Source organism: Vidua macroura, chromosome 13 (assembly GCF_024509145.1).
Source record: "Vidua macroura isolate BioBank_ID:100142 chromosome 13, ASM2450914v1, whole genome shotgun sequence".
In the NCBI taxonomy this organism is placed as follows: domain Eukaryota; kingdom Metazoa; phylum Chordata; class Aves; order Passeriformes; family Viduidae; genus Vidua; species Vidua macroura.
Genome location: NC_071583.1, coordinates 14,829,697 through 14,901,512, shown reverse-complemented (window position 1 = coordinate 14,901,512; position 71,816 = coordinate 14,829,697). Strand labels below are relative to the sequence as shown.

Here is a 71,816-nt window from a genome sequence, read left to right as displayed (position 1 = left end):
CTGTGCTGCACCCTGAGCTGCCAGCCCACACTGGGGCTGGGCTCCCTGCTCACATCTGCCCCTTCCTCTGGCCCTTTCATCATCCAAGTCATGCAACACCAACCAAACCTGGCAATGGCCTCTCATTTACCTTCCCAAGGGCTGAAAGAACCTGGCCTATATATATATATATAATATTATAGCAGCAAATCAAGCCAGCAGTGCACTGGCTGCTTTGAGAAAAATAGCTGAGGCTTTTCCAAGTCCAGGATTATTTATTATTCATCAAATTGGATTCAAGCTTCCCCCTTCAATTTTATGTGTTGTTTTTCCCTAAAATATGGATTTTAGTTTATGATGAGGTTTTACTTAAGTATTAAAAAGAAGGACACAGAAAGGCAAAATAGGAGAAAGGTAAACAAGATGATAAAAAAGGCATTCTGTAAAAACAACAATTTTCAGCGAACAAAATTTACCCTCACAGAAATCAGCAAAGGCAGGACATTAATAAAAGTGACAGTGCACATTTTTTATGAATTACTTAACACGAATTACTCAATGGATAAAGAACCCAATTTACACCAACACCTCTACCAGAGCCAAAGTGTCACAGCTGACAGAAAGTGTCCCAAAGTGGCTGTGGGACCAAGTACCCTGCCAACCAGCAGGATCCCTCCCAGGGCTGGAGCAGGCAGGAGAGGCAGAAAAAGACACTTGGCTGATGCAAGGCTCCTGCTCAGAGCACCTTGCTCTCCTGCCAGCCACCTGGAGCACATCTGACAAAGCCAGATGACCACAGGGCCGTGAGAAAAGGATGGGATCTGCAACTGAATTACCACATCTATTTTCTCCAGGGACTGCCCAGGAGTGAGTCACGCCAAGAGAAGGCTTTGAGCAGGGTCTGGACCTGGGCAGATAAAAGCAGTGTTATTTGTGTGTGTTTGCTTGAATCAGCCAAAGAGAAAAGTGCACAACGCATCAATCCTGCCAAAGAAATATGGCACCATAGAGGCCTACCCAGGAGAGATGTCCTGGGAAATGCTCTCCTTCATTCATCATCTGCCCAGGGAGGAGAAACCACAATGCAAGGAGAAACCACGTGGCCAGAGGAGAGATGCCAAGGCACAGGACACCCTGTGCCCACCAAAAAGCTGTGGTGGTGGCTGGGACAGACAGTGCCCAGCACTACACAGGGCTGGGAGGGAAATGACAGGATCAGATCTTCCTGGCATTGTTCCTCCTGGGTCTTCCCCTTTTCCCTTAGAGAAAGGCATCCCCACAGCAGAACAAAACTCCTGTCTCAGACGTGGCAGAAAAAGGGATGATCCCTTCCCTGACACCAAAAGCAAGGCAGAACTGACTACAGTCACATCCCACTTGACATGAGGCTGCAGGGGGCACATGGTCCCTTCCCCCTGCACCAGGGACCCAGTGCTGGGGGGTCAGGGTAAGAATTGCCCACAGATGCACAAGTACACTCTCTTACAGTGCTGCCAAGCCCTGAATAGGGAGGGGAAACAACCAGGGGAGCTTCTTCCCTGAGCAGAGTCTTTTGGGAGAGCCACCATAAGGGCTCTAAGGCAGTTAGGCAGGCATTTCCCATTTCCCTGATTACTCCAGCAATGAATGCTCTCTCCCCTGTGTTACAGGTATTCTCCATTGCTGCAGGATCACGTCAGGACAAGCTCTGCAGTCCCCAGGGCTTGAACAAGTGCAAGTCAGACAGGCAGAGCCTGAGTGTGTCTCTTCCACGCCAAGGGGAGGGAGAGACAGCAAGAACCACTTAAATGAGGAAAAACAAGTTCACAAAAGGGGTGCAGCTTCATGGAATCAAATCCACCACAAAAATCCAAACCCAAACCCAATACCAGGATGTTGGTGGGAAGAAGGCTACAGAGCAGGCCTAGGATGGAAGACCAGGAAGAGGGAGAGAGCAGCACCTGCAGTAAGGGTCCATGACTGGAAAGAGAAGAACCAGGCTGAGGAAGACATGAGGAAAGGCAAGAGACACCTCCACAGCAAGAAGCAGATGGTCCAAAATGACAGGCAGGTCCTTGCACGTCACGTCAGGCACCCTGGGTAAACATTCACTGCTGACATTTCACACCTACACAAGGCTGCATCATCACATCTCAACACCCAGAAGGGGAGACAACATCCTTGCTGCACTTGTCCCCAGTGCCAGGTCCTCCAGCCCAGATCTCTGGAATTAGACTTCAGGTTTATTCCCTGGAGAGTCTAAGTAGAAGGTCTGTGTGTTAGGAAAGGGAGTCCAGTTCAATTATTTTGTTGCTCTGAAGAGCTGCTGTGCCAGAGACATTTCTGCTCTGGAGGTCACCAATTTATTTGGTCACTTTTCCCTTGCTCTTCAGTCCAGGGCAAATATTTGCAAGGATTTTCAAGGGGCTCAAAAGGTCCTGAATTCTCCTTGATTTCCTCTTCAACCTAAGGGCTACAGCAGCCCTCCAAGGCTTGTGGTGAAGGGACACATCACCTGGAAGGGGACACCACAAACATCAATGAGTCATTTTGCCATCCAAGGCCAGAGGGGAAGCATGCAGGTGTCCCTAGCCAAGCAGGTAACATCAGAGTGCCAGGGTGTGTGATTTAGAGAGCCTTTTCCTTCCTGACACCTTAGAAATTAGCTCTGATGTCCAAATGCCTCGATCATTCAAGAGTTTATCTTCCCCCATCTTCAGGAGCTTCAACACAGGACAAACTGAGCAACTTCTTACTTGACTGAAAAAATGCTGAATTAAACGAGATGAGTAGGATTTAGGAACTGGGCAAAATGGATTCAGATCTTTCCAGAAGCAAGAGGAAGTTGCACCTGGATGCAATTCCAAGGGAGTGCTCTGAGCACAGGGGAGCTGCAAAAATCCCAGCACTGCCCTGAGCAAAGTGATGGGCTCAGGGTAAAGGAAGTGACATTTTTTTTGCAAAATTGCTGTTCAGCCGAGTCTTTCACCCAGCTTCACTCACAGCAAGTCAGCAGATGCTGGCTGGCAGCAAATGCCATTTGCTGATGTTGTGGAATGACTCCTACTGAAGCACTAAATTGACTCCCAAAACTTCCACCTTTGGAAAAGAAAAATTTCCCCCAATGCTACCCAATGAGAAGTCTATCATATTTCAACAACAGCAGGGAAATCATAACCATTTGTCCTTTGGAAGACTAAGAACAACTAAGCAATAAGAAACAAGCAATTTCAAACAGGAGAATAAATTTTCTCTTTGTCATAAAGTAAAATTCTCTTTTTTTTCCCTCAAAGACCCCTGAGGTCTTTAAGCATGAATGAAAACCAGAAAATTGCTGCTTGATTCCTCTTCCACAACACGACTGAGTATATGGAAACATCTGTGGGATCTATGTAACAGGAAAAAAAATCAGAATTACTTCTAAGAGAGCAATGAGGCTCCAAGTCCCTGATAACAGAGGTGCCATTGCACCTTATACCTGCATTACAAAATGAGTTTGTGCTAAGGGCAATTAATACCTCCCACCCCAAAACATTTCTATCAGATCTGGAGTCTGCTGGAAAACAAAGGCACTTTTTATGGGAAAATACTCACAGTTGTTTTTCTATCCATACATGTCAAAATTGGAGTGGGAAATTAGAAAAGACAACTCATCAGAGAATGCAATAGTGTAACTATTTCCACCAAGGTACTTGTCCATCCTTGCCCAGTGACTGTGTACCCTGGCACAGCTCACAACCCACCTGGGTCCTGGGCAGAGGGACAGTTTTGTGTGTAGCATGTACTTCAAACACTTCCTTAACACCTGCAACAGGTATGACACATTTCCAAGAGCTGTCAGCTCTACCTCAGCTCTCAAGCACCTCAGGAAAGGCAGTCAGCATTTCTTCTAGACCCACCTAGGTTCCTGATGGAAGGTACATAACCATGGCACCCTCAGTACTGCTTCCACTGACATCAGCTCCTTCAGCTTGGGAGCCAAGAAGTTTAATTGACCTGGGTTGTAAGATTTAATAACTGTCAGACCTCTGAAACAGCCCACACAAAATGAGCTTGTGCAGAAACACTGGATGGGCTTTGAGAAGAGCAGGCATCTGCCTGGACTGAGGACATTCTTGCTGCAGTAAAACCCAGCTCCTTCAACAAGAGCTTACACCAGTTAAGTGTTTCCTAACAGTGCAGATGTTCTGTTCCAGAAAGCTGGGGTGAAGCTGGAGGGCCACACTCCCTGGCCTTCACTCACCATATCCTGAGTACCATTTTCAGCTCCACAACATGAAACTTCAGTCTTTAGGGCAATACAGAGACTCCAAGCATGGTGTCCAGGGGAAGAAAACAGTTGAAGTCAGCCAGTCCAGAGGCTTTCCACAAGCATCATGGACCAAAGACAAGATATTGCAAGCTTCCCTTCACAGCCAAGCATCTGCTGCTCACCCAGCCGCACCACAGCAACCACCTGGTAAACTCACTTCTACTCAAACCTGTAAGCTTTTGTTGCAGAAGGCACAACTGAGGGTATTTAGATAAGAGATGGCATTTAAGATAAGAGAAGGTATGATAATCTCCTGATTATGCCTCCCATGCAGCCTAATCTGTCCCCACAATCTGCACAGAGACCACCAAAGCACTGTTCCCACACCACTGGCTGACCCACAGAGCCCCAGGCAGGATCCAAGGAGTGCTGGGTGATGAAGGGCAGATGAAGTGCACACAGCTTGGCCAACCTCATCTGCCTTTGATCTGCAGCTTATTGTCTTGGCATGGTTTAGGGAGCTAATCCTCCCCTGTGGCTGGGGGAGGACACGACCTCCCCAGCTTCCTTCAGCCGCACAGCCCCACACAGCATGGGGTGGGGGGAACTGAGCTGCCTGGGGGCAGGTCAAGCTCACAAGCTCTGGAAAAGTGGGCACGTCCCAATTGTGTGGATTTTTTCTGAAATCCTTCTACCCCACACCAGCCAGCTTAAGCAGCAGGAGCCTCATCTCCTGGCTCCTTCCCTTGCCTATTGCAGCAGCCTCTCCTTGTGCCCTGAGCCACCCTGGGCAATGGTGAAAGTGCAGGTATTGCCCCAAATGCATTAGGGAAAGTTGTGACACTGCCTGAGCAACCCACTTTGTGCAATGCAGGTGTAACACAACCAACCAGGGCAGATCCCATCCAGCACAGGCTTATCTCATCAGCACAAGCTCCGTGGGTCAGGTTTGAGAGGTGAGTTCACACTGCGCAATTACCACTTGCTGGAGAACAGATGCTTTCTCTTGCACCAAGCCACACAGCACTGATGGCAGAGGACCTTGCTGCCTGCCCCCATCCCAGCATCCTGCTTGTAGTGGCAGATTGCCACCAGCCTTGGCTGATCAGAGCAATGGGAAAGCAGTGAGAGGCTCGGAAGGAAAACTTAAATTTAGGATTTGCACCTGAAGCCCACTACCAGGGAAACCAGTCTCAAAATGGTGGCAATAGTCTGTTCCACACCTGATGCTTAAGGAAAGATGTGGTTATGAGGAACTGCAAATCCTATTAGCAAATTCTGAGCATATTCAGGGTGAGCCAAGAAAATGGACTTGAAGCAGGGACACACTCCTGGTCACTCAGCACAACACAATAGGGAGAAGGGCCTTGATAATATCAAGAGACACAGTCTGCAGGGAAGAAAAAAGGAGAGAAGGATCCCTCCCTTCTGAGAGATCTCCAGTGAACCTAACAGGCATGAAACCCTCAGGAGACAAAGAGGAAGAACTAAGACACAAAATCCAAGTGTAGAAACTATCCTGTGAAGAGTCAGCAAGGGAGGAGGTTTGGTGTGGAAGACAAGAAAGCCTCTTGAGAAAGAGCTCGAGAGATGAGCTGTAAGATGCACAGGAAATGAAACAACACCCAGAGCTCTGCACCTGGGCTGTCACCCAACCAAACACATTTCAACACAGCCATGAGCTATTTTCTCAGCCAAGCACAGACACTGGTGAGGGATGCAGGCAAGTGTGAGGACATGTCTTTAGGATGCTGTTCTGCAATCACCAAAAAGACTGGTTCAGCCTCAGGAGCCTCTGTTTTGACTGACATTTCCATCTCCTGGACTGTAACAACAGAGGGGAGAACATCACCACAGTGGGGTTTTCTTGTAGCTTTCCACACCAGCAGGTCTTTCATCGGTAACTCTGGTACCACTTAGCTTTGACTTTCACACCACCCCTTTCATAGCAGTATTATCCCTGTCTATGGAGAAAAAGGCCTAAGTCTCCAGGGTCGTCACCAGTTCCAGCTCAGGTCAAGGAGTTCAGAGCCAAACCAAGCTTTTGCTGCAACACCACATCCTTACCCAGCACCCAAACTCTGGGGCACCTTCCAGTAGGCAAAGCCGCAAGTGTCCCACAGGACAGCCAAAAGAAACAGAAACACAGGTGCTGATATTGGCTCAGCCACTGCAGCTGCAAAGCTGAGCTCCACGCAGGCTGCAAAAGCCAGCAGAGGCAGTGGCAGAACAGCTGGATGTTCCAGCCATGCCACACTCCCCACTGCCAGCAGCACCCAGCCAGCTTCAGCCAAACCTGCTTTGCCATGTCCCAGCTGGAGGCCACAGCACAACCACCTGCAGGCAAGTGCCACGGTCTGAAACAAGTCATTCCACCTTCCAGTGAGTCAGGATCCCTGCCCATGAAGAGCGGTCAGAGTATGACCTCTCCTATCTCACAGGTCTCCAGCAAAGATCCTGAGGATGCCTGTGCAATGCTGGGATTACACGACATCCCATCAATGTGACAGCTTCCATCAGACAGGAGAGCAGAGAATCCTTCCAGCCGAGATGTGGTGGGGCTCCAGGAAGGCTTATTAGCTGGAGAAAAGGACTGTTTCCAGCACTGTCCCAGACTCCTGGATGTAGTTTGACTCACATACATACCAGCACACCCAAGTGGTACATGTTTTTCCCTCCAGCCCTGTGTTGTCTCACAGGACTGGCCCTGAAATCCTTTTGAAAGGGGTTTTGCAAAACCCACCAATTGGGACCTCAGGTGTGGGGCCTGCAGAAGCCCATGACTGTCAGGGTGGGATGAGAAACACGGTGCACACAGTTCTCAGTCAGGCCAGGCTTCTTATGAGGCTACAGGAAAGTAGAGGCAAACAAAAATCAAAAAACAGAAATACCTGGAGAGGAGGTGGAGCCAGATCCAGCATCTCCCTGGTGGGCAGGAAAGGAAAGTCTCACCTGTCTGTGCAGGCAGGAGGCTTTCAGAGGATGGAGGCAGGTTACAAGTAGCCACAGGAGAGGTAAGTATGCCACACATCAGGAATAATTTGGTTCATTGCCAAATCCTGCACTCTGGCTGCAGAGGCTGGGAGAAAATGCTCGCAGTGAGCAGCGTTTGGTGCAGGGTGGTGGGAAGCTGATGAAGGATAAGAAGGGGTCCTAGGACATAAAATAAATGCTGGGATAAGAATTACAGTCATGCTTTTAAAGAGGTTTTTGCCAAGGCCAGAGCATGTGCTTGCCCCTGGGCTTGGTGGCTGCACTGCCTTGCCACTCACTGCAGACAGACAAACAGACAGACAGACACACTGGCTCCAACCATGGGAGTCACAGCTCCTTTGTCACTCACTCAGTCTTGAGCTCTCTGAACACCTGAGATACCACAGTGTCCATTTCACACCAGTCTCAAAGATAGGGAAAACCTTTCCAGTCTGCTGGAGATTTATCATTTGGCATTCCAGCACCTCTCCACCTCCAGCAATTTCTCCCAAAGCCTGGGCTCCCAGGACAGGGCCAGGGCAGCTTGTTGCAGGATGAGTGGCAGCTGATCCCGCAGCTCTTTGATCCAGACTGTGAACTGCTGGGGTGGATTAAGGAAAGAGGACTTCAGCTGACTTTCATTAGCTTTCTGCTGCTTCTTTCCCAACTTGTAAATTAGCAATTATTTGCATCCAAAAGGCAGGTGAGCCAACCTGCTAGGGCTAGGGCAGAGGCACTTTGCAGAAGGGGCAAAGGGGCTTTTTATTTAAGTGAGGGGAGAAAAAGACTTCCCTGTCTACCTGGGCCAGGCTGGAAAACCCAGACAACACAGATGCAACCTGGCTTTCCCCTCCCCTCTGTGGAGCCCAGTAGAGGGCTGGCCAAATGACCACGTGAGATTTCAAAGCTGCCTCCCAACTTCAATAGGTGGGAGAGCAGGAAGGAAAACAGCCCCTCAATCACCACACCGATTTTCATTGCTATTAAATATAATCATCTCTGCTCTCTTTCATCTTCACTTCTCCTGTGAGAGCTGGCAATGAAGGCAGCACACAGTGAGGAGAGGCAGAGTGGGGGAACTGCAGCAAGGAACATAACCTCCAAAATGCACTGCCGACCCACGGGGAGGGAGCACAGGAAACAGGGAAAACAACAGGCCCATTGCTGTCAAAGGGTGGGAAAAGGGACCAGACACAGAAACTTGCTCAGCTTTGTTTCTTGTCCTCACCACAACTGCAGTGTCTCCAGAGCATTCTGAGCCTGCTCAACACCACCAACAGCTCCCCTCCAAGGCATCCTAAGAATTTTCAACATTCTCTGCAGCACAGATTATGGACTATACCTCCCCTCTCCCACCTGGGCTGCCAAATTTAGAACACCAATCTCATGGCCCACCCTTATTTCTGGCCCTGCTTCACTGTGTGACCTGCAGGTAGGTACTCAGGCAAGAATTTCTGCTTCTGCCCCCAACACCTGGGCTGCTGTCAAGGTGTTTTTATGGACAATCCACCCCTTTGTGCTCAGGTGAGCTCCTCTTCTCTCCAGCAAAGGCTGATGGGAAAGACTGGCCAGCAGGCAGGTTTTCACTTTCTCCTCAGCACACCTTGCTCCAGACACTTTGTGGTAAGAGTTCCTTTTTAAGACCTATTGATTTCATAAATAATAGAGTAAAAGAAAGAAACACATCACACAAATACACAGGTCAATCTCTCCCTTAAGAAACAAACAGGAGCTACAAAGAAAAAATAGCCCAGCAGGCGAGCATTGATCTTTAAGCAGGAGATCAAGTGGCATTAGAGTTATTTGTTAATTAACTTAACAGCACATAGATAGAGTCAAACAGGTCACCTTGGGGATCTTGCTTCACAAACAGGCCTGCCTTTTTCACTCCAGGAGCACTCAGCAGTTTCTGCAATACCACAGCTACCTCTGTCTTGGTTCTACTGACTCATGTCCACAGGGGACAAGTGCCAAAAGCCAGAATCTTCATCCCTAACTCATGTAAAAAGCTCCTGGCCTAGGGAACCCAACATGCAATGAGAAGCTTTTCCAGCCACAGGCCTGCATCAGAAGACTCTGACACAGAAATCAACACCTACTGCTCCCAGGATGAAAAGAACAGCGTTTTCTGAAGTAACCACAGCCTAGAAGAACAAAAGGAAAAGGGTATTCCTAGGCTTTCACAGGATGAAAACCATCTCAGTTAACCCTGGTTAGCACAAGGCACCTGCTTCACCACACAGACCAAGTGTAACGGGAGACAGCCTTTGCGGCTATTACAGCATCTACACGTGGCAGAGTGGATTCACACAAGGGAAACAGCAATGCCCCCCTTGTCCCCTGCCCAGACCATGCCAGGAGGATCTCGTGGTGCCCAGCACACTCCAAGGTGCTCATTTCAGCTGAAGCAGGCAGAAGTGCTTCCTCCAGTTGAAAGACCTGCACACCAAAGCTCAGCTCTGGCTGTGAAAATGTGAGGAGGAAATCATTGCCAGGAGCAGCCACCCCAGAGGGAAGCGAGGCCATGCAGGAGCTCCATCCAGGCAGCTGCTTAGCTTAACCCTTTCAGTCACCAGCTGCAAGAACAGCTACCACCAGTGGCACATGCTCCCCACAGCCACAAGCTCTTGCAGTAAGCAGGATTGGCCGCAGTAGCATTCCCCACCGGAAATTTGCAGAAAAATCCTTGTGCCACGCAGAGCACCACTGTATCCCCGGCTTGCCTAGTCTCTGGAAAGCAGCAGTGAGTTATTAGCTGCATGGAAGGTGCCTGCAGGGAGCAGAAACAGTGAGAAAGAACAGGGGTGACAGGTTTTTGGCACTGGGTCACGGCACTGATTCAAGCCTAGCATTTTTGTGACAACAGAATGGTGTGTTTCCAGCTGTATTGCATTATCAGGGAGGAAGGGCTGGAGTGAGTATAAAGAAATCTAAAGGTGGTCACTGGGGAAAGACTTCCTTGCAGATGGCAAATTCCTGGCCTCGAGCAGTGTCACCTGGCCTGTCTCAGCTGCAGCTAAGCAGAAAATGACCCTCTGCCAGAACACATCCAGGTGTCCACGATGCTCACCCCCCACCAGAAACCACCCCACAGTACTCTCTCCTAACTTGCTGGTTTAGCCATGTACCCTCACCTTTGCTCAGAATTGATACCAGGTAACTTCAAACTCCACCTGAGGTGACAGCCACCCATTGTGCAGTGCAGCACAAAGGCTCTCAGCACACCTTTACCAGCAGCGCCGGCTGCTGAGCTACAAGGAGACAGGGAGAAAGGAAGGGATGCCAGAGACCTGTGCCCTGCAAGCCCATCACTCTTTTCACTGACACCCCACATTCAAATCTCTGACAAGCTCTTCTGTCATGGAACCTGTACCCCAACAGAGGAAGTAATTTATAGATATCTCCCCTGACAAGGAGAACAGGGGGACTGAAGAGTGATGTCTGCCTGCAGTGACAGCTCTGTTGCAGAGCTACAAATCCCAGCTTTCCCCGAGACACACATAAAACATCCTCCAGCACACTAAATCCAGGTCAAATACACAGAGGAGTATCAATAAGAGAATCTTCTTTCCCAGCCTATTTCCTTTCCAAAACTACAGGTGATCAGTCCTGCCACTTGAGAAGCACTTGCAAACCAACCGTTTCTAAAAGCAAGAGAAGAAACACAGCCCTGCTCTCACGTCAGAGTGAGAAACCTTTGTAAAACGATTCGCTTCCCTCCCCTCCTACTCACTCATGTTTCGAAAAACATTTCGTTCAAAAGCAGCTCTTTAAAGAGGTTATATAATAAGTGATTTGTACCACAAGGCTGGCTAGTTTTAGCCCAGCTACTTAGATCATAGTTGGATTTTATTTCCTGGTTAGCTGGCGGGACTCATGTCCAGTGACGAGCCTGTGGGCAGAGGATGCTCCTGGCCATTGCATTTCCTGGCCAGGAGAGTCAGTACCACAGTGCTCTGCTGTTTCTGCCTATTCAGTAATGAGCTCTGCTCTTGTATCTGTCCAACTCCAGCTCCCAGACAGGAAGGAAAGTGGGCAGTGCTTGAAGATTCTTACTTTTTCACAGATCATGGTTATGTTTAACATGCTCCATACTCACAGCAGCCAAAAAGCCATTTGCAGCAGCACCGGGCTCCCCAGGGGCCAATCTCAGCACAAAGAACCCTTGCTGAAAGTTTAGTGAGGTCATATGTCTGGCAAATGTAATGGCAACAAATTAAACTACTTTTTTAAGAACTTGGCTTCCACCATGCCTTGGTAATCCAAAACAAAATCCTTAACTCTTTGTAGCCTCCTCCTGCAGAGAGCTCACCACATGAGGTTTTCAAGGCAGGATTTGTCCTCGAGCAGTGCAGAGGCCATGTCAGCCCAAGGACAAGCCACAGGCTGCTCCTCACTTGGCTGCTCCACTGCTCCCCAAGTTAACAGCTTCACAAATGGGACACTGCAGCTGTGCCTACATTAAAAAAAAAAAGATCATAGTGTAAAAACAAAAGTGGGTTTAACTCACTCCAGAAGCTCCTCTCTCCTCAGCACTCAAAACCTGTCGTGCTTAGTGGTTAAAGCATGGAGCCTCAGGACAAGACAGGCACAAGGATTAAAATGTCAGTCATGTAGATTCCAAGCCTTGCCTGAAGCAATAGCCAGCCTTCAGAAAGTGCTGGTACATTTGAAGTCCTATTCCAGGTAAGAGGGTTGTAAGGGGGGAAATGAAGTTGCTGAGATTTAGGACAAAGAAGGTAAATAATACTGTCAGAATCTTTTCAGATTGCCTTTCCTGCCTGAATCATAGAGGCTGCAAGATTCCCTCTCCTCCTGACTCCCCACTCCCATCCACCTGGGGTTACCGCTACAACAGCATGGAACAAGAAGGTAAGAAAAGCAATTTTCCCAAGCTGCTGCTTTTGATTGGGATAGAGTTATTTTTTTTACCCAGTAGCTTCTATAGGGCTGTTCCACATTTGTGCTGGTAACAGAGTTGATAATTCAGAGATGCTTTAGTTGCTGCTGAGCAGTGCTTACACAGAGCCAAGGCCTTTTCTGCTTCTCACCCCACCCCAAGAGAGGAGGCTGAGGGACAAGGAGTTGGGAGGGAACAACCAGGACAGCTGAGCCAAACTGACCCAAGGGATATTCCAACCATGTGGCATCATGCTCAGCATATAAAGTTGGGGAAAGAGGGAGAAAAGGAGGGCATTCACAGTGCTGGCATTTGTCCCCCCAAGTCACCATTACATGTGATGGAGCCCTGCTGTCCTGGGGATGGCCTTTTTCACTACTTCATGGGAAGTAGTGAATGAATTCCACATTTTGCTTTACCTGATCAACTGTCTTTATCTCAACCCACAAGTTTTCTCACTTTTAATCTTCTGATTCTCTTTCCCATCTTACTTGGGGTGAGTGAGGGGCTAGGTGGGGATTAGCTGCCAACTGGGATTAAAACATAACACCCTACATTGCACTTGTCCTCAGCACTTGAGCACTTAAACTGTTTTAGAAGCACAATTACATCTTTCAAATGGATTCACTCAGAACATCTGAAAAGCATCTGTATCAAATGTGCCCAAATGTGGACACCTCTGGAAACACCTGAAATGTGTAAATTGTACTGCCATCCTCTCTAAAATACTATACACAGCTGCTTCTGTGTCTCTAAGACATTAGAAACTACACATTAAAAGGATGCAAAGGTTATTTTTAAAGTAAATCACAGAATACTCTGAGTTGGAGGAACCCATAAGGATTATTGAATCCAACTCTTAAGTGAATGGCCCATACAGGGATCAAATCCACAATTCTGGCATTATTAGTACCACCCTCTGACCAACTGAGCTTAAAAACTGGTGTAGGAATGTTTCAGTGTTCCCCTCCACACCCCAATCCCAAAGGCCAGTCCACAACACTGAGGATCAAGGTGAAAGTTTAGGCTCTTGCAACTGATTTTTGTCATTGTTTCAGTGGCAGAAGATCAGGGCAGGAACAGCTGCTTTTCTAGCAGCAAATTTGCCACAGCATCTTTGAGTACCCTCCTCCCCACCCATCTGTATCACCACTCAAGCTCATTTCAATGAAAATGATGTCAGCCTCTCAGCAAAAAGCCACTGAAAGCTTAGAGCAAGAACACAGAAATCACCACTGAATTGATTCCATTAAGGGAAAGTAATGATTTATCAGACTCAGAGCCTGGAAACAGAAAACAAAGTCTGTGGCAGAGCAGAGAGAAACTCATCATCAACCAAGCATGGAAATGAGAAAGCTCTTAGCCTCCCACAAATGAAGGAGTGAAATATTGTGATCATGCCAGCAAGGGGTTCTTAGAGATGTACAAAGGACCAGGAGGGAAGGAACCAGAAGCTTCCTAGTGGCTGGCAGGAAAACACAACCAGCTCCCCTCATGTGGGATGAGGAACATTAACACCACCAAGGCACTGTCCCAGCCAACACAGCCTGCAACAAAAACAGGTGCAACACCAAAAACCATCTCAAAGCCAAAACCACATGGCCTGGCCTTAAAACCAGCTAACCCCGTGTGAAGTAAGGATGCCAGCCTGTCCTCAGGCAAGCATCCAGAGTGCCACAACACACGTGGAGATGGAGGCCCTGGAAGCTGTGCTAGGCTGGCAGGTGCTGGTGGCATGAGGTACCACCAAGGGCAGGGACTGAGGCAGCCTCCCTGTCTGCAGAGGTCAGACAGACCTCAGTGAGGAAGGTAACCCCGAGGTGCTCAAGTTCCTCCAGGAATGGGGGTCAAGAGTTTATTGCAAGAAAGGAGACCACCAGTATGTGTTAGCAGAAGAGGTGTTGCAGACAAGATGTCCCAGAAGTCCAAATTCTTGTGCAGCTACATACTGAACACCTGCTCAAGCCCAAAAAAAGCCAGGAGGAGTGATGAGGGGAGGAAGGTGCCAGTGATGAGCTACTCAATTGTGAAAACATCTGCAAAATGACCAAAAATTAAAGGAGTCTAGTATGAGAACAGGGGAGTTCCATGATGGAGAAAACATTCCACTGTTTAGTTCCCTTCCTGTCCCTTTGCCCTGCTTTTAATTTAAGAAGCAAAGATGAAGCAAAATCTCCTTGGAAATCACCCTGCATCTGACACGCTGGGGCCGCTGTTCCAGCCTCAATCATTTTTTCTATATTGCACATGGGAGCAGGTTGAATGTGTCAGATTTAATCACCTCTGCACAAATACCATCCAGGGTCTCAGCTGCTGTGTCAGATTTGCTGTGTGAGACTTGACTGAGACAAACCCTTCCAGGTGCCAGTTACACAGGACCTCACCTGCTTAATATGGTCCTAGACCAGAGGTGAAATACCACTGCCCCAAATATCCTGAGAGCACTTTGCTTCTCACCTTCAGGCAGCACACACCTCAGCGACAAGCCTAATACAGCCTGGGCCAGGCATCTGGCAACTCCAAGTTGCTTACACACTTTAACTTAGTAGGATCAGAGACAGGAGAGATGTGACCTTCCTGGTTAGTACTCAGTCCACATGCTGGCTGCTGTACTTCTGGAAAGCACAAGAGATCACAATTGTTACCCACACTTACGAATAAAATATTGCTTTTATTTTAGTGAAGTAACAAAGCTATTTACAGATACAGCAACTATACATTCCAATTGAAAAATAGATTGTGCTCAAAATTGTTAAAGCAAGTCACACACGGTCTGTTAGGAACACAAACAACCTCAAACCTCCCAATTCCTTCAGCTCCTGTCTGATCTCAGGAAATCAGTTCGTTTTGTTCTGAATGATTTTCTGCTGAGTCTCAAGACATTCCTTCAGCTTGTCCTCAGTGAGTGTCAGCCTCTGCTCCAGGATGGAAACTGTCTGCAAAACAAAGTAAAAGCTGCTGTTGAGCTACTGACAAAGACACACTGCACACTGTACTCTCAATAAAATGTGCCCAATAAAATGCTAAATTCACAGGAATATTTCGAGGTATTTCTAGGCTGGAATTCCAGTGTCAGCATTCCAACAGGGCAGAGCCTCGCATGACTTCAGAGAGGAGCGATAGCAGACAGTGGGCACAAAGCCCTCCTGCAGACAACACCAAGCACCCATTTCAGCACTGGTGCTTTCAGACTGGGCTCTGCATTTCCTTTCCTGGACAGGTTCATGAGGCACCAGACATGCTTCTGCTAACAAAACACAGATTTTAAACAATTTTGCTCAGTTATGGCTCTGATTTTATGTCCTTGCCTCCAATCATTTCCTCTCTTCCCTGAACACCATGGGTCTGCTGTAATTAAAACACTCAAAACTTGCTGGACAAGCACCATGACAGACAAGAAAACCTTCCCAGCCTAACACAATGCAGCAGGAGATGGAGGGGAAAAACTCCAAGTGGCAGTATCTGCCTCTACATAATACCTAAATTTCTTTGTGTAATCCAGTTACCCTGCAAAGGATTGCTCTCCTTCTCCTCGAGCTGAAGTCATCATGTACAGAATGCACAGGAAGAACATTTTAACCACGTGGCAATAAAAGCTTCTGCTGAAAACCTTTTATTGATCACTCCCAGATAATCAAGGGCCCCAGCTATGCACAACCACTTTCAGCTTCCAGAGACACCAGAATGGCTGATAATGGGTGGTGATGATTTAATGCTTTAATATCCATAAACTTATCAGCAACGATCAATAGCTTCACATTTTGAGCACTTTTACTGCATAAATAACATCCTCTGCTAAAAACAAAGGATGCTCAGAACCTTGGACTTTAATAAAGTAATTCAAATAAACTTGGACAACCGCTGTTTGTATAGCAGTTATACATAGAAAGCCTTTTAATAGCGCATTTCGTAAGCACATCTCTAAGTGCCTGACAAAAGCAAGCAGGTCTCATTATCCCCATTTTACAGCTGGGGAAACGAAAGCACAAAGAGAGGAAATAGCTTGGCTAAGGCCACTTGAGACTAAGAAAAGTCTGCTATAAAATGATTTGGGGAATGAGACAATTCATGGGGGAGAAGAGAAAACAGACATAGTAAAAACAACAGCAGGCATAAGGCAAAGCCATCTTGCAAGACTGCATCAAGAAGTCAGGAAGGGCTTGAGGTTGTCCAGTGCATCATAATGCACCTTTTCCTCCTCCCTAAACCCAATTCAGAGCTTATTTCTAATATATTTATTTCTGACCTGTGACAAGGCAGAAGAGCTCTGCTGCAGCTGTAGAAAGCTTCACCTGAAAGAATAAACCCTGCATTGCCCAAATATTCCATGGGCTACAGCACCAGCTACATTTAAGTTTTTTCTTCCTTTATTTCCATCCCTTTGAGGCACAGGAACTGAAGTACACAGAGAACCAGAAGAAACATTGTGGAGCCAGCAGGTAACATCCCAGGTGCCCCAGAGCCAGCAGGAGCCCTCCCATCTATTCAAAGGAGAGAGGACTTAATCTTTTCCACATCCAGCCATGCCATTGCCTAGTGACTGTCTTGGAGACCAGGACAAAGCTACCAAGGGCAGAACACAGCAGGCCAAATGTCTACCAAGAGTTTACAGCAAAGATCTTATCCTTTAAGCAACCATACAGAGAATGAAAACCAGTAGGGATCCTGGCTTTTCCATCTAAAAAATGAACTAGTAACTCAACACTCCAATAAAGAGAGAGAGAATGAAACATTGCATCAAATTTCCTTTAGAAAGATAATCAGCTGAATTAAAGGCCGAGTCACATTGCCCTGCCAGAAGCAATGCCCAGATCACTCGTGGTTCCTCTGTTCCATGATTTACTGCCACCATGATCCTGTCAATAGGAGTTAAGAGCTGTTACACACGGCACCATGCGACACAAGTAAAGCAGATTTCACAAAGTGTTGAATTTGTGAGAAAGCTGAAAGGAAAATGTTTATTGGAATGGAAACTGCATGTAAGTATAAGCAGAAACTTGCAGTGAGTATTTTTTGGAAACTAAAAGTGGAAAAGCAGCAGTCAGAAATTAAATTCAGGAAGACCAAAGTAGGAATCAATGACTATAGTCCATTTAGACTTGAATGTACGAATATAAATAGACAGGGCATCTGATATCCTAGGAAGGTAAGGGAAAGCACAAATACTGCCCAGCTGCTGTAAGTGCTATATTGCAACTTGCAAAGAAAAGCTCCTTTATTAGCAGCTGAAAGTTTTACAATATTTCCATGCTGCTATTTATAAAGCACATCATTCTCAGGAGGCAAATGAAACTGCACCCATTCAACTCCTGCATGCTTTTGCTATGGCTTCTCAAAGATAACAAACCAGCAGTTAAGCCAAGGAGGAGAACTCTGTTAGCCAGATCCAGTGAGGATTCACCAGAGCCCAGTTTGCACTCTGTGGCAGGATCTGGGCTTCCTGGTGTGTCAGGAATACAGTACATGTCTCCATTACGCACCAGGGAGTAAATGCTGGATAATTTATTGAAGTCCTGGCTCAAATTGGCAGAAGGATATCAGCTTAGGCTTAAACAAAAAAAAAAGACCAAGCCATTTATCTTTTAAGGAGTATTTCTGGCATTACAGTAATATACTGAGCATTACTATGTGCACCAGAACAGAATACAGGAATTTTTCACAGAAAACTTAAATCACTTCTACCAACACTTCCAGCAACATTTGTCTTCATTTATCTTCACAGACTCAGCATTGAAAAAAAAAACACTCTTCTCTTTGTAAACATTAATGAGAAACTATGGAGAAATAAAAAGTTGCCTCCAATTTACTTAAAAATTCTGGAGAATATTCACTTCCATCCTCCCCCAGGACACCTGAACTGAGGCATCCAGTAGTCATGCTTGCTCACCTGATGAAAGCCCCTTATGCCATTCCTCCATGTTATTTTTACAACCCAAATAACAGTGATTTGGGATGCTGTTCCAAGATGCTCTCATTGGTATCTTTTCCTTAGCCCCTCTTAAACATGTTTGGTTAAGCAGCAGAGACAATTTAAAAGCCACTGCCCTTAGGGTTAAAGCTTTTGCAGCAGCCCTGGAGGGGCTTTTGAGGAGGACAGATAAGGGGAACCAGGTGCTAATTGAATACCAAAAGAAACCAGTTCCACCAGCATTGAAGGAAACCTGAACGGCAGAGTCCAGAGCAAGGGAGCAGAGGTCACCAGCAAGGCTCTGGAGCAGCGGTGGAGTCCCTGCCAGAAGAGATCCAGCCAGCCAGATGGCTGCTATGAGCTAAAGCAGGACTTAGCCTGGAGCTGGGGGCAAGGTGGGCAAGGGCACAGAAGGGTGGAGTGGGACACTCTCTGCAAGGCCAAAGGTGCTGCACAGGGCCTTTCCAGTGTGCAGTCACAGTGGCTCTGAGTTAGCCATGGAATAGCACAGGGGTCAGAGAACTGCCTGACTGATCATCAGTAATCAGGGAACCCCCCCAAAAAGTATGGACACAGCAGTTCCTCAGATAAGTGACAACAGCCTGGCTGAACCTACAAGGGATATGATCCTGCACAGTGACTGCACCACAGATGTGTTCTTGGCTCTGTGCAGGAAAAATAGGATACTTGCACTTCTATTCATGTTTCCTCATAGCAGAAAATCCCTCTCTCCACTGATCTCAAAGAAAGCAGAAGTAGTTTGCTAGCTTCACTTAAAAAGATCCTCAAAAGTTTGCTCCACTGTTTTTTCTAAGCATATGCTAAAACATTTTGCAGAGCACTAACATATCAAACAGCTCAAAGAAAAAACATTACTTCTGCCTCTTCAGATTTTTCTTCTCTGACATGTTAATTTATGAAGATAGCATTTTCTTTTCAATTTATATAAAAAAAAAAAAAATCACCCACAATAAGCACACAATAAACACAGAAGTTTGTACGTTTCTGCTCCCACACTTTTTCCACTCCCCTGTGTGGGTACAAGGAAGAACTTAGGGACTGATGGTTTCTAAGAGGTCCATTGAAGACTACAGATTGCCCATAGATTTACAGAATGAGACTTGTCACGTTTGACCTGGAGTTGCAGGTTAAAGAGCTCTGCTCTCTGTAACAAGCATGGCCAGTGCAGGTGGGTTCTCAAAGATGCCCTGCTGTAACTTCATGTGATTTTCCCTAAAATTAGCAATTTCAGAGCCCACTTGACTCCCAAACATGGCCAAGAAGTACAAGTGAACTGCATCATAAAAATGCTACCTTAGCATCCAAGGGGCAGCCAGGTAAATTAAGCTTGGGAGCCCTTTCTCTAAACTAATGCAATGAGTGAAACAAACTACCACAGGAAGGGTTTGCACTGGGGTAGCCCTACATACCTTTTACAGGAGGGAAAAAAAAAACTTAACTCCCACCACTAATCACAGTTTACAACTCCAAACTGCAGCTGCAAGACTGAAAGGCTTATGGGAGAATTTCTGCAGCGAGAGTTCAAGCACGAACCTGTCTGGCAAGAACAGCTTCTCCTCCTCCCATACCATGTTAGGTTTTGCCCCAACATGCAGCCAGTGCCCCTCCACCTCAGCAGCTGCACTTGGACCCCCAGAGCAGATCCCTGCTCTTACCAAGAGAGCTGGGCTGCTCTCCTCATGTGCAAATCGTAATTTAACAGCTTTGAGATGGCACCCAAGCCAGCTACACACCTTCTGCACCTCTGAAGCATTTTCAGCAAGAGCTGGCAGTTCAGACTAAGTGAGGAGAGAAGTCTCATCTCACAGTAGAACGAGGCATGAAGCTTTCACAGAATTAACACTTTACATAGCAAACAAATGCCTGCAAAGACCAGCCTTACTCCAGTAGTCAAAGCCTTAACCTCAAAGTGGGCTTTGGTTTATAAAAAATGTGGTTTAAAACTATCAGAAATGATAGTTCTTCATGTGCTCAGACTAAAACAAGATGTGCTACCCCAATTAAAATCAGGTTTGTAGCTCCTCACCATCTCAATGGCTTTGAAGGCAAACTCTAATGTGAATTCTCACAAGGCCTATTTGCATAGAATATTTCACACCAGGCTGAGTTAGTGAGTGAAGACTCAGCACTGTCCCATTCTCTAATTCAACACCATTAATTTTCCTGGGTTTACCTTGTAACTTGCTTCAAATTCCACAGACTTTTATTACTGTTCTACAACACGCTTAGCTCCAATGCAGCTGGAGAGGAAACAACTTGGTCAGTGCTGCCGTAGAGCTCTGAGTCAGGAAGTCCCACAGACCCCTCAATGCAGGTTTTGTACATCTATCCAAGGTTCACTGTGGGGTCACATGAATGTCTGCAGAAGGACAAATGCCAGCACTAGCCTGGCCTCATCAGGATCTCCTCAAGTTGTCTTGCTAAACAACCTCCTTGGCTGTTCTCTAGTGCAAGACATGAGAGTTCATAGTCCCACCAGCTCTCTTCATCCACCATTCAGACATCCTCTACTGAGGACACTTGAAAAGTAAAGAATTTTTTCTGTTTAACAGCCCAAAGCACTACAAGGAGGAAATGGTTAGTTAGAAAACTCAAAGCCAGTACTACTCAGCTACCCTCCCCTTAGTATTAAAATGAGGGTGGTGAGGCCCTGGCCCAGGCTGTCCAGAGAAGCTGTGGCTGCCCCATCCCTGGCAGTGTTCAAGGCCAGGCCGGATGGGGCTGTGAGCAACCTCACCTGGCAGCAGGGCTGGAACTAGATGAGCTTTAAGGTCCCTTCCAAACAAACCATTCTATCATTCTCAGCTGCCATCTCTCCTTCCATCTCCCAGCACACCTCACTTTCTGCAGAATTACCTGAATTACAGTTTATCAACCCTTTCACTAAATTATAGGAGCAACTTTGGTGCAATGCACAAATCTCCTCCTGTGGTACTCAGCACAGCAAGAAGTGATCACTGTGCTTTTTACAGTAGGAAAACCACACAAGGATACAAAAAAAATCCAGTACCATCCAGTATTTGCCAGAGCAAGCAGTACTATCAGCACCAGTATCACAGTGACCAGAAAAGGTTGTCCATTGTATTAAATCAATCCTAGCTACAAAAATAAGCCACAGGCTCTGCCAGTTTCATCCACACAGGGTGGAGACACAAGGCACACAAGCCCTTTACAACTGAGTCTTTCCACTTACAGCCCTCTGACTAGAAATATTGCATCACACATTGCTGTTGCTTTAGTCTTGACAGTTGATCAGCCAAAGCTAAACTGATGGCACTTACATCAGATCCTACATGTTTCTAGAAGGGAATGGTTGATGGCTTCAGTGCAGCTTCCTCAGTGCAGAGCTCCCAGACCTCTGGGGCTGGGCCAGCACAGCAAAAGGAGTCAGGAGACTCCCAGTTTCACCAAAAACACAGCCAGTCAGGATGAGCTACAACAAAATGTCCAAACATGCATCATGACAGCAACTGCACAGTACAGAGGTTAGAACCCCAAATGACCAGAGGTCTTCCCCAACCACAAAGACTTCAAAGCCTTCCCATATCCATCCCCTGCCTCTGAGAGGATGCAAATCACTCACCTAAATGAACTCAGCTGCTGGTATCCAATAGCTGAATAACCATTTATATTAATCTTCAAAGTCTGCTTGTGAAAACAAAATGTGGGAGGTGTTTAATATTCCTTCCCATTGAAGGAAAATGGAAGGTGAAGGTCCTGTGAACATCCAGGGAGAGGATCAGCACTTCTGAAGAGCCAGCCTTCAGAGAGTGTCCTGCTAACACAGCAATATCCCTCAGAGTGCATTTAATTTAAGCAGTCTTAGAAAGGAGAAAAATGTATTTGCATCAAAGTTTTATAACAAGCATATTTTGGAAGTAAATATCAGGGGGGAAAAAAAAAGTTGCTCTGCTCGATGACACAGAGCACTGGCAATAACCAGGGTACTTAATTTGTTTTGAGTGAGAGATCAAAGCTACTGAATCTCTAAGAGATGGGTCTGATTCACAAGAAATAGCCTCTATGTCTTTTAAATTCAGACTTAAAAACCAAGCTCATCTGACACTCCACAGATTTTCAGATGAGAACTTTTTTATTAGTGTTTCAGATTTCAAACTATTTCTCTTGGAATAAAAATTACTTGAATTTTCTCCTGTATATTGGGTCCATCAGTGTTCAGGTCTTGAGAGCAACAAAGAAACCAAGATATTTGTGCACAGCAAAGGTAGAAGCACTTGGGACATGACCCCCCCCACCACTGCCAAATATTTCTTCTTGACTTGTAACTACTTGAAGTCATAAAGCATATATTTTACTAAACAAGTTGCTTAATTTACATTCAGTGCCTCTCAAAAGAGAGACCACATTCATCCCTCACCAACACAGGCTTGAGACCGCATCTCAAAAAAGGAGTAAAAATTTCATTTTACTCACTTTCATTACTAAGCACTGGACACACAAATATTTTCAGCTTTAATTAAAAAGCAACTCATTTGTGTCCAAGTCTTTTTTTATGCAAAAAAAAAAAATTTAGAAAAATTCTTTCTCCGCCTGCAATCTTTTCTGGAGTGAAATAATCCTTTAATCTCACATGAACTAGATTGTCCTTCAATTCAGGCTTTGGATTATTTTACAGATTTATCAAGCCTTCTCCATTTCATTGTGTTGTTTTGTCCCAGCTTCAATGCAAGATTAGTTTGGGGAAGCATATAAAGCCATTTCCTGTGGGTGGATTATCGCAGCTATTTATGAATTTTTATGCTAACCTGGTTCTGAACTCTTCGTTTGGAGAAGACATCTTCCTTCCCACATAAAACCAGCAGCTTTTGCCTCAGTGCCGCTGCCCACAGATGAACAGAGTGAACACAGCAGCTGGAGGTGTTTGGAGTGAGGACAAGAGAACATTAAACTGTTTGAAGATGATCACTGCAAACATGGCCAAGACATGTTTGCTCACAGACAATCTTTTCAGAAGGGCAGCTCAGCTGTAAATGCAGGAAATGCACCTGAACCAAGCAAATCTTTAATATCTGCTACATTTTTGTTTCAGCCAAAAAACACCTTTCTGTGCCAGGTTATTCAAGAGAGAAAATCACCTTGTTTTCCCCTTAAATATTCACCCCAACTCTTCATATAGGCACTGAGATACTGAGATCCACTCTTCAATAAAAACAAATAAATTGATAAACAGTTTGCATTTTCATCCTTTTCACATCTCTGAAATGCCAGTAGAGGATTTTTAAACACTGAGACACTGACAAGAGAATAAGCTGCAGGAAAGGGAGGGGCAAAGCATCAGCATCATACATTTTTTACTCTCATCTTCCTCGTTCCTTTGCTTTCCTACAGAGGGGAACCAGGGCATCTAAGTAATCCAAAACTACTGGGAACAACTGGCTTATGTCCAGGTCTCAACTTCACTCTTCAAGGCAGCAGAACTATTAAGCATATGCCACTCTTCTGAAAAAGAGCCATGTAAGGCCAAATATAAACTGCCTTCAGGAAAAAATATTAAGACCCTGTCAGGTTACATTAGACCGGTTTCTTACAAGTAAAATGAAAGATATCCTGACAGAGCTTTGGGGAGGAGAAGGAAAAAAGGTTTCATTGAATCAAAGACTAGTTGAATCATAAACTTTAAAGAACTGAATCATATCAACAACATAAGAATGAAGCTTAGCAAAGCTTCTATTCACTCTTATGGTTACTGCTAGTTGTGATATACCACAGCCACTGGATTCTTTTGATCTATCTCTCTCTGATAAGAACTGAAGTGCCCAGCTGAAGGAGCAAGTCTGCTTCAGTGTATCCTCCTGTGCAGGGCACAACACCTTCACAGCCTCAGTGATTGCTGACTGGCTGGAAGAGACCTCTGAATTGAACAGTCTCACTCAATCCAAGCACATGACACCTCATTTCATCTGGAAATCTACTGCCAGCAGAGGGAAGGAACTAGTAATTGATGATGCAGCTTCATGTGTGCAGCTCAGAACAAAGCTGTGTGCTGGCAAGAGATGACAGCCCACAGCTGATGTCTTACTATCACCTCTTTCAGCAGAAATTGGCAGTATTTTCTCTCCTTCCCACTTCTACATGATACCAGGTTTAAACCTTGAAATGACAGCTACACAAAAAATATTAGGAAAATAAATTTGGCTTAGATCTGCATAATTTCCCAAAGTAGTTTATCACAATTTTAATCTTCTCCTACTGGTACTTTACACGATGGCAACACAGCCTTGCATCTACAACAAGAACAATGAACACAGGCACTCAGGATACCACATCAGAAATTAATCCAAGCTCCCATGGAGCTAACAGATTAAATTCCTGAGAAGCCCATGGATGGCTATATCAATAGAGGGTTTCTGGAAATGTCACATGTTCTTTCCCTTCAAGTGGATGCCCCTGCTTATGCCCTTAAGAGTTCTCTTGAAACACACAATACTCAGGAATTATGATTTTAACAGAACACTAGGAGCATCTTCAGCCCTTCTCCAAGAAGAGAAAATAGTGACACTTTTAAGTGTTGTTTATGAAAGCTTTCTGTTGTTTTGAAGAAGCAGTGGTGTCCTCCTTTCACAAAGAAGTCAGCAGGCTCAAAGCTGACACACACACATTGGTTTGAATCTGCTGCCTGCAGGGAGCAGCACCCATTTGTGCTTTGGCAGAAATGCCTTGGAAGGACAAGCAGCCCCACACCACCAGGCACTGCTTCCAGTTCACTTGGATCTCTGCACACCACAGCTCCTACCAGAGCACATCCAACTGCACCACAGAGGGGTAGCAGTGGCTCTGCTGGAGCTGCATTCCCCTCTCCTACCAGCCCAAGTTGGAAAAGTCACAGTTCAGACATGCAAGTCAACATCTGCCACATCTGCCCTGCTACCTGCCCACATCTCTCCTCTCTGAGGTGCCTTCTGCCTTAGTCCAGGAATGAGGAATTCTTCCAGGCTCATTTGCTAAAGTTTGTTTGGTGTCAGCTCGTGTCGCTGCTACATATCAAAACCTTGGCATGAAAGCAGCATGTCAGGAACATCTACCTGTACAAATGCATTAAAATGGTGTTCATACAACATACACAGAGTAGAACCAATGGGAAATTAAGTACTTCAAAGATGGTAAAAATGCTACAAAAAAGGTAAAAGGTTGAAGAACACAGTTACTCAAGGCAGCTTTTAGGTTTTTTACTATTTCAGGGCTATTTCCAATTTTATCCTATAACTTACTAATTTATTCCTCCCCCACTGATCTCAATTTCTCTTTCTGCTAGGTTTAAAACAACATTTAGAATTTTCTACACTTACACAATATCTTCAACAGAGATATTTGCATTGCTTATATTTAGGTTAAATCCCACATGTACTGTTTACTGCAATATTTACCTCCTCTAAACACCTATGAAGTTGAAAAGGAGCCATTACACATCCATCATCAGAAATGTGGATGTGATTAATGTAATGAAAGATAACAATCACATTCCAAGCTTACTAGGGAGACATAAAAACATTATTAAAATATTTTGTGTATACACTGGGTTGCTTTTTACTCACAAGTATGAGGGTCCAGTGTCACACAAGATTTCCCTCCCCTCCTCCATTGTTCAGTGTTTTAAAGATCACAGCAAAAGTGGTTTTTTGCATTTCTGTCAAGTGAACTTAAATACCTTTTGGGTTTCATCCTACACTATTTTAGACTGCTTGTAGTTGTGGTATGTTTTTTAATCCCTAAGACAGCCTTCAATCTCCTGATGGGCCCTCCAACCCATCATCTTACACTCTTTGACAAGTACTTTGACAAGTTAACTCTCTCAAGAGCAGAGAGCTAACTCAGACTACTAATCAGTATGTTCAGTACCACGTGTTTAAGACCTACTTGCTCTTCCTCAGAAACAGTATTTAAACTCACAGAAAAACCCTCCCAACAGATTTTTCCATCCTACCACCATACTCTCATCTACAGGAGACCTCCAATGTTTGCCATTCCATACTTTCTCCCTGCTTTTCACATATCTCAGAAAAACACAATGAAATTCAGGTCCAGCCAACCAGAAACAGTATTTCTCCACAATGAGCAAGGAGCAGTTATTTAGTTAACCAAAAAACACTTCTATCCCCAAATTCTTATTAAGTAAACACATTCTGTCATGATCACCATTCATGGCTGGTTCTGTTCAAACATTGCTTATTGACTCCAAGAAAGAACTGTTTGTTAATGTTTTAGCAAGGGATTGTTTGTTTGTAGCTGTGGGTGAAAAACATGTTCCAGCAATGAGGCACAGAAGGGCCCAGACTTGTTGATGGGAGGAGGATTCTGCAGAGAATGGACTGTGTAGGTGAATGCTGGGTGGGGGAAAGGAGCAGGATCTGAACAGAATTCACCTATAGGCTGTGGTATAACGGAGCAGGGAAGACAGACACAGATTATTCACCAAAACAGAGTTGTTCTGCCAACCACTCCTTTAGGCATCACCTTAGATAAACCCTGGCTAACAGCACAGTCTATCAGAGCTGGCTCCAGCAGCATCTACCAAGCTGCAGCACAAAGAAACTGGGGAAGAGCAGGGCCTAAGGTGGAAATCAGTGTGAGGCAACTGATAGAGAGAAGCTGAGAGGCAGATGATGAAAGACTTATCAAAATACTACTAAAAAGCAGAGGTTTTGAACTAGCCATATTATTATTCTATGAAACTATTGCAAAACATGCCCAATTCTTCCAGTCACAGGTACCTTTGTCAATAACAAATTAAAAAGTAAACCATACCTGAGTCAGAACATCCAGCTGTCCCACAATATGCTCCAGGGTATTTGCAAGACTGGTCTCCTCCTCTTGCTGCTCATGGGTCCTAACAGAATCCTGAGTTTTTGTTTTCTTATTATGAATGCCACAATCCATTTCTGACTGCTAGAAAAATAAACAGACATAATCTGCTATTGCAATGCAAATAACTGCACAGGGATTTCTGTTCCATGGAGGGCAAACAGTAAAGGACAGTTTATACTGGGACAGTCCATGCTATTAAAAACAGGCAAAGGAGGAAAGGAATTGTTCTTGCCACAGCTGGAAAAGGAAAAGCTTCTGCTGACTCATCTGCCTGATCCAGGTGGAAGGTGGTTTTGTTATTTTCTGAGGGGGGGGGGGGGTGGGGGGGCTGTGGGGCTGTGTGTGCTTTTGTTTGGTTTTAAACCACCACCAGGAAAGACAAACCTTAGATAAAAATCTTGAAGCAATCCTGCAAGGTTAAAGTTTTCTATGTGCAAAGAACTTTGGTGTGCTCTTGTTGCACACAGGCACAGACTACAGACAAGTGAAGACTTACTGGAGCAGTTTAGGGAAGCACTACATCCCAATGACAGGAATTAAGTAAGCTACCCCAGAGGAATCTGATTATTTCACTCCAACAGTAAAGTTAAAGCCTCTCTCCATATTTGGTAGTTGAAAGAAGGCAAAGACATTGTACCATAGTTAAGTTCAGCAGAAGCAAGATGTCCCAATATGCATTGGAACTGTTTTGATTAAGTAATTTTAATTTTGTTTATATCTTGAACTGGTTTTCCTCCTCAACGAGATTAAGAACAAGTTTACTTTGAAGTTTCAACTGTTTTAGTTACGCAAGTTTGAATATTTCATTCAGAATAAATTACGTTTGATAAACACAAATAGATCTCTACTAAAGAACCTATTCTTCTTTCCTTTTCTTTCAAAATGGTATCTTTCTTGTAGAACAAACACTATTTGCACTGTTAATTTGCATTATTGCCAGTAGAAGCAGTACAAAGAAGTTTAACTAAAGGAGATAGCCAACTGGTTAAGCAACTGCAGACTTCAGTTTCTCAATTTACACTAATGGACAAAACTTGAACTGAAAGCCAAGATCACAGCTCTCAAAACACTTTTCCATAGCCCAATGCCTGGTGCAGCTCCATCCCATGCACTTATTACTCACACAAAATTTACAAATCAGCAAAGAAGGAATTCTGACAGATTGAAAAAACAGTCTCCAAAAGTTCTTCCACATGTACTTTTTCTAAGTAGAAATGAAGATTTGCCTCTGTCTCTTCTCTCCTATGCAACAGCAGGAAAGCATTTCTCACCAGCACAGCACTGATTTACCTGCTCCTTTCTGTATTTGATGCCAGATGTGTGCAAATAAACTGCAACAAGACCAGCTCACATAACTTTAACCACCAAACTGTTCAGTACATCATGAAGATATATACATGCATACAAAAAATTTTATATATTTCAAAAATATACATTAAAACACTTGTGCTGCTGGGAGCCACTGATTGAGGCCACATAAAGGCTCCCAAGGCTGAGCCAGCTCAACACAGGCAAAACATGCAATAAGTAGTAGAAGGAGCAGAAATGTGAGTACCTAGGGAAGGTGGAGACTGGATGAGGTGAGCAAGAGAAGAAAGTAGCAGTAGCAGCTTTGACAGGAGAATGCCTTGCTGCTGGCCACCAGCTGCTAGGAGCTGACCATTCTTCCAGACCCTGCCCAACAAACCATCCTCCTGCAGCTAAGCCTCACATGGCCAGTGTTGCATAAGGAGCAGGAAAGAAGGGGAAGGTTTAGATGACAGCTGCTCCACAGGGATCACTGTGCTCCACCACAGGCCAGGGGTGCAGCTGGGTATCAGGTGGTACCAGCCACACCGGCCTCTGCTGATTTCCTTCCTCCCACCTGCTTGAATAATCTGGATTGCCTACAGGCCCTGGCCAGCACTCCAGGTCACACAGCATGGGAGCCACACTCCAGCTACTCCTGTGCTGCAGGAAGCCAAAGAGCCACACGTTGCTCACTGATGCATTGATTTAATCAACTAAAATATGTTCTTGCAGAGATGAGATCAATCCAGTCTTAAAAACCTGCTATTTGCTGCCTAAATTTAAAAGTGAAAACAAACAAAAACCACAAACCACTGCTTTTCAATAGGTAACTAGAATAAAAAAACATTTTCTTTCTATTTTAAGGCTGACTGGCTTATGCTGATGATGTAACTTCAGGCCAGTCAATCATGGCACAGCAGAAATTTTAGTGAGCTAACGCTGCATACAACCTGCACTTAAAAACCCCAAATGATGATGAGCTATCCTCTTCAAAACCCATTAGAACAAGCTGACTCACAGAGCAGAAAAATTACTGTACCAACAGATTTTCTCCATCTATCTTTATAGCATATGTCAGACAGCTTTTCATAAAAAGCTTTGGGGTTGAACTCTGAGTCTATATTCTCTTTGTTACAGTTCACAGTGTAAGAGTCTGGCAAAGGCAATACTGCAGACATGTTCCCCACTGCTGCTTTAGGGGTCAGGTGGTCCCTCATCATGTCAAGTTGAAGCCAGAGCTGTCAGATGCCATATTCTGCTGCTCACCTCACAAGCTACATACCACTCCCACGAAAAGCCACCTCCAGAAAGGCCATGGGGGCTCCTGAAGGCAACAGCCCCAAGAACAGAAGAATATCTACATTTAAAAACAGAAACATGACAACATGGCATACTGTCCCACTTCAAACACCACAGCTGCTTGAAAGGCTCCTTACTGCCCATCCTTGAGAAATCCCATAGCTACAGCCTTCAGCAATGAGGTTCTGAGTTAGTGCCTGTGTCTAAACAGGGACACAGCCAGCCAGGAAATAACCACTGGGTCACAGCAGTGACTTCCAAAAAGGAGGCTTCCAGCTGACCAAGGTCTTTGACCATTCAGCTGTAGGAAGTGTGCACCTAGCTGAAGAAGAACCAAATTGCCTCCAGACTGAAACATTTTCAAATTTTGAAAAAGCAGACTAAATCAGCTGCAGTTCCCAAGAACTGATAAGAAAACCCTTAGAAACATACAGCCTTAGAGAGCCCTTCTAATGACAAATTATATAATCTGAGCCAGCCATCAGGAATTTAAATTCTAACAGATTTAGAAAAAAAATTGCAAAAATACAAATTTGTGTCAGTCTCAGTACCAATGACCATCAATTACAGGCAGTGACACCTGTGCTCTCATCTGACTCACCTGTGGGTAAAGTGCCAGCTGGGGACAGGCACCAGAAACAATGGCACTGCTGCAGAGGTTTAATTCATTTCAGAGTTCAAGTGTACAATTTATTTGGCACAACCAAACAAATGTCTCTGCCATTAAATATCTTATTACAACATCTGTGTATTAAAACACTGGGAGTAGAGCAAGGAGCAGCTGAACATTAAAGGAAGAAGAGATGAGCAGTTTCAGAATACAATACAGATCTCAGTGACAAAGGGAAAACAGAAGTGATTTATTTATAGCAACCACTTAAAGACAGCACAAGGCAACTACTTGGGGGAAGGGGAAAATTAATCAGCATTCATTCCAGAGGTCTCTTACTGAGCCTCTTATGAAAACTGTTCTGGCTAAACAGCATCCTGGCCAGCAATTACAGTGCTGATCAGGGGTTGGGGGGCAGGTATGAACTAAACAACACATGTGCATCTGTACCAAACTGCATAAGACAACTAAGAAATGCCATTTTGCTTCTTAAATGGTGATCCTCAGAAGACATATTGATACAATAACCACCCATCTCAGTTTTACACCTACTAATAAAATGTAGGATTCTTATAATTCACTCCAGAGAAAATATTTCTTCTCCCTCTTCCTCACCTCTGTCCACTGGATGGGAAGAATTGAGTGGTGTGAAGGGGGTAGGTTCAGCTTTACCTTTAAGTCATTTTCAATTAATTAACACAGAGTATTTACTCTTTTGAGGGTTTTGCGTTTTGGTGGGTTTTTTTTAAGACGGTATGATGTTGCCAAGAATTAATTTTCAAGTATCTAGAAAGACAGCACACCCCTTAAACAACACATACATCCGATGTGTTCAATTCAACACAGACCTTCAACGTATTAAAATTCCCTAGTGCAATCAAATCCATTATCTTAGCTGAAAAAATTCCCCTAAAAACAGAGCAGCAGAAAACCCTCAAAGGTGGTGTAATGCAGTAAATCTGAACCCAAATTCTACTAATCCAAAGAAAAGAGAAATACCTTTAAAAGTCTATTTTGAGGCATCATTTTCACTACAGGTAAAATACTTTAAATGTGTTCCCAAAGAGCAACAGTGACATCCAGTGGAAACACATCAGCTTCAAGGTAAGCTCCACAGGAAGGTCAGATGGAGTACACCATGCTAGATAGAAGGGCTCATGAAAAGCTGAGAAGTACCTCAGTCCTCCCTGCTGCACACAAAGCATCATTGACTGAGCACAGGCACATTTCTTGGCCTGGAAAGGCATCCCCTCTTCAAAGCAGCACTGAAATTTCTGGAGCAATCACGTTGTTCAAGATTTGCATTACTCCACATCTACTGTCCAGAGGAGCATAGAGTAACAACTCAACTTAGGACACAAGTTAAATTAACTTTGTGAAACAATTTATATGATCTATGCTCAATTCTTATGTCAGAATTCAAGTTGCAATAATGCAGGGAATTTGGGAGGGAGAGAGAGAAAAGGCAGGTGAAAAGAACATTACCTTTCTTTTATTTTTGCTTCAGACAAACAGTACATTGGGTTTGATGCAATTATTTATGCAGAACCCTCCTCCCTACTGGTGTTACTAAAAAAAACCACTAAAATCTGGCACCTCTACTGTAACAGCCATGTTTCACCATAGGCCAATAAATATTAAGCTCCTGATAAACTCAGGAAGAAATAAGAGTTAACAGGGACATCTCAAAGCCATTTAAATCCCAAGGCACTCTTGTGCCAAAGCCTAAGTGAAGCACTGGCAGAAGGAGGTGAATGAAGCAGGCTCATGTATTTTAAGTGAAACAGCATCAGAGCATCCAGCTCTGCTGACCAAAATGCCCGGAAGGACAGAAACAGGGGAAGAGCTAGTGGCCAGCTAAGGTACTCAAAGATGTACAAAACAGCCTGTCCATACAGAGAGGCTGCACTTGGACTGAAATTTGGATTTGCTTGCAGAAACACCAGCATCCTCTCTCTCTCTACAAGTGACCCTGTCTGGCAATCTCCAGTCAAGAGCAGGTCCTCACCGGAAGAGAAAAGCTGTTCCCACATTTCAGTGACCTTGCTCTGTGGTTCAGTGTCTATTGGTCCAGTTTACTTACCCTGTAGTCTGCAAGTGTCACTTTTACATCAGGACAGACAGTAGTACCATCAGCTTCAATGTAACACTGAAGACAAATGGGAGCTTGGCAGCTATTGCGTTTCCAAAAGCACAAACAGTATTCGTGTGAAGAGTGAAATGACAAATAGTAATGCCAGACACTAAAAGCCCAGTGACAGATAAAACTTAATGACTACCAACTGTTAAAAAAAATAAAGCAAGGCTGTGTTTCTTGAGAAGGAAAAGCTAAGGGTGGACTTCAACATTTTAGATTTATGTTTCCTGCATTTTATCTCACTTAACCAATTTTCCCCTCCCATCAGTCCTAGAGTTTCTTTAGGAAATAGGAAGAGGTCTTCCAGAATTCAGTATGGAATAATTAAGCTTTGTTGCATAGGTGATGCTCAACTGTTTAATACTGCTCCTGGAGAATAACAACAACAAAAATTTCAACAGAATAGTTTTGTGTGGAAACAAGCCACGATAGGAACAAAAACATAAAAATGAAAACCACTTGTTAGAAATGTCACCAAGAATTGTTTCTAGTCCTGATTTTTGGAGAAAAACTCCCAAGAAAAGGCAGCCAAACATTGAAAAAATGTGTTTATTCTCAGCCTTGGGTTGTCCAGCTACAGGTTCTTTTACACCAAAAGCATCAGCCTCCAAGGCAAGTCACACAGTGATCTCCTGAAGTGGGAACAACAGCTTCCAGTTCATTCCCTTCATCAGAATAATTTGCCTTTTCCCACTGAATTAGGTATATACACACTGTGCAACATACAAATCATGCGCATACCCATTTTGTTACTTATATACATGTATAAAAATGCATGCCATGTATGTGTAAATGCAGACACAGACACACTACAACGCATGCACTTGTTCTTACTCTTGCTTGAAGTTTGAATTTTAGCAGAAAAGTTTGAGATCTTAGAAACTTTTAAAGCTTGAGCTAACTTCATCCATCTCCAAGCTGGCACAGAACTGCAGCTTGGAAAAAAAACTTTAAAATCTTGCCTCAATCTCATTTCTTTGACTTATGACTCAAGCATTAAAACAAGCCACATACAGCAGCAACCTAAGTGGGAGAATTTACATTAATTAACCTGAGATGCTGAACTTAAAAGGCAATTTTTATTCTGACCAATAATGACTTGTCAGGACTTGCCTTATTGTTCCAGAGTCTAAGAACAAATCTATTCACTGTAAGATGACAGAAATTAAAAGCTGATCCTCTTATTTCTGGAAGAAATCTTGTCAAACCAGAGCACAAAGGAAAACAGTTGTAGCAGCACAGCTGCTCCATCCACTACCAGGCAGAGCTGTTGCAGGCTGCTGCAGTCATTCAAGCCCCTTGGAAAGCCAAGCTGAGGGTGCTGCCTTTTCCTTTCTCCCACGTTCTGCACCAAGACACTCTTCCTGTCACTCCATGCCCAAAGACCCTCTCCAGATCTTCTTGTAGTCCCCCCTCAGGTACCAGAAGGGGCTTTAAGGTCTCTCTGGAATCTTCTGCAGGTTACACAATCCCAACTCTCTCAGCCTGTCTCCACGGCAGAGGTACTCCAGCCCTCTGATCATCCTCATGGCCTCCTCTGGACCCACCCCAACAGGTACACATTTTTTTCATGTTGAGGCAGGTGGGGTCTCACCTGAGCACAGCAGAGGGGCAGGATTAGCTCCCTCAGCCTGCTGCCCATGGGGCTTTGGATGCAGCCCAAGACATGTCTGGCTTTCTGGGCTGCAAGTCCACATTGCTGGGCCAAGCCAAGCTTCTTGTTAACCAACATCCTCAAGTCTTTCTCTTCAGGGCTGCTCTCAATCTCTTTTTCTCTGTTCCTATTTAAGATCTGTTCCCTCACAAACCAATTGCAAGGTCACATCTCCAAACAGGCTTAGATAAGTGGGTTTCCTTTAATAAAAGGAGAGGCAGCTCTGGATAACCATCTGCAACCACCCTGCTTGAGAAGGATGTAGGGAAGAGCTCCTGTGATCAATCACAGCAAGGCTCCTGTTCACCCCTACAAAGCTTCTGCTTGGACAGCCAAGTAGGATAGAGAATAGTGGAAATATCTCGAGTACTCATCACACTATTGTTCTTTTAAGTAAACAATCTACCTACCTATTCCAGGAGGAAGGCAATTGTGCACCAGACTAAAGCCTCCTGGAGTGGGAATCCTCAGAAAAGTAAGGTGATAGCAGATGGGGAAAAATAATCATTTTGCAGACTACATTTTCACCATAGACTGAAATTGGATCCCTGCTCTTTAACAGAGGATCCCTCCCTTCCAATGCTTAAAATTACATAAACAGAAGGGGGTGGAGAAGGTGCAAATAAAAACCCACATTCACATCCCACTGCAAAGAGCTGCAGCTCTATGCAATGAAATTGATTTCCAGGAAGGAATTTCACAGGAAGTAAAAAAAAAAAGGTACAACAGGATTCATAAGTATTAACAAATGCCAAAATTAGATACAGTTACCAATTTGGAAGCCAAAAGGTCAAAAAAAGAGGCACATCTGGCCTATGAGTAATTCAGAAGGAATTTGTTTACACAAGGACAAGCTGACAGGATGAACTGCTGCAGTCAGCACAAGACCATGGAGAGCACTGGAGGCACCCGAGGTCACCAAACAAACCCACCAGCAAAGAAGAGAGGTGGAGTCAGCTCTGGACGTTCAGTTATGGACTTCGGACAACTTTATGATCAGATCACGTTTTCTGGAATTTGCCTCCAATCCTATCCAACAGGACCATTTTGGATAATTTACCATTGAAGAAATAAGCACAGTCCAAGGCCTGGAGAAAGCTCTAAACCCAGCAGCATCAAAAGAGCCTAAATGTCTTAGCTGAAAGACTTATTTGAAGAGTCACAGGCTACTTGTTTCAAAGTCCTTTCTGGTGAAATGCAGAAGCTCTTACCAAGCTTTCCTTTGTGAGGGTCAGCTATGCCTAGAAATTTGGTATCTTCACAACTGAGTGCCACATAACTCCATAAGAGCTAAAGATATTTAAGACACTTGTGCTCCAGAATTTCAGAAGAGCAGAAAGACTTTTTGGCAAGAGAATGTCGGAGGTCAGTTCCCACTTCTGGCCATGTCTCCCAAACTGCCCTACTAAGACACTGCCTCTTTCTGAGTCTGTCTGAGGTACCTCAGCACGAGCAAGTTTTAAGGCGTTTTTCGTTAGAAAGTTATATACAGAGGCTGAGGCTAAAATCTCCTCATAAGCCTCCTCCTTTCCAAAGTAACATTTTGCACAGAGTTACAGCCTCCAGAAGGTTTACGTTTAAATCTGAGAAAAAAAAACTGTATCAATGCATATTTCCTATTTTCCAAAATATTTAATTAAAAAGCTGTCTACCTACTTGAGCTGATACTAGAATGTTTTTATTCACCATTTTCAGTGTTTAGATAAGCAAGCTTAGATAAACACCCAAGCACTTTCTAACTGTCCATGTGACATCAACCATTCAGCGTTTGCTGTGACACTTGACCATACACAGCCTTCCTGGAATTAGTAACCACAGCAGCAAATCTGTCCCATAATGAAACAAGTGTTCTTGCACACTCATGTCAGCTGCAACCACACATGCAAAGCTTTCCTTGTACCTGTTAAAAACAAAAAAGTCCACCACCAAACCCCCAAAATAAAACACATTATCTACCCTCTCCTAATAAATCCCATGTTGAATGTTTTCATAACTTATCAGAACAGTGAACACGTCCCCTGATCTGATCCTACACACCTCTCCACCCAGACAGACCTAAATGCTTACAGTTACTGACCCCAGACAAGCATAAGAGCTTATATTTTTGAAATTACCTGCAAAATCCATTCCTCTCCTTCTGATTTTCCTTTAGGTCCTCACCACTCAATATTGTAGCATAAAGCATGAATTTACCCTTTAGATTCTAGATCAAAGCAAGCACACTCACAGGATCAAGGCACAGGACTGCAACACTTCCTTTCTTCCCATCAGCTTCCCACCGCACACACCAGGAGTGCCCGCCCTGAACTCTGGATTTCAAGGTGATTATACAACACTTTAAAGCAAGAATTGTTAGCCTATAATTTAAGAGCAAGCATTTATTGCAGGGCTACTACTTCTGATCTAACATTTACAGTCTCACATCTATGCTAACATACTTAGAATTCACTTCTGACAGCTTTAGTTGTTTATCACGCTTTCACATCTCTGCTTTCACACCAGCCATGACTGCAATTCTGCCCATGGTGTCCTTCTCTTTCATTTGCATTAGTCCTTGCACAGATTAGTTCTGCTTCCAAAGGAAGCTGCATCTCACAGGCCTCCTATATTTACAGAAAACACAAGCAGGTGGGCAGAGCAACTTTGAAGTTTATGTCCATTGTTACAAACACGTCCAATAGTCTGATTCATACTGAACTTAAACCAACTGCCTGAGAAACCAGAATCTTCTAAAGGCTCCAGTCTCCAGTCTCTGCCTAGGGAAGGGAAAATTGGTTTGGAGCAAGTTTGTTTTCAAGCTCACCAACCTTGACAATATTTCATTACTCTTATCCCACAGGTTATTTAGGATTGTTTTTTCTTCCTATTCAAATTGATGACAAACTAGTTTTCATGCTTGTATTCAGTTGTTCTTCCTTGCGTGTTAGTCAGCCTCTCTCCATGAGAAACCAGATACTGCACTGAGTGGAAAACAGCCACTGTTTTCATTAATATCTGTGACTTCACAATGCTTAACAAAAAAATTTACACAGCTACACAGCAGTATAAGCTCTCATTGGAAAAATATTCTCGTGGACTTAAGGGTGAAAACAGATTCAAGATGTGTCAAGAATAGTGTTCATGTATTTTAGGGGTACTAAAACTAAGTAATAACCTATATGTCTATTTTAAATGTAATTAGATCCTGAAATGTCTGCAAAATCTCAGGATTATTCAACAGGCAGAATTCTGGCACACTAACACAGTAGTAGAGAAAGAAGGAGTAGGTTTACTTTTCATTGAAGGAAAAGGTGACCTTGGCATGAAATCAAGATCTGCAGGTGGCAGCTTCAAGTCTGAATTTGACAGAAAATAACTATCTCACCTACCCAAAAACTACCAAAATAAGCAATTCACTATTAAAAAAGCAAGCATTTGGCTCAAAACAAGAAAGAAATTAAAATACAGTGAAATTTAAGTCTTGCAGTGAGTTGTAGGAGTGGTGGCACTCTTAAAGAGCCCAGCACGATCCATTTCTAAAAGATACAAGACATGACATTCACTTAAAAGAGGAGACTGACATGAGTGTGTAAGTTAGTTTGGAGCCAAGATCTTCATGCTCAGGTTATACTTAAAATAGAGAATGAAGCAATTTTCAGATATCAGTTTCTTTATAACAGCAAAGAACATTTCAGATCAGTTCTAAATTTAATCTTAACCTAGGGTATTCAAATGTCTCAGAAGACATTATTTATTCTTCCCCTCCTAACTTTAGCAATTTTAACTGCCTTAATCCAAGGATATAGTACTAGCTATATTTTGCACCTCCCATGCTGCATGCCCAAGCCAAAGCTTGCATTTGGATGGCAGTTTAAGAAAACTCCTTTGAAGTAATTTAGGACCCAAAATCAAAGTATCTTTCTGCTACATGATTGAGCATGGATTCTGTTCTCCCTCTGCAAATACACAGCACCTGGGCCAAACCAACATATTATACCTCAGAATATAGAATGCCTTGTTTCCTACAGGCTCAGAGCATCACTAGAGCAAACCCTGTCAGTCGCCAGCACATGACACAGATTTGCCTGTCAGTGCCCCACAAACAGCTGGTCCCAGCAGCATCTCCTGGATGTTTGGCCAGGTAAACCCTCTTCCACAGGGGAACACTTGTGTTGGAGGGACAAATGTTCAAGGTGGTTAGGCACTGTTCAAGGGATTTGTTCAGCAGCTCCCTTCAATGGACATCTTAAGAGGTTTCATAATGAAAAACTAAGTTTTAGAAGACCTCAGGCATTTTCTTTCTTTCTTTAAAAGACTACTGGATAAGATGCTCTGGCAATAACAGCAGCACAGGAGAGGGCAAAGTTACCATCATTTCCCATTAGCTGATACCTTGTCTACATTTTTTAAGCCATTAAGCATGCTACAAACCAAAACTGTTATTTTTCTCCCAGAAAAGATGTATTTCAGCCCAGTATTACACTATGCCATACTTTAAATTAAAGCTGATAGAGTTCAAAGCCAGACCAGTTCAAATAAACAAAGAGGTCATTGGACTGATAGTTTCATAGCCTGCATAACTTTAGACTTAGAACAGGAGGGGAGGAAAAGGAAGAAGTCAGATTTAGCCAAAACCAGCCAAGGATCAATAAACACTTTCACCTCCTTCCTTATGTGACTGCTTCCTCCCATGCTCTCCCACTAACCCTACACTAGCCAACCTCAGGTTTTGTTTGCTTTCTTTACACAGCACTCCACATAGTAGGGCATCAGGCTTAGAGCTGCAAACTCAGATCTTGTTCATCCCAAAACACCATGGCTATTCCAGTATCTCCAGCAATAGACTGAAGCCATATTAAATAAAAACACCACTGTGTTTGAGAGATAACTTTAGTACCCCAGTAAAGATCTAAATTGGTATGGTCAAAGACACTGCCACAGAGCAACAGACATTACCTAGAAGTTTGCCCTTCAGCTGGGGCAATGCCACTTATGCACAGACCCCTGGTTCACAGAAAGCCTTTCAGCTTACAGCTCATGCTGAACAAGATTAACCAAAAAGCAGCCATAGTAATAACATACAGCAGAATCCTATAAGTATACCCAAATGTATCAAAAATATCCCAAGACTGACAAGACAAAATAAAGACCTTTAAATGAATCATCGCCATGTGCAAAAATTACAGCTTTTACGGGCAGCAGCTTTAAAGGGTCACTTTTGTAACAGCCAGCTTCTGAAGCACTGATGTAAGTTCCACTCAGATTTCACTGTATTTCACTTATAGTTCCACTCAGACCAGTGCATCACTGAATTGCTCAGCTGCTGGATTTATCCTCAGGTTCAGTCAGAACTCAGAGGTCTCAACACATGATTCAGGGAACAGATATGAACTAATGTCTCCAGGTATTCAGGAAAGAAGCTCCAGTACAATAAGTCACCTATTTGTCATGTGTGACACCTACGCGCAGCAATTTTTTTTTGTCTTTGCTGACTGTCAGTGAAAAGATATCATGAATTCTATTTTCAGGACTGACACCAGCCTGAAGGATTCATGTCAGCTAGCAAAGCCAACTTCAGTTGTTGCTTACATCTGCTTTTTTTGGTGAACTATCATTCATGTCATTATGAACCACACATTCCTAAACAGTGGCTGTTACTAAAAAACACATCTATACATGCACTAAATTTATCTTCCTTTTAAGATCATTATATGTAATTGCCCTATAAAGTAAGTACAGTTAAACAAAAACAAACAAGGTTAGTTAAAAAATAGGTGTCTTGCAGCTCAAATAAACAGCACAGAAAGAAGATTCTGCAGTTCAACCACCTGAGTCACACACTCCAAGGCTGCACCAAGTGTACTGAAAAGGAACTCTCCACTGGTTGCTGACCTACCCCAGTGCCATGGGTCCCATCCACACTGCTGCTATACTTCTGGGGTTTCACTACATCACCATAATCAGCATCAAAGTTAGTCTTCCACACCATCACCTGCAGAAGAAAGTTAACTCCATTAAAATTTTCCATCTAAGTTTGCTTATAGGTCATTTTTTTCAGAGAATAATCAGCAAATCCACAAGAACTTTCCCTAGAAGAGCTTTGCCATTGAATAAATTAAGGATGTTGTTTGTAAATATGCTACTAAATACAGACAGTTTAACTGAGTTTTCAATGGATAATTGACCCCTTTCAGCATTCTTTGGGTCAAAAACATCATTAAACTAGAATGACCAAGAGAACTTCAAAGCAACATGAAAAATACACCATTAAAACCACAAATATTTTAAAATACCATGCTCAGCAGTGTAACATTTATCAGCCACACCCCAACTCAGTCACTCATTTATCATGACACTCAGAGGAAAAGGAGAGTTAGTACTAAGACCAGCATTAGAGATCTTAAGCTGGTTTGTCAGCTGGACACCAAACTTAAATCCCACTTACAGGCCTCTGCTTTCCATAACACAGTACTGATTTCAGAAAAGAGGCCTCTGACACATAAATCACTTCAATATATCAAGAGGAAATCCATGGAGTGAACCCCTCAGTAGTGACTCTACAAGTCTAAAAAAGTTAAAGAGCAATCAATCAACAATTTCAGAGGTCTGAAAGATACCCAAGAATCCAGACAGCTCATTTGGTTATCAGAAGGAGCATTTATTCTTCATTTACAAATTTGTATCACTGCTTTGCATGAAATACAAGCATTTTTCTTTCACTGTTGCACAGTTAACCAACAAGGCTATTCCACTGCACGACAGGAAAAAAAAAAAGTGATATTCTTAGTGAATAGACAAATCTGTCTCTTCACAAAGGTGCTGTTAAAGATAGGCATTGCACCTGGTCCAACCTGGGGATTAAGAGCACTGCAACACAGCTCTTTAAAGACTGATGATCCTTACTCAGACCACTGCTTTGGGTTGAAGTCTGTCTGTGTCTTCAGCAGGGCAACTCACTGTTGCCTAAAAACCAGGACATATTTGCAGCACAGGCTCATGCAATAGGCCTGTTTGCAGTTTGGCAATTGAGTATGGGTTTCTTGGCCTACATGTCTTATATTACTACCAAAAAAAATTGGGTTTGACCTCCAGAGATGTTGTTAATAGAACAGCAAGTTGCTTCAGCATGGTCCAGACATACTGGAGAAAGGGTACACTTTTGCTTTCCCCATTGACAACAGAGAACAAAAAGCAGCAGCTTTTAAGGAAATGTGAATCTGGATTATAACTTAGAAATTAATCAGGTACCTGTTCATCAGAACCTCCAGAAGCAAATAATTCTCCATCTCTTGAAAATGCTACACAGGTAGCTGGACCCTGCAAACGCATTTAAAAGACAGGTTTAAAAAAAGAAAATGAAGTCTTACAACATTCCATTCATTACAGCTTTACAAGGTATTTATCATTTGACATCAGCAATCTAAAGGCAAAATTTGAAAAGCTCTTACCTGTCAGGTAAATGGGCCATAATTAAGATGCTAAGCTTGCTGGCACTTACCATTTCCCACACTTTTGACCCCAGTTTAAGACATCCACTTTTCAATATCCATGGCGGAGACAGAAACAAACCCATTTTTACATCACCAGGCTTTTTCTTGTCCCCCTCAAACATTCCCTCTTAACTTTAGAATTAGAAATTTCTAAAACTCTTGTTCATTTATTAAAAGTGTTGAAACTATGAGGCTTTTGTATTGTAGGCTGGCTTAAACTCTTTTTCTCTTAGTAGGATAGGAGAGATGCCAGAGTTAATGCATCCAGGATCACCTCTGCACAGCACTTGCATTTTGAAGAAGCCTCATGCTTAAAACACTCAGTTCTGAGAGACTTTAAATGCTTCTGAGTGCTACAGCACACTTTCGACACCACACACCTATTTCAATGTGATTTCCACCTTCCAGCAAGCACACAGGAGGATGCACATGGCAGGCTGAGGCAGGAGCTCTGAGCTGCAGTTAAACAGAGCTGAGGAATTGCTACGTGTGTTTGAGCCCAGGCACAACAGACAAACTGTTCTGCTCAGAGTAAACAGCTGAGAACCCAGATCGTGGAGTTTTATGTCAGCTGCTGAACACATTCCTCTGCAGACTGTTCAGCAGCATGGGCAGAGGTCAGAATGAGAACTTCCAGAGGCTGCCTATGGAGCTGACAGGCTGGGGAGGGTTGGGAGGAAACACCAAGAACAAATACCAAAACAATCAGAAAAGCCACAACAACCTCCAGAAATCTCCACCACGTGATCATCCACCTTCTGACAGAAGCAGTTACCCCCTTTCAAGTAAGATCATGTATCTCAGAAGGCAATTAAGAAGCTTCTCCTTACCCAGCTGGAAGGAGACAATTCTGAGTCCACATCTTTCCAATGGACATTGCATGAAAATCTCATACCCTTTCTTTGCCTTCTTTGTAAAAGTGAATTTAACATAATAAATCCTGAAGATAGACAAATACCCAAAGATTGCATGCGAGATAAGCACCCAGCTCTCACTGCAACCTGCGCCCCACAGTCCTGTGGGCTTCCAAACATGCTGGCACAAGGTTATGGCAGCAAAACCAGAGCCTTGCTGTGCTCAATCCCAGTGTGAACAAGTTTCAGCTTCCTTAAAACACAAAGGTGTTTCCATATTATCATTTAACACACAGTCATTTCAAAATGTTTTGAGGCCTTCCCATAGCAACACCTCACTAGAGAGGATGTGCCAGGAATGATCCAGTAGCAGCAATTCCAAACCGCACGCGCAGTCGTCGGTGTGACTAAGCTCACTCACCTGACACACCAATAACTAGGGTAGATATTTCAGACCAAAGACACTGCCATCAATCAGCTGAGACAAACTGTGCCTCTGCCTTTATTTCCACCCACCTACCCCAGTGTTCAGCTCTCCAATCATGTGTCAGGAATGGAGGCTTTAAAAAAAATGCAAAAGTAAAAGACAAGCAGTAAGAAAGTGCAGAAACAACCCCACAGCCAGAAAACGGCAGTGGTGAATATTGCTCCAAGATAACAGAGGTGAGCATACAGAAGCTGCTCTTGGACTATAATAAACCAGCCAGAGTTAGGAGGGCAGAAAAAAATTTAAGACAAAGTGTTCAGGAACAAGTACAAGCGAGGAACACTGGAAAGGAGCAGTATTTCCCAAAAATATTTTTATCAGTCTAAATATTACAGTCTATTTAGACAAAATCTAGTACAACACAAATCATGTCAAAACAGGCAATGAACTGACTCCAAAGTCATGGCATTCTGAAGGGAATAAAAGTTCAACAGAACATATTCTTCCCAAAATAGAAAATTATATCAAAGACTGAATGTGCCTTTTTAAATTGAAAGAAAGGGAACAAACAAGTCTATAGACGCAACATCCTCTACAGATTTGTTGACATAAGTTAAGTGAAAAGTATTCCTGCTACATACAGTCCCAGAACTCTTCCAAGATACAACAGGCTTGCTATAGCAACATACAAAAAACACTTTGCCAAATACCCTTGCAATTTAATATTGACACACCAAACAAAAATAAAAAGCTACACTTGCCAGTTATTAGACACAGCCTAATTTCCATTTGTCCCAGGAAAGCACAGCAGAAAACCAACAGATTTCTGATGAAGACCTGGGTAACAGACATGAGATTGGAGAATGAAGAATTCAAACCTTTTCTTCCCCTTTTTTAACTTATTGCTTGCATTAAAAGTATCAAAAAGTAGCAGTTGCATATTCTTCTACAGAGCTTGTAGAGAGAATTTTAAGTTTATTTCCCACATAACTAGAACTTGTGGGATGCAGCAACCTTCTTCTACTGGATCTGTAGAAGGATCTTACTTTCTGTAGCAGGAACAAATGGCCCTCTATTGGTATTTCCTGGAGGTTCAGAATTTCCAGTCTGAACCCCCATGGCCCAAGGTGCTCCACACAAGGTGCTACCACAAATCCCCAAATTCCAGCAGCTTCTTGCCTCAGACTAGACAGCAAGCTGCAGGAAGAAGGGGTTGGGCAATGACATACACCAAGTCAGTGGTAAGGAACATTACTATTTAATCCTCAGCAGGTCAACATCAGGACTGTCAAGCTTTTGTACATGTCCAGTAGAGTTTGAAATTACAACAGCAACTTTAGTGATACTGGGAGAGCTGCAGGCGTTTTGAAGAAAATAAAGAAGAAAGCAACAAATCATCCACTGAAATTGTTGAATGAGAAGGACATGACCACTAATCAACATTCAACTCATCTCCTCTAGTGAAAGAGTACCAGGCAAGGTAGAGGCATGTACCAGAGAGCTTTGAAAAGGACAAATAGCTCAAACACTGGATGGAGCAAAGCAACCATAAAGAAAAAGGAGGCCATAGAAAAGGAATGATAACAGCATCAAGCCTGATTGTTTGCTGCAGCATTCCCAGTGAACACCACTCAGGGAAGGTCAGATATGCAAGGCATGGCAGCTGGCACACCAGGTGACAGCCCATTTCTAGCTGCTTTCATAGGTGAGAAAGGTGAGGCCCAGCAAGTTACATAATTTATGTGCAGAGATAGAGATTACACCTTCTGCCTATTTTCCCACTTCCTACAAAGGAGGTTAGTGACTGCAAGGCCTTTATTGCCCTAGCATTTCACAGGATGATGAGCTTACATAAAACATTACGTTTGGCCTTCAAAATAGATGGTCAGACTATTCTGAATGACTCGAAAGCATTAATCGCCAAGAGAGACAGGATCTGAAGCCAGGACACAGATTACACCACCAAGTGACTGGCAGGATGCTAATAGCATCAGTAACAACTGATACAAGGGTGACACAAGGGTGACATAAGACAACAGGAATAGCATCCCTAAACACAAAGCTTTCAAGGGTAGAGCTAAAAATAGATGTCTCTGAAAGAAATACTTAAGAGAAAGACCAGGAGTTTAGTCTGGAGAAATATGACTGGAGCCCAGAGTCACACCTGCACACAGGCAGCAGATGAATGTGTATCATCCATAAATAATGCGTGGACAATCACAGAGAAATCCCTCTTGAACACCCTTTTCTTCTCCCAGAGCTGCTGGGCACAGAAGGCACAACACTTCAACAACAACAGGGCCAACACCAACAGGCAAGTCAAGAGAGGCCAGACTTTCAGGCTTCAGCTAGGAACAGAGCTAACATTTCTGCTTCAGCATAACAGAAGCAACAAGAGCCAGGTTGGAGAGGGTCCAGGAATAAACCAGAGAAGAGTAGTTTAATGATGCACTGTCTGCACTATGAAAGGAGAGGCAGTGTGGAAGGAAGCTGGAGAGACAAGTGGGGTCAAGGATGCTAGCAGATTTTTACATTTCTTTTGCTTCAGTCTTGCGAGAAACTAATGCATGGTAGAGAAAAGCCAGGTAAGAGAGCAAGGAAAATGCTAAGAGCTGGAATAAGGCATATCTAGAGGATGCAAACAGTTGAATTAAAGGAGAGCTTCCTCTTCCACTGCCACAAAAAGAGATGTAAAAGTGGGAGCCAGCACATTCAGCCAAACTCTCCAGGAACAGACTAACTAGTGCAAAGAGAAACAGGAGACATGAGGGGAGACAAGGCCTGAGAAGCAAATCCAGCAGCAACCAGCACACTGGGATCCCAGCCCTGGCATCATCAGTTCTAGGCATAAAAGAACTAAGAACAAACAATAGTGCAGTCATTGCCACTGTTGACAGTGCTTTCAGCTGCTTCATGCATGGGAGAAGAGGGCAAGTCACATAGGAGAGGAAGAAGGGAAGGAAACCAAGGAGAAAAGCACAGGGTACAGAGGTGGCAATGACAACAGGAATGTTTTCAGGTGGAATACCTCTGACAAGAAGTCCCAAGGATTCTCAGTACAATGGGCTTTGAAAAATTCCTGAGCAAGACTGTCATGTTTGCATCCTCCTTCACCAGGGAGTAAGAGCTACAACTAACATAGGGAAAATTTATACTGGCATCTTACAGGTGAATCTTCAGCAGCTTTAACTCCTGAAAGTTTCAGTCTATAAAAACACAAGGCAAGGACAGAGAACTCATATTTCCTTTCAAGACTCAGAAATGCTAGCCTAAAGTCAATTGCTTGTTGTTTGCAATACACATTTCTTTCTTTTTTGTTTGACTTCTGTGTAGGCCAGACATGTCCTCACACTCTTCAAAGAGGACAGGCCAGCACAGACATTTAATGCCACCTAGGCAGAGCTGGCAGCTGACAGTAAAAGAGCACATTTGTTTCCTGTGCACCTGCTCAGGAGGCCTCACTCATTAGTCAGTGAGCAAAGCAGGGAGCATTGATGTTGCCCAGGTAGGTAGAATGTAGCTACTTCATAGTTCAAGTCAAGGTTGCTTGAAGAATTGTAACTTTGCATTTTCTGTCTTCCTATTTATGAACATAAGCATGAGATGTTTTCTAAATATTTACTGAGAACTTCCATTCCACTGAGGAAGTCAGTCTGGAAATGCTCTAATTAAACCACTCCAAAGGGCAGACAAGTACCACGTACATACCTGCTCTCCTCTAGAAACTCTCTGGGGGTGGCTTAGAGGCCTCAAAACATTCTGTTCTTCAACAATGATTCAGTACTAGAGGTGGATTTACATACCAAGCCAGTGTCTCATCTGCATGGAATTAGATAAGAGCACTTCACAGCTTGAAACACTCCAGAACCAAAATATGCAGTACAATACAGAATGATATTTTGCAGCTGCAAGATGTCAGCTCCAAGCTGCAAACTTCTGTCTCTAATGATCCTTCTGCTACAAGGGGCCAGCTACATTTCAATTAAAGACAGCAATGTAAACTTGGCCAACTTCCTCATGTAAACTACAACTAATCAGCTGCTAACAAATTTCTGGCACTCCAGCAGTTGCGTCAAAGTATGTCTAAAGGACCTCAGGGTTTTTTCCCTTCAAGGGTCCACTTGCATGCAGCCTTCCCAGAACAATGTAACAGCAGTCAGCTGTCAAAGTAGGGACAAAGTGTCAACCAGAACGTTCAACCTCAAAAAGTCACAACTCAAGAACATCTTCAGAACAAGCTGTCCATCTGGTGACTAACCTACAGCACTCACTTAAAAAGGCAAATCAATTTAATGACCAAAAAGTCCACACCACTTTGTTTTTAGCCACTTGGGGATACTGGCACAAGTCACAGTAGTAAAAGAGGGGACAAAAAAGTCCCTCGTTATTAAGTAACCTGGATTTAGCTATGAGCAGAACTAGCTGGAGAAGCAGCCGGTGCAGGAATCCACCCCGGCACAGCCTGTAGCCACTGACAGTGGCTTACTGGGAACAAAGCACAGGTTGCCACATGCTTTTAGTGGAAAAGCAAGGTATCTGTTCAATCAGGCAGTAAAAGAACCAACCCACAACAATACAGGCCATGCCAGACAGGACTGTGCCAGGACTGGTTCCACAGATATCTCAGTGCAATGCCCTTAAAGGCAACCAGAAAGTTCTACTAGTCACTTCAATACTTGCACTTGTTTCCAAACTGAAGCTGTAAATGCCACAACAGCAGCTACTCTTCAGCTGTGCCAAAGGCAAAGCTTTTCCAATGCCAGTTAGATGCCCAGGAGAAAGAGGCAGACACTGTTTTACTGATCTGAAGCAGCAGGGAGGAAGAACAGGGAGCTTTAATTCTACTTTTGAATAGATGATCCACAAACTGTTCTTTTAAAGCCTCGAGTTAAGTACAACATTAGCCTAAAGGGACTTTCTATTGCTCATTCTGAAGACCTCCATCACTATAATCATAATTTTGGACTCTCATACTGGGTTTTTTTTTGTGCTACTGCAGTCAGTGAGGCACAGCCAGAGGCTCAAATGGGAGAAAAATGGAAAGCAGGTTCAGCCTCCTGCTGAACCATAACCAGGCACATCCCTTCCTGAGGGAAGGGGGGAAGTGTAAAGATTTCCTGCTCTTCCAACACTTACCCTTTTCCAGGAAGCTTCTTCCCAGGAACTCATTTGGCAGATTAACACAACAGACAAATATGAAAACAAGATTAAGGCAACAGAAGGTTTGCAGCCCCTATCTGATAGGAATATCCACTTAGTCCAGTCTTCCAAGAACAATTTTATATAGCAAAGGCTGACATGTTAGGATAAACCAGCATTTGTTATCTCCTCCCCATTCTTTTAACAGCTGAACCCTTTGGTCAATTTTAATCAAAGCTCTACTTCATGAAGGATTTAAGTATAAGGTTTTCCTATTTTTTCCATTAATATTACAAAAAAAAAAAAAAAGGTTTTATTAATATATAGGAAAAGAGAAGTTACAGAAGAAACTTGATCTTTTAGACATCAAACAAGGAGGTCACTAAACAAAGCCACAAGAAGACAGAATTATCAGATTTACAGCTTACACAGATACCATTATTGCCCACAACAATCCCCATCATCTCCAAAAAGCTTCAGGCTGTGGTTTTCCCCTGACAGTTTTTATGCTTTAAAACTCAGCCCCCACTTTAAAAGAGACACAAGTGGGTTAAGAATTTCTGTTCTCTTTGTCCCTTTAGAAAGGGATCCCTTAAGGCAGTCCTGCTTTTTCACACCCCACTCTGCATGGACAATGAAATTAGTCTATTTCTTTTCATTTAAGATTTAGAAAGAGAGCTCCAAGCATTCATAAAATTAACCTTACAAGCAACAAATCTAGCAGCAGAATACTAATAGACCAATCAGTTAAACTTAACCAACCAGCACCATTTATCACCTTCAATTGTATGATTCAGTCCATTAACAAGATGTTCCCAAATCAAATCCCAAAATAGATATCCTCTATTTTACTACTACTCTTCTTGAGTCTTCTGCCAGGTGAACAGCATTTATCTTCAAAACACCTATGTCAGGGGGCCAAGAGTTATTTGCAGCTCTCTAGAGAGGGAGGGAGACAGAGCTGCAGGAGAGAGTGGCTGACAGGGTCAGGCAGAGTCAAGGGTGCTGCTCTGAGTTCCTTCTGCCTTAGACTTGAATCCTCAGTATTGGAGCTCACCTTTAGTCTTGCTTTCTCATTCTCTCCATTCCTGCCTTACCTCCTTCCCTTCAAAACAGTGATGATCTCAAAGATTATTAGCATTATAATCATGATTTTACACAAGGAAGCTTTCAAACAATTTCTGGTCATGAAGAATGAAAGTCTCAAGCATGCATTTGCTCAATTTATTATGAGTCTGTACATTACTGTAAAAAAGGCTTTGCCTCACCTGGTGACCATGTAGAGTATAGAGAAGTCTTCCTTCTAACAAGTCCAGAATCTTAAGAGTTGAATCACTGGAAGCAGTAACCAGATAGTTTCCAGAGGGATGAAAGGAAAGACTGTTGACCACAGAGCTGTGCACTAAGGATGGAAAAAACGTATAATAGTCACCAAGACCAGTTTACATAAGCCCAAGGCAAAAGAATAAAATAAAGCACAAGCACATTGCAATTTTCTGTTATAAAATTTAACAGGAAAATTATCATGGGGGAAACATTCCACAAAAGCTCTTCAAAGCACTGGAGAACAATAACAGTAACTCAATTCTTGTAAAAATAGGCACTACTTTACTGAAAGGAAAAAGGAAGCTTTGCCAATTATTCTGGGAGATTTAATGCTACAAAAGCTTCCAGTATAACCCCAAAATGTACTGTATGTGCAAATGAACTTCAGGATTCTGTGAGAGTGCTGGACATTGATACTCTTTACTACTGTGGAGCTGCTGGTCTCACTCTCAAGTCATTCTAGATTAAAATCTGTACTGAAGATTGAATGAGAAGAATCTGTATGAGAAGATTGAAATTACAATGGAAGACACGCAAGAGTTGACACTGCAAAACATCTTTTGGTTTACTATCTGACTCTAGCCAAGACTGGGGTTAAGAGAAACTAGGAAATAAGAGCAACTTGAATATGGTCCAGTATAAGCATTATTTCCTCAGACATCCTATTTTTGTCACCAAAAATTTAAAACAAATACAAATAGACAAACTATCAAGAGTGTGAAGTTGCAATAAAGCCATTTTCCCTGCATGAAGATGAAGCCCAAGATTTATTCTGAAAAAAGCTAAAGAAAATGTTCTAGGAAAAAAGTAAAACTTCACTGAAGTTCTGTGTAACATTAAACATTTAATATATGACTTTTTTCGCTGCCCGAACTTTTACAAAACAGGCTATTGAACATATTTATTTATGAGAACACGCAGTGCCTCACATATGCCCAGCTTCCTGAGCGTATGTGACATTACAGAATATTAATATGCCTGAGGAGGGATTTTACCATCCAATTATTCTTAATTATACTCCAAATGTTCTGGTTTCTCAAATCTACTACTTCTGATACATCACACCCAACTAAATTTATGTTCTGTTGAGAGTCTACTGTGCATTTTGAATCCACACTCCATGTTAAGAAACCCCTTAAAATACCATTTGAAGTACATTAGAAGCAAATATTTTTTGCATATGTGGATTTGAAGCAGATAGCTGAAATAACCTTGCTCAACTGCAAAACAGAATGCCTCTACTTTTGAAAGTCTCAGGAACACTAAATACCTCAGCTAAGTTCTGAAAACAACTCCTCTTGACCCAGACTGTTACAAAACAGAAGAAAACCTTAACACAGGTAACTTCTAAACTGTTATTCTTGTTGGTTATTACTGTCATCTGTCACACAGCCAGATCTTCTACCCCCAACCCTGCATCATGCTACCTATTAAAGGAGAAAAAGGTCTGTGTGGAGTTTTTTCTCATGAAACAGTGATAAATATCTTTTTTCCCTTGAAAATCATATTCTGAGTGATTTGTAGTATTCCTCACCCCCTTAATGTCTATATTCAGATAAATGTCAATGTATTTGTCAACTAAGGAAAGTCCTGAAAGGAATCATATCAGAAATAGACAAGGTTAGTAATGTATCACATCTTCCAAGTTCTGGAAGGTAAATAAAGTATTTCCAGCTTCAAAAAAAAAGCTCTCCATAATGGAAAAAAGTCACACAGACTGTGGCTGCAAAAGCAGTCACAGCTTCTGTGCCCAAGGAGTTAGTGGCTCCTGTAAACTCAGAGAAAAGTTCATCTCTACTGTCAAAGCAGCTCAAACCTCCCACAAGACCATTCATAACACCTCTCCAAAAAACGTGCCAGCACATCCTGCCACCTCACTTAACTTCATGCTGTAAACAAGAAATCCAGTGCAGCACAAGGTGGCATCTCCCAGTGACTTGTTGCTAAAAGTCTCTTAGGGGCCTTATACTGGGGGTTAACATCTAAAACTGAGTCCTTCCAGCCTGCACAAAACTGTCCCAAGCCCCACAACACTTCTTTTATGTAATGCAGCCCTTGGTAATCAACAGGGAGAAGATAAATTAGGATGAATTTGCAACAGCCACAGTCTCTACTGAACAGATAACCACCATCAGCCCCATCCAAACTGGATAGAAGTACCAATTATTCTTTTTAAATAGGAATAAAAAACAGGTCAGAGCTGTTTCCATAGACCTGCTACAGAGGTGTCCCACACACAGCTTTGGACAGGGAAAAAATGTCAGGCAATAAACATTGGCCATTTTTGTAGGGGCTGTACAAAATCTGCTGTACAAAAGAGTCACTGCCAAGCAGAGAACCAAATAAAGCATCTGTGTGTTCTCCTGTACAGTAAACGTGACCAGAACATACTTTGGCTCAAAGAAAAACACACCATACAAAAGGTTTTGCAGCTTGCTCTCTACTTCCAACTTTTATTTACAAATGTCACAGTTGGAACAAGTGTTGGCAACAAGAGCAACACTGCTAAAAGACTAATCAGTGCTGGAAACCAGCCCAACCTTAAGACGCAAGAGCCCGAGGCAGGGCTACTCATCTATTAACTCCTCCATGCAACTCCATGTTTAAAATGGATTCCCTGGAAATCAGGCAGCATCAGCACATTCTGAAGGCACAGATGCCATCTAGTGGGACAGGACTGGCAGCCTCACAGGGGAGCTACAAAACTAAATCAGATTTAGCCAAAAGGAGGCATGTAAAAACCCTCAGAAGGGCAGGACTTAAAAACATCTCCAGAACATGTTACAAAAACATCAGTTTGTGGCCACAGGTGCATAAAGTGACTGCAAAAAAACACCACTGCAATTTAAGGTTTCTTCAGCTATTATTACTATTTTTAGTTAAAGGTTTAATACACAGTTAGGGTTTACACAGTAGCTGTTAAAAATAACACTCTCCTCAGGAAAATGCTCACTTCAATAACAAGGGTGTCACACTAAAATGCCATTCAGTAAGGGTGGGATACCGGGGAAATATGTAATTCCAATACAAAAAATAAACCTGGCAGCCAAGCCTAAACCACATTAGGTTTGGACAATTTAATAGCAGTAAGTGGAAAGCAGGAAGAGACAACTTTTGAGCCAAGTTATACTGTGGTTGGAAACACGCACTGCAGATCTTGCCACCATTGAAAAGCTGATAAAGCAGGTTAAAGGACAACCTGACACTGCCCAAGTACTTAAAAACACTACTGATTTTAGCAACAAGACTTCAGGAAGGCGTTTCCAAGTTTTGATATGGGCCACAAATTAACAATACTTATTACACAAATTGCACGCTCAATACTGATGAACTGGAACAACAGTCATCAAAAAGCTTGATTTCTATTAGATTTTGTTAACTATCAGAGAGCTGGGAGTGACCGGGATCCAGAAGAACAGAGGCTGTCACAGCAGGAATACACAAAAGCTGATGCTGAGGGCAGAAAGTACACACCAAGCTCCAGCCCCATGTCTCTGATCTGCTTTATGAGCACACCAGAAGCAGTTCCTCAGGGAAAGTCAGCAAAATTAAGTTTAATAAGCTATCAACACTGGAAACAGTGCTGGAGAATGTATTCATTTTAAAATATCACAAGAGCCTTAAAAACTGTTATTAGCAAAGAAAAGTCACATTTTGGCTGAAGAAACTAATGCACAGAATAAGTCAATCAATCTCACAGAAGCTGGCAGGGATGGGAAAGCACCCTTCTCCTATCCAGATCTACCAAACAGCAGCACTAATCAGTGGGACAAGAACATGTAATGGGAAGAGATGCCATTTGGCATCATCAAAGCTAATTATGGAAGCTGAAAAACAGAGTCTGGAAAAGGAACCATAAACATGGATCATAGTATAGAATTGCAATTGATTGATTTTGACTTTCCTTTTTTTTTAATTTTTCCTTATTTTCTCATAAAAGAACCTAACATTTGCAATTGCTGGAATACAATTCTGACTCCTCCTATAGGCTTATTCAGAAGCAAAGGCCACATCCTTTTTGCACACCATCTTCTCAGTAACAGTGACTACAAGCCAAATGGCATCACAGGTAAGACTCATGTCCACCTGCAACAGGGGACAGCTTCAGAATTGGTTCTGGAGCTAAACACAAAGCAAAGCAGGACATCTGGTGAAGATAGGCTCCCGCTGGCTGGCCTAACCCAGTGCCATTTTGGAAAAGCAGCAGCTGATGGAGAAACAATCCTTGGACTTGCTCCTCAGAGCAATCTGCATCATTACACGGAAAAGTTCAACTTTTGTAAGCTCTTGACTTGCCTTGGTAATGTTGAAGCAGTCTGTTCATCCTGACATCCCACAGCTTCACCGTGCTGTCCGTACCGCCCGCGGCAATGCAGTTACCGCTGGGATGGAAATCCACGTGGTTCACAAACCTGCCAAGGGCAACCAAACCCAACTGCTTACCTGCAACTCCTGCTGAAGATAAAACAGCCTCTTCAACAAGAGAAGCTACATCATGACTCATTGAACATCAAGGAAAGGAGGAGATAACCTGAAAATTTATTTTGCTGAATTTCTCTTAAGACCTTGCTTCTAAACCCCAGCGAGACTGCAGGCTCCTACCCAAGCACACCTTCAGTAGTTCACATTACAGGTGTAGGAGCTGTAGACACAAACCTCCTGAAATCTGATGGATCCAACTGTCACAACAACATTTTCAAGTCTTCATTTAATGTTTGCATAATATATGTCTTCTGTTAACATTATTTCCAGAGTGATGTGTACAAGACTGAACAGAGACTTTTCTTCTGTTATTTAAGATGGAACTTCGTGAATTTGTGCCTGAAATCATATGTTGCCACTTGGAAAGTAGCAAGGCTGAGGCCAAATTTCTTTCTGGATCTGAATCCAACCAATTTTTAGTTTGAGTACATAAGTACAATAAAAGCTTCAGACCCTTCAGGGAAAGATACCTTGTAACTACTCACCAAACAAACTGGATAAAATTAATTATCTTTTGAGTATTCTTGTAGCAAGTACTGAAAAAGTTGAGATATTTCAATAGGCTGTGTGGACAAGACACATACTTAAGAGCACTGAAAAAAATAATGTCTGAATTTGTCTTATTATCATTGTATATTACCTAGAAAGAACATAATATTGCACTAGAAATTCAGTGCAGCAATTAATTAGAGAGATTCCAGTCTCAGTTCTCTGAGGACTTGTTTTATGTTTCTGGGTAAATTATCTTTTGCTGTGGCTCAACATTCCAAATTTAACAGCTATTTTTCTGAATGCAAAGTGGGGCTTTTGAATAACCTCATTATTTAAAAACTTTAAGATGAATCAAAGCATCCAAGTGCCATTCTGTCAGTAGACTTTTGCACTTTTAATTTACATCAACTCAGAGCAAAATAAAAGAAGAAATAAAGAATTTAAGCATCTCCAAAAATAAACAAGCACAAACAAACTGAGGCTTGGAGCAGTCAAAGAGGCCAGGCAATTCTGGACAGGGCCCTCACACTGGTTACTTTTGTAAGAGGTGCAAATGGTTTTTTAAGCAGTTTTATAATTGCCAGGACAGGGACCTCTGAATCTCACAAACCAGGTGTAAATTCCCCAGGTACCCCACTTCAGGCATCACCACCAGGTACTTACCCTCCATGCTCACAGAAGGAGTGGATGCATTCTCTGCTGGTTTTGTCCCACAGCTTGACAGTTTTATCATCACTGGATGACACTATCAATCGTCCATCAGGAGAGAATCTAAAGCAAGAGTTACAGCAATTAAGAAAAGCCCTCAAATGAAAGGAGTACAGGGTCGACTGAATTTGGCCAGGTGTCAAAGTATGTTGGTAAACACACCTAGCTTTTCAAGAAGTCACAGAGGCATCAGTGAGACTGAAAATCCAATCACTAAGTTGAGGGAAAAGAAAGCAAGCCCTAAGTACTCAAACTACCCCTAACTCCACAAGCACATAAAATAACCCTCCAGGAAAGTCTTGAGTCTGACTTAAGATCTTGTGTCTTACTTGTTTCAATTCAAGTGTACCTCCAGTTGTTTCTCTGCTCTGATTCAAAACAAATCCTGCCTTTGCCACAAGAGTTCAGAGCAGCACAGCCACTCCCTAGAAAACAGCTGCAGCAGATCCTTCACCATTCTAGTGCCTTAGGAGAATATATTAAGTTCCCATCTCAAAATATCATATACATGACAGATCCAGATCTCTCTTCACAGTAATACACATGAGAGAATCAGGACCTGAGTCCCTAACTACAGATCATCAAACATACTGGAAAAACATCCTTTCTGCTCTTCTGTGGGCATCTATAGTGCTACCAGCCACTGCCACCACCACATTCCAGAACTGTAATGAACTTTTCACCTACAGAGGAACCATGGCTTTATCCTAAGTACACATATGCATAAATAACTCCTTGAAACCAAATCTGAAACAGTTATCAGGAAATATTGTTATTATCAGGCTAGCATTTAAAATATTTTGGAGGTAGCACGGGTGATCCTTTTAACAAGGGGTATGGCAAGTCTAAAGAAACTAAGCTGAAATAACAGCAGAAACCCCTCCTTTTTTTCTATTAGCAACTTCAAGACATAGAATTCTTCTTACCAGGTAAAAACAAAACACAGAACAAATCACAAAGCAGGAAAGCCTCTGCTTGACAGAGATTACTGGAGAAACACAAAGTGGGCGCAGACTATTACTCAAAGATGTCTCTGCAGGCCAGCAGGTCTAAATCTCCTTGTCAGAGGGCCATACTCACCTGGCACAGCGAACCCAGTTGATGTGCTGACTCAGTGAGAACAGAAACTTCTGCCTGTGAACTGTCCACACTTTGATTGTTTTGTCATCAGAAGCTGTAACTAAGGACTGGCCATCGCTGGAGAAATGAACACTTCTCACAGTTGCTGTATGAGCCTTGAACACAGTCGATTCTCCTTTGCTACACAAAAGGAAAGAGCTCTTTAAAACTGCACAAAGGGCAGCAGAGGCATTCTGTACCTGAAAACACAGAGCTGCTGTATGCTGAGCAGTGCTAGTAACCATCACTTCTACGGGAACTGCATGTGACCACATTAGGATAAAAATGCTGATCAACCCCAATCTTGCTCATGCTTCATGAGCGGTACAGAATACACAGCTAAAACCAGTTGTTCCAGTTCCATATTGGAGGCCAATCCAACAGGAAACAACCATGTTTCCCATGTTTTCTATAAAGGGAAAAAAATGCTACAGCTAATTTGTGCAACCATTTAAACACTTACAGAAAGATCAATGTAAAAGAAGACACGGAGGTTCTGTACTCTTGCCAGGTCCTTTGCTGCAAAGCAGGTAAGGAGAGAGGTGTTTTCACAGCTCATTGAAACAGAGCCAAGCAGGCAACGACCTCACAACTGCTCCTGTAATGGCCCATGCTCCAGCTGGCCATTCCAGTGCCACATCACACAAGAAATAACACCACTGAATTCAGCACACCTGATGCTGTACAGCTGTGAACAGACTGCCATTAACTCAGCCAGGCAAGACAATTCAAATCTGTTCATTTTTCTTTACACATAATTTCCAAATAAATGCAAGATGCATTTTGCTGGCAAATAAACGCAAGGCATATTTAGAGATCCAAAGCACAGCACATTTAGAGATCCAACAGGTTTATGGAACTCTCAGTACAAAATCTGTCTCCAGCATGTACTGTACCACCAGGAGCTCCACATGCACAGACTGAAGAGAAGGCAAAGACACAGTGGTTCTTCTTTCCCTCAAACAGATCCCTGTCCCATAGCCAGAGAACTGCTACAAAGCAGTAAGGAGAAATTCCAAGCCATAGTTAAACACAAAGAGAGGCAGAAGGGAACAGGTACTCACACACTAGGGATCCACAAACGGACTGTTTTGTCTCTAGAGCCTGAAGCCACAAGGTGACCAGAAGGCGAGAACTGGACACACAAAACTGCATCTTTGTGGCCCAAGAAGCGATAGGCTCTCATCTGAGGCTTCATATTCCAGATCATCAGGCACGAATCCATTGAGCCACTTACTGAAATAAAAAATTAAAAGCAAAACAACATAAGACCAAACCTGCATTCGCTCTCCTCCAATTACACTAAAACTACATTTCACACTCAGCTCCCCATCATAGCTTCCAGCAGTCTCAATACATTGCCCTTGAAGCTTCACCAGTCTATTGCAAGCTGTGTATTTCATTATTGTCATGCATATAATCTAATCAATAATTCAAACAAAACAAGGCCAGCCATGCATTACTTTGGACTGACAATTTAATTCCAAGAATCCAGCCATGCAACAGCTGCAGAGGCAGAAGCCACACAGGTTGCAAATCTTCCACACACTCAAGGAAACCAAGGTTATCTCGTCACTTTCTTATTGGCAGAGGCAGGTACCAGCTGCAGCAGGTTAAATGTCACTTCAGATCAAGCAGAGAACACCAGTGAGTTGGTGACTTAGAAGCACCCTGGCTACACCTCCTTCCAACACCTCTCCCTTGCGGCAAAACATTGACCAAAGTCAGCTCAGCAGTTCTTCACAGCATACTAAAAACACAAGCTTGCAAGGTGAGTGGAGCAGTGTTCAATTTGCTGTTAGCCGGAAGCAACAGCAGGACCTTTTGCTGTTGCAGAGCTCAGTTACCTCCACTGCTCCCCCCATCTAACTAAAGCAGAACAGCTCTTTCTTTATCCTCTGACCATCAAAACACAGACAATTTACCCAATTGTTTCTTAGCACGACTGAAGTCCACACTAGTGACAGCATCTCTGTGGCCTTTGAAGTGCCTCTCCAGGGATGGATCTTCCTAAAAGACAAGAATGTTCAGACACTACAGATTTAAGAACCATCTTTGTACAATAAAATCATTTTATTTCTATAAGAAGTGAACCATAAATTTTAAAAGAAGCAAGTTATCCAAGCTGTTATTAGCTTGCATCTTGAGTGACTGCACAAATCCCTCATGTATTTTTACAACGTGCGGCTGGCACAAAGGTTCTAAAGCTGACTGTAGAACAGATAAGCCATGTCCATGATCACCTGAGCAGGCAGCCAAGCTCAGCTTTGCTCTGACAGCTGCTCATCTCAGCTCAGGTGTAGCCAAGAAGCCACTATTTGCACAGAAGAGGCAAACTCACAAAATTTAACACACCTGTTGAAACAGGCAGGACAAATGAGAATTGCCAGCAAAACAGACTGACACATAACCATTCCCACAGCACCTTGCTGCAAAGGCTAACAAAAGCCAGAGGTCAGGCAAAAAACTAAAAACCTGAGAGAACTGTTACAAGGGATTTTAACACTTGAAAATTGTTCAGGACAGGCTGATCTGCCTTCAATCCTTGCTCTCACACACATCGCCACTGCCTCCCTGGCAGTCCTCACCACAGCCTTTTCCCACTCAGGACTTGACCAGAGCCCCCCGCTCAGAGCAGCTCCCAGCCCCAGAGCAGGGCAGCGCTCCCCTCTCAGCAGGGCGATCCGCAGATCCAGAACCCTTCCAAAAGCCTGGAGGTGCCGCTCTCCACAAACACAGACCAACCCCGGCCGCAACAGCACCCCAGACCCAGGGCTACCCCAGCTTTAATGTCCTCGAGCCCCTCTGTCCCCAGCCCCACATGCACGATGCCACCCCACAGCAGCACTGAACCCCCTTAAGCCAGCACTGCCTCCCACCGCCAGCCCGGCCGCAGAGCCCCTCACAGCACCATCCCTGCCTTCCCCTTTCACTCTTCCCTGCAGCCACATCCCTCCCGGCTCGGACACAACGGCCCAAGGGCTGCCTCCGCCGCCCCGCCGCTCGGCGGCAATCCCCGCAGCACGGCGGGAGGCCCCGGCCCCGCCGCAGCGGCCCCACAGCGGCTGTTCCGGGCAGTTCCGGGCTGCTCCGGCCCGGCCCGCCGCCGCTCACCTCGCACAGCGCGGCCATGACGCCCCGCGGCCGCCGTTCGGTTCCCGCGCCGCGCGCGCCCCGTAGCAACGGCCCCGCCCTGCGAGGGGCGGGCGGGCAGGCCCGGCCTGAGGGCGCCGCGGCGGGCGCGGGGCGGCGGCCCGGGAGCTCCGCAGGGCCCCGTGCGTGGGAGCGGGCTCCTCGGAGCACGGCCGGCCCCGTCAGGGGGCTCAGGGCGCTGGGGAAAGCCCCCTCCGGCGCTGTTACAGCAGTTTATCCTGGCAGGCTTGGTGCCGCTCCCTGGGCAGCCCGTTCAGTGCCGACCACCCCGCTCCTTTGTCTCGCTGCTGCTCTGGGGCCGAGTGGCTGCAGAGCAGGGTGGAGGCGGTCCCCGGATCGCAGCCAGGGGAGCGCCACAAACCCGTGCTCTCTAGGGCTAAGAAGCCGGGCTGGTCACTTGCAAGAAATGGTTCAGCTAGTGGGAGATCAGTAGCTTCTGCTTGGTCTGTGAGTGTTCAAAATAGGAACTCAGCCTGGGGTTCTGCAAAGAGCACAGGACAACTGAGAAGTGTTTATTCTTCCAGTGGTTTAATACCAACTCAAATCTATTTCTCCCAACTCTATCTCTGTTTCTTTCATCTCTGTCTAGGAACAGCACTATTAATTAGACACTGTGGACTGGACACTGACTGCTCTAACGGGCGCCCGTGTGAAGCCCAGATGTGCCTCTCCATGAAGCTTGGTTGACCGTCTGAGCTAAAGGGGCCTTTCCTCCATCGCTTCTGCATCTAGGCCCCTTCCTTTAAGGACACCTCTCCTCTTGCACGTTTCTGACAGCCAGGGATGTGCTCTGTTGAAGCTGGGGTTATAGTAGTAGAGGATCTAAAACAGGCAAAGGAGAAGAGTTAGTTGCCACCATCTCCCCAGTTACTCCAAATTGCAGCAGAGGATCATGTACTCTGAGGGCTATGTAGAACCTAAAGCTCAGGCTAAAGCTTGTGACAGTTGTGTTCAGGCATCACCACCCCTGGGGTTTGCCTCCTGAGAGCAGAGCAGTGTAGGATTTTCAAAAGCAGAATAACTGTTCTTGAAAACCAAATACCACTATTTCTCTGCAGCTTCAGTGCAGATGTGAGCAGGCAGGTAATCTTGTTGGTCCTTTGATGCATCTGCTTGGCATTGGGCAAGTGCCACAGGAAGGTTTCAGATTTGATACAGCAAGACACGGAGCAAAGACATTCAGAGAAATCAGGTTATGCTGAGCCTGTCTATGCCTTTGGTGGTTTCAAACTCAGTAGATCTCATCAAAATGTATCTTACCTGCATTTCTACTAGTCAGAAAGAGTCACTCAAACCTGCCTGAGCAGGTTGAGAAGGGAATGAAAACCCAGACCACTCGCTCCCATCCCCATCCCCTCCACCACAGAATCACACACTGTCTTGGGTTGGAAGGAGTCTTAAAGATCATCAAGTCCCAACCCCGCTGCCTTTGGCAGGGATGCCACTCACTATCCCAGGCTGCTCAGAGCCCCACCCAGCTTGGCCTTGAATACTTCAAGGATGGGGCATCCACAGCCTCTCTGGGCAACCTGTGCCTGGGCCTCACCACACTCACAGGGAAGGATTTCTTCCTAACATCTAATCTAAACCTGGCCTCTTTCACTATACAACCACTGTTCCTTGTCCTGTCACTCTCTGCCGGCACCAAAAGTCCCTCTCTGTCATTTTTATATGTCCCTTATAAAAAGTGGCTTCTTTTCAACCTGCAAATGGCCCTCTTATTTGCTGTGAAGGTCCCTCTCCCCCCCAGATTATCACAAGCATTAGTAGCTGTGCAGAGCAGCTGCTGTACCTGGCTGTGAGCAGAAGCTGCTGCTTCCTCTGCCAGGAATTCAGGCAGGGAGGCAGATCTTTGGAAATTCCGCTGCATTTTGGTGAATCCATATGCATTCAGCTGTCGCATGAAACTTCTAATTTTCTGTGTGTGGAAGACCTGCTGTCCTTCCCTGCCCAGCACCTCCACTTCAAAGAGGTCTTTGTTGATGGCCACACATTTTCCACCCTCAGTCCACCAAACAGACTGAAACTGGTCACTTTCCAGCATTTTCCAAAGCTTCTCTGGAAAGCGCAGGGATGAGAACTCTCGCTCCATGGCCATTGCCCTGGACAGCTTGGCTGTGTCCCACCAGCTGGCAGGCAAAGACCAACTGGCACCAACAGACAGCAGGTTCCAATGGAATGTTCTGGCATGTCACTGTGGTGCCTGTGCTGTGGGGACGTTGCAGGTGACATCTCAGTGATGGCTGGCAGCGGTGCCCTGGCAGGGGGAGCAGCCCCAGCAGAAACTGCGGAAGGGAACTTGTTGCTTCTCTGTCCCAGAGCCACCAGTGGTGGGAGTCCAGAGCCCAGCAGGGTGCACAGAGCTGTCCTGAGGGGCTGTGGGCAGGGAGAGGCCTGGGCCGTGTCTGGCTGCACCAGCAGTGGGTCCCCAGGGAGGAGCTGGGATGGCTGCAGCCTTGGGCATCCCAGGGCCCTGTTTGGGGGGCTTCTGGCTGGGCCCCTCTGACACCTGCAGAAATGTGGCTCCCTGGATCCCCGCAATGCAGAAACAGCAGTGCTAGCATTGAGAATCCTTTTCTTGACATCTCCTACCCCAAAGCAGCAGGGATTCATTGATGTCAACCCATTGTCTGAGCAAACTTCTTGAATAGGATTGCACTTTTTTTATCTAGTGTGTTTAAAACTAGCTGGGAGAGATGGACCAGGGGACACACTTGCTTCATTTCTGGCATGAGACCCAAAGGCAGTAGTTTCCATTCCATTCATGAATGACCCAGCAATCAGGCTGGGGGAACAAAGCCCAAGCCCTCACTCAAGCTGGTCTAGAGATGTTCTGGTTTACTTTATCTGAATCACTCGTGCTTTGTTCATAAATGCAGAGCCATGAACATAATTCCATGAATTGGCCTTCTCAGGGAAGCCATCCCTCCTTCTCCCTGATGCACTGCCTTCCTGCAGCACACTGTCTGCTGGTTCAGGGGTGTTTGTGTGCCTGAAAATCTCTGCATTCCTCCCTGCCCTTTGAGGCACTGCATCTGAAGAGATACATTCATCCCTCAGACATGGCCTTTCTGCCCACATAGCTATGGATTTGAGATCTGGAAGTCTGAAGTGGTTTCTAGCATGGCCTGACCTATTCCTCATTAAATTGTTTGGCATTTGAGTATTAGCTTTTCTTTCTCTATACTGAAATTAAAAAAAAAAAGAAGATATACATGATGCTAAATATGCCTGAGGTCTGAAAGAATCCATTTTAGAGAAATAAAACACCGGAAACATTGTAATTGCACTCCCACTTATAAAAGCAGGAAATGGGAGCATTTGCTTTAACTGAAGGATTCCACCACCCAAAAAAAAACACCCCAAGGTGCCTTATAGATAATACACAAGCAGCATCTATGGTGGCCATGGATGGTTACTTTGCTTGCCTCAGCCCTGGGGTGCCACTGTGTAACACCAACAGCCAGAGGTGACAGCAGATCATTGGCATGACACACTCACCTGTGGGAGTTCAGAGCAAATGTCTAAAGAGAAAGAATTAAAGAAAATTCATGTCAAGAGGGGAAAAGGGGCCCTTGAGAGCAACAAGCACACATTGGGTCCGGCGGTGGAGTTGATAGTCTTGCACAGCCCAGTTCAGCCACTGAAACATGCCCCGGGTTTGGGCAGGACGGGCAGCCAGCGGGGGGCCCTCCGGCCGTGTGCTGTCCCCCGGTGTCCCCGCGGCCGGAGGGACTCCTGCCGTCCTTCAGGTGGCCACCGGGGGGCAGGCGGGGGCCGCAGACAGCCTCGCCTGGATAAAGAGGGGAAAGCCAGCAGGAAAACGGCGTGAAATGCAGCGCGGCTTCATTAGAGATCAGTCAGGCCCATCTAGGCAGCTTCTTTGGGAAGAATACCGTAACTCCGGGTGATGAAAGCGCTGAGCTTGCCTCTTTCAAATGCCTCTTCCCAGCTTGCCACCTAGGCATTATCTAGTAATTCTCAGCAAGATCTTCCCTGGGCTTATTTGTGTCACAGTGAATCAGAAAGAGACCAGAAGCCCCAGGATCTGCCCCCTCTGTCACATCGACAGAGCCTTGCACTGGCAGCCCTGACAAAGCTGTTATTTCTGCATGCTGCAAAAGCTATTGCAGAGCATCAGACACACCCAGAATTCAGGTGAGTTGTTCTTGCATGAAATTACAGTTAACCTTTGACTTCAAGCCCAATTCATAAAACCCTGGATTTCTCTCTAGAGTGCGTGGGTCTAAGTTTAGCAACTAAACTTAATGTTTACCAATTCTATACCTCAAACCCCAGTGCTCACATGTCCTGTTAATACTTAAACTGCTCAGCATACCAGTCTCTACTTGTACCTTTGCAGTTCTAAGAATATTCCAAAGGACAGCGTGCAAAGCTTCAGAAAGCCACCATGAGACTTTTTCTGAAAAAGCTGAGGTTCTCAATACAACCAGTGGTGGGAAGAAGTACTTTGTCATCTACAAAGGAAACTCCAAGAGGCATGGAGTTAGTGAATGCAATGTGCACACACTAAAATGGAGCCAGCACCTACACCCAGGTCTCCCAGTTGCTAGCAGCACTCTCACAACAAGGTCATCCTGTCCCCATGACCCCCACGATCCCAGCGTGGCTCCTTCACGGCTGTTTTGTGTCCCTTCCCAATACATCCTGGAGATGGAGGCAGTTGCATTGGGCAACCAACCCTGCAATGCTGTGGCATAGGTCGAAATGACCATCTGGGGTGTGACAGCCACCTTGGTGTTGGCACTTTGCATCCAGAGAGCACAGCAGGGACTTAGGCAGCCCAAGCACACAGCTACAAGGAGACAAAGAATGTAGATGAAGATTCATAGCACAGAGGGTTGTTGTCCATCCTCTTTTGCTGGTGCTGTGGAAGGGGTCAGCTACAGACAGGTTAGACACTGCAGAAGGGAGCAGACCTTCCAAGCAGCTCAGCTGATGACAGTGACATGTCCCATTGTTTCCATGGGGAGAGGCTGCTTTACATCAGCTGAAGATGTAGTTTGCTGCCACATCAGTTAATTTTTCTCTTACTAATGACTTTGTCCTCCCCTGTGTGGCAAACCTGTTTATTCATAGCCTACATTTCTTTTTCCCACCTGCCTTTGTGCTTATTACCCTTTGTCACAGAGTTAAGAGAAAGACAGGAGGAAAAAAAAAACTTTTTACTCAAGTAAGTCCTGACCTAAATGCAAATCTGTTCAAGCAAATTCAGAGAGCTTTGATGCTGCATAAGAAGAGAAAGGGAAGGGGAGCAGCCTCTACTGCTCTCAGAACAGATTGTAACAACCAGGCAATCAAACAAAAGCCAAGGGAGTTTAAAGAGGAAGCTCAAAGGTCACCTGGCTGCCCCAGGTGCTTGTTATCAGCGCCTTGAAAAGAGGGAGGAAAGTGACAGAGCTGATTACAGCAACAGCAGGAAACAGCTGACAGGGCTGGGGGAAGCTTTCCCCTCAGCACGCAGAGGGTCTTTGCTGTTGTAAAACAAAGGGGCTGCAAAGCCTGGGCTCTGCAGTTGCTCAGGACACTAAGAGAAAATATTTCTGTTTCACATTTGAAGCATCTGCTAGGTAGAGAGTCAGAAAGCACCCTGAAATTAATTGCAATACCCTGTTTTATTTGCTGCCTAGTCTTTGCAGTGGATTTGTACTACTCACTGCTCATCCGTATGGCTGAGGGGAAGGGTGACAAGGGGATGCATGCAGAAGCACCAGAGGAATACACTGCTACTCCCTCTGTGGAGCTACACAGTTGTTAAACCATCCGAGAGAGAGCAAGTAAAGGGAGCTCGTACATGCCTGCAGTTTCCAGAACTAGCCTAAAGGAGGAGAAGGATTCAGGAGTGAGAAAACCTGGCAAGCTGCATCCAGCCAGAATACCATCAACAGCCTCTCAGCATCTACAAAGTTGTCTCTGACCACTTACATCGGTTCTAGTGTCTTAAGCCACTATAAGATCTTAAAATCTGTTACAGGAATGTAGATCAAACCTGGCTTTAAAATGTCTCCAGCACAGGTGGCTCAGCTGTGCTGATCTTGCTGACCAAGGGCAGGTGGCTGCTTTCAGTCCCTGAACTTTCTCTGCTGGTGTCTGCAGGGGTGAGCAGAGTTCAGGCTTCGCTGAACTCACAATTACATCAGCCCAGAGCCCAAAGTGCACAAAAACTGGTGCTAGGAAAACACTAGCTGAGTTCACAGGAGTGAAGCTGAAACCTTTGGGCCATGGAATTCCTCACTTATGGGGCACATGTCCAGCACCCACACCCAGCAGGGTTCATTGCCACACAGACCCTGGGGCTAGGGCTGGCCTGGCCAGGGCAGGTAACACTTCATGGTCCAGCACCACCCACCTACAAAGCAGGTCGGTATTACCAGTGCCATGGAAGCATGTTCCAGAATTCACCTCTCCCCGTGGGGTTGCTTTCCAAACAACATTGATCACTGGGCTGGATCACGTTTGGCCTTGACTTTTAAGCCTCTAATCTTATCAAAAAGTTATTTGTCACAGAATTTCACAAAGCCAGGTCCCCACTCTGCAGATTATAGGAGGGTATCAATCAGACCCTGCTGAAGAGTATCAAGTGTCTGTGGAAAGTGTCACATGGGAAAAACTAAAAGGATGAAGACTCAGCCATGCTGAGAGCAGAGTGGGCAGGGTGACATCAACCTTCCTAGAGAAACTCCTGCTGATAGGAGAGTTTGGTCAGCACAGGCAAGCACAGAACTGCCCAGTCCTTCTTCCAAAGCTCTACATTCTCAGGAGCCTTGCACCTCCTGAAGACCCAGAGCTGGCTTCTCTCCTTCCCACACACCATTCCTGCACTTTGCAGAGAGGAATGGCAGGTAAGTGTGACCAGAGCAGACCACAGAACAACCCCAAATATCTGTTACATTTGCTGCCTTTACATGCTGAAGGGAAGAATGCACCTGTTTGCAGACTGTCAGAGCAGCCCTTGTTCCAATGAGCATAAACTCTATGGCACCCACCTGAGCATCTCCCCTGCAGCACTTTCCCCTCTGAACAGACTATAATTACTAAAGCTAGGTATTCCTGCCATGAACTGAGCTGTGAGGGGGTAGTGGCTCTTTGTACTTCCAAGCCAGTTGAAGCAGGCAGAGCTAGATAGTGGTGGGCTCACTGTCCACCACCCAAACCAATTGCTTCCTTGCATAGATCATTTGCCCTTCCAACATCTTCTCCTCAGAGAGAGAAAGAAGCTCCTGGCCTCGTTTCTGTCCAGTGCCAACAGGAGCTCAGCCTTTGCTGGACCTCTTTGTGCTAGCATGACATGGCCACGTTTGTGCTGGAACATCTGTCTTGCTGAGGCCACTAAAGGACAAGTGGGACATTAAAGACACAGAACTGTATCATACAGTTTTCAAGTAGGACAGGACAACCAGAAAGGTTTACTGTTCAAACAGTTTATTATCAACTCTATTAGGTTGTGTATATTAGACTTTATATCCATACAATGCTCCAGGAGGCTGTAGAAGCATGGGGGCAGCTGCCAGTGGAGATGGATGGGCTTCAGCTGACACCTGCATGTCCCTCCACACTGACCATCTGGGCTTCTGGAGGGGCCTTTCATCCAACCCTGCTGCACACAGGGCTCTCTGTTTGAGGGCAGCTCTCCTTCTACATGTTCCCAGCAGCCAGGGATGTGCTCTGTTGAAGCTGGGGTTATAGTAGTAGAGGATCTAAAACAAGGAGAAGAGTTGCTACTATTCCAAGACTGGAAAAACCCAAGCTACAAGAACTAGGACTCTGAATTGCAAAAGAGGAGCATGGCTAAGGAAAAGGACTTTGAACTTAAATATGATCTTAAAGCACAGGCTAAAGCAGTAAGTGACTATTTTTTTCAGCCATCACCACAGCTGAGGTTTTGCCCTCCTGGGGGCCAAAGCAGAACAACTGCTTTCAAAAGCTAAACATCACTATTTCTCTGCAGCTTCAGGGCAGATGTGAGCAGGCAAGCAATCCCATGATCCTTGGATGCATCTGCTTGGCATTGGGCAGGTGCCACAGGAAGGTTCCAGATTTGGTCCAGCAAGACACAGAGCAAAAACATTCAGAGAAATCAGATTACACTGAGCCTTTCTGTCCCTTAAACAGGTTCAAACTCAGTAGCTCTTACTGAAATGTATCTTATCTGCATTTCTACTAGTCAAAAAGACTCACTCAAACCTGCCTGAGCACAGCCTGAGAAGGGAATGAAAACCAGACCACTCACTCCCATCCCCACCTCTTCTATGGCAAGGCCTTATTTGCTGTGAAGGTCCCTCTCCCCCCCAGATTATCACAAGCATTAGTAGCTGTGCAGAGCAGCTGCTGTACCTGGCTGTGAGCAGAAGCTGCTGTTTCCTCTGATAGGAATTCAGGCAGAGAAGCAGATCTTTGGAAATCCCGCTGCACTTTGGTGAATCCATAGAGGTTCAGCTGGCGAATAACACTCCTGATGTGCTGTGTGTTAAAAACCCGCTGACAAACTCCCCTGCCCAGCACCTCCACTTCAAAGAGATCTTTGTTGATGGCCACACATTTTCCACCCTCGCTCCACCAAATGGACTGAAACTGGTCACTTTCCAGCATTTTCCAAAGCTTCTCTGGAAAGCAGAGGGGCAAGAATCGATTGTCTTTGCCTGCTCCTTTGGTCTTGTGTCTGTCACTGCCATTCTGGACGTCCCGCTCGTCCTCCATCGCTTGTATGGCAGTGTCACAGGGCACAATTTCCCCCTGTGCTGGAAGGCCAGGAGCAGCCATGTCAGCCCAGTGCCCCAGTGCATCTGGAGCAGAAAGGGGTGGTGTTTCTGTGGGAATCAGCTCGCTTTTCTATTCTCACAGGTGGACTGAAGCTTCCCTCATTGGCCATCGCCCTGCACAGCTATACCTCGTTCTCCCAGTCAGTGGGCAAAGACCAACTGGCTATGGCTAACTGTGGGCTCCAATGGAATGTTCTGGCATGTCACTGTGGTGCCTGTGCTGTGGGGACGTTGCAGGTGACATCTCAGTGATGGCTGGCAGCGGTGCCCTGGCAGGGGGAGCAGCCCCAGCAGAAACTGCGGAAGGGAACTTGTTGCTTCTCTGTCCCAGAGCCACCAGTGGTGGGAGTCCAGAGCCCAGCAGGGTGCACAGAGCTGTCCTGAGGGGCTGTGGGCAGGGAGAGGCCTGGGCCGTGTCTGGCTGCACCAGCAGTGGGTCCCCAGGGAGGAGCTGGGATGGCTGCAGCCTTGGGCATCCCAGGGCCCTGTTTGGGGAGCTTCTGGCTGGGCCCCTCTGACACCTGCAGAAATGGCCTTGTGGATATCAGGGAGAGAGGCCAGCCCAGGGGACCAGCCCAAGGGACAGCACTAGACTGCACAGGGGGAATGTGGGAAAGCCCAGCCCTGATGCCAAAGGTGGAGGCCAGCCAGGGCCTGGCTGCTGGGTGGTGGTGACAGCGATGAGGCGTTCCAGACATTGTCCAGCACAGCTGGGAAGTGGGGGAGCAGCTGCTTGTCAAGGTGTACAACATCTGCATATGCAGGGACACATGTTAGGGATTAGCTGTGTTACCTTGGCAAGTACAAGCTTTCTGTGAGCAGACACCTGTGTGTCCTGTGCAGGAGCTGCTGTGAACATCTCCTTCTCCCTGCCAGCAGCAGTTCCCTGGACAGGCCAAAGATCTTGGCAGCTTCCTGAGGGGCAGCTTTCCTCCAGCTCCTCATCCAGGTACAATGCAGCTGGGGCTCTTTTTTTGTGGCTCACTCTTGGCTTCTGGCCTTCCAGCACCTTGGGATGGTCCATCTTAAAGCTGGGCTATAACAGAATCATTGAAGCTAGAAAGTGCAGAGGGGGAGAGTTAGTTGTAACCAGTTCAAGCCTGAAAAACAAAAATACATAAGAACTAAGACTTTAATCTTGGCCAAATTCCAAACCTGGATGTTGAATAAGACAATTATGGGAGTTTGAAACCTCAAGCTTGGGCTAGCTCAGATGTTACAATATGGTTCTATTAAGTGATAACCAGCCCTGGGTTTTTACCTGAGCAAGTCCACAGAGCTGTCCTGAAGGGCTGTGGGCAAGGAGGGGCCTGGGCCATGTTCAGCTGCACCCAGCAGTGGTTCCCCAAAGAGCAGCAGGGACAGCTGCACTGGGACATCCCAGTGCTCCATTTGGAAACCCTTCCTGCTGCACCCCTCTGACACCTGCAGAAACACCCTGACAGTCTGCACTTTTTGTGATTCACTGGAGAAACACCTTACAAAGCTCCTTGGTAACAAACTAGTCTTTCAATTGGCTATGAAAAGTTCTGCCAAGCAAGGGGAAAGGGTTTTCCTTATTGAAACACATTGCAGCAAGCCTTTGTGTGGAGTCAACACTCTTCATGCCAGCAGGATTGATACAAACAACCTGTCTTGCTACCCAGTTCTGAGCTGCTGCTTGTCTCTCTCTTGCAGCCCAGTGTGAGGCAGTTTGGCTGCAGCATTCTGTGACCTCTGTAAGAGGGAAGGCTATTTCTGAGGTGACAGAGACCCAGCAGACGGCTGAGAGCCCAGAACAACCCCTGAGCTCACCTTGTTAGCACTGCCAGCTTGCTGTTCTCTGACAATCTGTTCTAAACACTGGCTAAGTTTGGATACAGTGCTAAAAGCAGGCTTGTCATGGTCATGCCAATGAATGAAGAGCTTGTCAACAGAGGGAGAGTCACCAGCAGCACAAGGGAGAACTATAAACATGACTATATTTCCCTATAGAATGGTTTATATCTAGCTGTGAATCCTTCAAACTGCTGCAACAGAGCTTTAATACTGTATTAAGGGCTGGAAAATTGGAGGATCAGAAGATATTTCACTGTCTAGCTCCAGTCTTTTGCAAATGGATGTGAATCCTCCATTCAAAACAGATTCAACAAACCAGTTCCTAACAGGTTCTGACCTTCATAAAGTGTCCATATTCAGCTTTTGACTTCAGCTTTATCTCCAGAACATCCTCAGCAATTTAGGATTACTCCAAGGGCAAAGCTCACCAAGCATTCACAGAAGACAAGGAACAGCAACATGCAGCTGTTTTGGCAGCAGGGCAAACCCTCTGGGGTGAAGAGCCAGCATCCAGTGATCACAGCACCACCTCTCCCAACTCAGCCTTCAGGAAGTGAGTTCTGTTTTTTCCAGTAAAAGCAGAAAGGAGAAGAAAGGTGCTGGTTCTCACAGGAAGATGGACAAGTCAAAAAAAGGGGAGATGCTACAGCTGCAATGAGTTTGGGGTGTGCTGCTTTGAGTTATCCTGAGGTATAGGAAAAGCCTGTAGGTGTAGGAGTCTCCTGCAACACCTCAGGCCTTCTCAGAAGAATTTATTTACCACTGCAACTCATCCAACTCTGCATTTCTTGGTCGGGCTTACTCCCTCTTGGAGACCAGGCACATTCCTCTGCCCCTGCCTTTCAGCTCAATGCCAGGCCTGCAATGTGTCTGATAGATAAACCAAGCCCTGGCAAAACCAAGCACATTCTTGTCTAGCACCATACCTTGACCCACTGATGAGCTCTTTTTTGATCGTTTCCTGGAGATGTGGGAAACAGCTGGATCCAGAATCCATGAGAGGAAGCAATAGAATTTCAGGCATTTCAAAAACAGAAAGATCAGAAAGGTTAGGATTGACCCAAGTGAGGCAGACAAAGCCTATAACACCTGCCAGGAGGATGACCAATGCAAACAGTGGATGCTTGTATCTGAAGGATTTTCCCAGTCACAGCAGAGGAATATGTTTTAAGTAGCTGGCTTTTGGTCTCTGTTTTGTTTACTCTTCCAAAGACAAAACCAAAAGTGACGCCATACCCTCCTTTATTAAGTGCAGAAGGAAGCATCTGGGAACAGCAGCAAAACATGACAAAGTCCAGACCAGCCTAAACAGAGACACCCACAAACCCTCCTGAGCCTGCTGAGTATGTAGATATTTATCTAGTACAGCCTGCTACCACAGCTGAACAGAAAACACCTGCTGGGCTGCAGGATGCTCCAAGCAGCCAAGAGGAGAACAGGGACAATATCACACTCAGCTGCTTCTCAGGGTTTGCTTGGTCCCTTGAATAACCACCACTGCACAGAAGGACCAGACCTCAGCTGCTGGGAGCAGACCCCACAGCCTCTGCCCCAGCTGTGTTCATGCTGGCTCCAGTTCAAGGGCTGTATAGCTACTGCCCAGTCGTCAAGCTCCTGGCAACTTCTAGCCTGTGCCAAGTAGAAGCTGAGGAGCAGAATGAGGAAGTGATCCACTGAAACTTGTTCTGTGTGAGGGACTTCCCCAGAGAACAGCATGAGAAAGGTATTGCTTGCCCAGGAAAGTGCCACACTTAACCTGGAGAATGGCCAAGCTCTTGTTCAAGCCGGCTGATTTGATCACAGAAGCCAGTACCTCTGCCAAATGGCTGAACACTATTAAAATTAGAGCTGTTGTTTCTAACTCCTGTTATTTTTATTATTTTCAGTAATTTCTGTTAACTTGAAGTATTTTCTGTATTTTGTGTTAACCTGAAGAGAGATGGTGTGCAGTTTCAGGGAGTAGGAGAACTTCATGTTAAGAACATCCAGTTTTGTTTTCCTACTTAAGCTGAGTGGTCCAAACCTAGTGGTGCAAACCTAGGTACACCAAAAAGGTCCTAACTATAAGGCAAAGGGGAAGCACTTCCCTTGCTAAATCAATTTATTGAACAATTAGGGTTAGCAGCCTTTACTTCTGTCAAATTACTCCAAAGGCAATTATTCTAATCAGCAAACATTTATTAGAAATTGCAGAGGTACAATAAAGGACCAACAGAGGAAGGGA

General features: G+C 44.6%; 2 protein-coding genes across 5 annotated transcripts; both read right to left on the bottom strand.

Annotated features, from left to right (window-relative positions):
* Positions 1-14,734: 14,734 nt before the first annotated feature.
* On the bottom strand, positions 14,735-68,561 carry POC1A (POC1 centriolar protein A). Of its 4 annotated transcripts, none has more exons than XM_053989573.1 (11): positions 67,350-68,561; positions 57,767-57,851; positions 56,906-57,077; positions 55,803-55,982; positions 54,678-54,785; positions 53,337-53,452; positions 48,983-49,116; positions 41,053-41,121; positions 39,701-39,796; positions 26,776-26,913; positions 14,735-15,019 (listed from the first exon to the last, which is right to left on the bottom strand). In XM_053989573.1, the coding sequence occupies exons 1-11, from the start codon at positions 67,773-67,775 to the stop codon at positions 14,921-14,923; spliced, it is 1,623 nt and encodes a 540-aa protein (XP_053845548.1). In that variant the 5' UTR covers positions 67,776-68,561; the 3' UTR covers positions 14,735-14,920. The 4 variants fall into 4 exon arrangements, with proteins under 4 accessions (XP_053845548.1, XP_053845545.1, XP_053845546.1 ...); XM_053989570.1 differs by lacking the exon at positions 67,350-68,561 and adding an exon at positions 58,956-59,033 and having other exon boundaries at positions 26,776-26,916; XM_053989571.1 differs by lacking the exon at positions 67,350-68,561 and adding an exon at positions 58,956-59,033.
* Positions 59,501-62,134, bottom strand: LOC128814034 (heat shock transcription factor, Y-linked-like). Its single transcript, XM_053989574.1, has 2 exons — positions 60,787-62,134; positions 59,501-59,816 (listed from the first exon to the last, which is right to left on the bottom strand). The coding sequence occupies exons 1-2, from the start codon at positions 61,090-61,092 to the stop codon at positions 59,691-59,693; spliced, it is 432 nt and encodes a 143-aa protein (XP_053845549.1). The 5' UTR covers positions 61,093-62,134; the 3' UTR covers positions 59,501-59,690.
* Positions 68,562-71,816: the final 3,255 nt, after the last annotated feature.

Bases quoted from the DNA above. Each gene is read 5' to 3' on its own strand.
- LOC128814034 (XM_053989574.1), bottom strand. From the start codon at position 61,092: ATGGCCATGGAGCGAGAGTTCTCATCCCTGCGCTTTCCAGAGAAGCTT. The intron at 59,817-60,786 runs GTACAGCAGCTG...TGCCTGTTTTAG, and splicing joins CAGCTTCTGCTCACAGCCAG to ATCCTCTACTACTATAACCC.
- POC1A (XM_053989573.1), bottom strand. From the start codon at position 67,775: ATGGCTGCTCCTGGCCTTCCAGCACAGGGGGAAATTGTGCCCTGTGAC. The intron at 57,852-67,349 runs GTACAGCAGCTG...CTTGTCTTTTAG, and splicing joins CAGCTTCTGCTCACAGCCAG to GAAGATCCATCCCTGGAGAG. The intron at 53,453-54,677 runs GTAAGTACCTGG...TGCCCTTGGCAG, and splicing joins TCCTTCTGTGAGCATGGAGG to GTTTGTGAACCACGTGGATT.